Source organism: Mirounga angustirostris, unplaced genomic scaffold, assembly GCF_029215605.1.
Source record: "Mirounga angustirostris isolate CCGP_5_RB_7025 unplaced genomic scaffold, mMirAng1.0.hap1 SCAF_2, whole genome shotgun sequence".
Lineage (NCBI taxonomy): Eukaryota > Metazoa > Chordata > Mammalia > Carnivora > Phocidae > Mirounga > Mirounga angustirostris.
The window spans coordinates 130,984,967-131,057,055 of record NW_026991710.1 but is presented as its reverse complement, the minus strand read 5'-3'; the positions used below and the strand labels follow the sequence as shown (position 1 = coordinate 131,057,055).

At 36.5% G+C, this 72,089-nt stretch overlaps 1 long non-coding RNA gene and 1 pseudogene across 2 annotated transcripts; one reads left to right on the top strand and one right to left on the bottom strand.

The window, feature by feature from the left end:
* Nucleotides 1-18,164: 18,164 nt before the first annotated feature.
* Nucleotides 18,165-65,604, bottom strand: LOC129045970 (uncharacterized). Of its 2 annotated transcripts, XR_010408713.1 has the most exons (5): nucleotides 65,370-65,604; nucleotides 43,306-43,419; nucleotides 21,674-21,725; nucleotides 18,689-18,815; nucleotides 18,165-18,523 (listed from the first exon to the last, which is right to left on the bottom strand). It is a non-coding gene; the product is annotated as an uncharacterized LOC129045970 (long non-coding RNA). The 2 variants fall into 2 exon arrangements; XR_008506516.2 differs by lacking the exon at nucleotides 18,689-18,815.
* Nucleotides 57,842-58,368, top strand: LOC123847502 (ferritin light chain-like; annotated as a pseudogene).
* Nucleotides 65,605-72,089: the final 6,485 nt, after the last annotated feature.

Here is a 72,089-nt window from a genome sequence, read left to right as displayed (position 1 = left end):
GTGCAGTTCATGAAAGTTTCTCCACAATCATGGACTCTCTCAGCACTTGCTTTTCTGCCTTTTCACCATACGGTGGTATTCCTCACTTTTTTGTTTATAAGATTCCTATGGTGTTTTTGTTTAAATTACATATTCTTAGTACCTGCTTTCATATAATCTGATTCTTTAAATTTTGGATAGGGTCCAGGAATTAGCATTAAAAACAAACCAAAACCAAGGAGATTTGAATGCAGGTGGTTGGGGGACCACATTTGAGAACACTGCCCATGTAGCGTCTTCACTCATTCTGATGTTTAGACAGATAATGATGAGTCTACCCTTCTTCGACCCTTTGTATTTTGGCACCAAAGGACATAAGAAGTAGGATGTTGGAATATAAGTAAGTATGTTGACTCATGATAGCAACAACAGCCATTTTACAATAGCAATTTTTCAATAGCAAAAAAATAGAATGGACAATGTGAATATCAATTCAAAAAGGCATTTTTCTTGATTTGGGCTTAAGTACAATAAATAGCTAGATTATCTAACAATCAGAAATTCCAAAGCATATTGTTCACAAAGTAATACATTGTTTAAATGAAAGGAACATCTAGGGGTGCCTGGGTGGCTCAGTCAGTTAACATCTGCCTTCGGCTTGGGTCCTGATCCCAGGGTCCTGGGATGGAGCCCCGTGTCCGTCTCCCTGCTCGGCGGGGAGCATGCTTCTCCCGCTCCCTCTACCCTTCCACCCTGCTTATGCTGTCTCTCTCTCTCTCTCGCAAATAAATAAATAAAATCCTTTAAGAAATTTTTAAAAAATAAATTAAAGGAAGATCTACTAGATCAAGAAGTAAAGAGTATTCTCAATCTAGATACCCTATCATATGGTGCTAATCTTTCCTATTGCTAACTACATGGTATAAATAACCAAAAGACAGGACTCTGGGCTTTCCCTATGAACCATCGTCCCTGTGGTGAAAAGTTAGTAGAGCCAATGTGAAGGCATCTATTCTTCTCTGCCAGGGATGTTAATATTTCCATATGTGACAACTAAAGAGAGCTAAATCACTGCTTTTTAAATTCTTCATAAAGCTTTTAATTCTTCATCCAATTCTTTCAGTTGCTGTGAAAATTTGTGTTTCTGTGATAAATTGCACAAGTCTTTGAAGAGCAGACTTTTCTTTTCCAGCACAGCATAGTATTAATAACTCTATTTTAATTGGACAGAACTTTCATTTTCATTTTTTCTTTTGAGAAAACCAATCTGTGCTCATTGTGGAAACAATTATCCAACATTCGGCTTAAAAAATCTATTAGAACAATCTCTTGGGAAAGTCAAAAGCCGGGCAGGATTAGCTTTCCAAGAGCAAGGACAGTTGTTTACTCTCAAATGTCATGCAATCCAGCAAATCTGTAAGGTTTATTTTTAGCATAAATTCAGCTATTTCATTTTCCCCTACAACTGAGTGAGAACATTAAAATGATTAACGTGGTCCTAAATCACTGCACAACCCCATGTTAGAAAGACAGGAATTAGACAATGTACATAAGGAAACCAAGAAAGGCTGTGAAATTCTAATTTTCACCTCATTTTTCTTGTAATATTTTTCCAAATGTGTTTTCTCTAATATTTTATGTGATGCAATAGCAAAAATAGAATGGACAATTTCAGAGAAGAGTAAAATCGAGGCTGCCTTTGGAGAAATCAACCTGAGGTCTTTGTTGTCTCTTTAAATTCCTTATTATAAAATAATAATTGTAAATTTAACAATAATAATAATTATAATAGTAAGCACCTGCTTAAGTTTCAAGATCATTGAAACATGAAGGTAAAATAGCAAAAGAGACTCCCTTTGAAAATATTTATTCCTAGGTAACGGACTTGCAGGAGGCCAGTTAACCTCTGGGGATATGGTTTCCTTAACTTTATTGACTTTAATATCATTATAGGTGTATTCATCAATACAGAAGCAGAAATAATATTCAAACATATTTTTTAAATAGCAAAACAATCTATTACAGTAAGGAAATAATTGTTCTATTAATAGATAGCATGATTTCTAGGCCTAAATAATTAGAATCTCAAATAAATCAATTAGCTTCTATAGTGTCAGTTTCTTTGTCATCAAAAATGAAAAGAATTGGACTAAATCAGGTGTTCTTTATTTGGGTTATGATTTTTGGCCTCAGAGGAAGAAAGCAAACCTGATACAATATGAATACTTTTGAATGCCTGTACATTTGCTGGGAAGAGGGTCCACAGCTTTCTGTTTGAATTCTCAAAGCAGTCTAAGGGTAGGAACACACTAGAAAATCCCCATGTCCCAGTTCCTCTGACATCCTAAGTGTTGTATGACTTTCAACTCCATTTGGGCTCTGATGAAGGAAGATTCCTTTTTTTGCTGAAGTTATCATCTGAGTGATTATATATTATAAAATCTAAATTGCCCTTAGTCTATCAGAAACATTCCCTTATAAATAAAAATATAGAATGATTAGCTTTTATAAGCATGTTATTCTGTAAATTAATTGTCATGAAGTTCCTGAAACATTTTTGTTGTCTGAAAAGATGACCCAAGTTGATTACAAATTCCATTTGCATGAAGACATAATGCCCATAAAAAGGGAAAAAAAAGTTGTTTTTATATGTAATAGGGTTTGTCTTGAAGAACAGATGGAAAGTAACCCAGAAGCAGGTGGGTTGTGTACACATTTGTTATGTAAGAAGAAGCAAAAGCCGTGGCTTAATGAGAAAGTCATCTTCCGTTAAGAGCGTGGGAAGACATCTTTCCATTGAAACAAAAGCATACTGATGAAATACTAAACTGTCAAAATAAAAGTTGCTTTAGCAACTATGTTGACTTTTTGTCTTGGTGTCTAATGAAGGGAAGACTGCAGAGATGGAGCAATACAAAATAAGGAGAACCTGAGTTGGGTATTGACAGAATGGGGTGACGCGTTGACATCTGGTGGAACATGTTTCTGGCTTAGTCGGTTTTATCCTCCTGAATCTCTCTTCTTGTGAATTGTCTCATGGGACAAGATGCACACCTTAGGCATATAATAAATTCAACTGCTGATTTTTAATTCCCAGAGTATAAAGATTTTTGTTCAGACATCCTGGAGCTAATCTGTTGTGAGATTCCTAGGAAATTGTTCCAGCTCTTTAGACTCTTAAAAGGATACATTACTTGTGTATGTGTGTGTGTTTTTTCCTTAGTCTGTTTCAGTGTTTTTGGCTTTGGAAATGTATGCACATTAAAGTAGAGGTGCTATAGGTGAAAGGAAGGGGAGGATATTCCTTCTGGCTAGATCCAAATGATTTGAATTATGAATGAATTAGAGGTATAAGTGGTTCACATCAAACCAGATGAAACATAGTCTATTGACTATTGATGTGAATACATATGCCTTAATATGAATGTAAGTGCTTTCCAGAAAAAGCAAAGGATCTCTAAGGTGATGTTGGAAAAAGATGCTAACACTAGAAGGTACAGATGCTGAGATAGAAGTGATTGGGAGCTTTTAGAAGTGCATTCATTCACTTTCTCCCTGAGTTGTGCATTGGAAATTCATGTAACAAAGGAAAATTGCTGCCCTAAGGAGCTAACAGTTTTGTGATTAAGAAAGGTAGAAAGAACAGAAATAAAATATGGGACTGAAATTTTCAGGAAGTAATGACTGAAATTAGAAGTAGCCCACAGAAGACTGATTAAAATGTTATGTTTTTTTGTTTGTTTGTTTTAAAAAGAGAGAAGAGTAATAGTAGAATTATCAGTGGAAAGATCCCAGGGACTCTCTCCTTGGTGACTACTTAGGTGACAGTGGAGAGTGGTTTCGCTTTGACCTCAAGGGGCTGCCCTGGGTTTCATGCCTGTGATAGAACTTCATTCTTCCAGAGATTTGAAGAAAACAAAAAGAAAAATTAAGTCTTGTACTATAGGGTGAAAAGTTCAATTGAACTAGGAAGAAAATGAAATCAAGGAATCAACAATTGGAGATAGAGGGTAGGCAAGCCTAGAAGAGATTCTTTAACATATGTAAACCTTTTAAGCTAAGGGAGCAACCAAAGGCTGCGTGCCTATCACTCAACTCTTGTGTATAAATTGTATCCTAAGGATCCCTCTCTCTGAGGTAAAAATAGTCATGCATGTGAACAGATGGGACCTGTGCCATAGCTCAGTGAGCCCAGTGAAGGGGGGACACCATCAGAAAAGACAAAGGAGAGAGACTACCAACATCTGGGCCCTAATACCAAAGGGACAAATATACCATAACCTCAACATTTTAGCACTCAATTAATGTCATAGTAATGGAAGAAAGGAAGAGAGGTACAGATGTCTGATTTTCCAAAGGAAAAATGTTCAAGAGCTATATTTAAAGAACTCAGACAGAGGAAATTTGTTTGGGAATTTGTCTGGGGACACTGGTCAGAGACAATTGAAGTTCAGGGTTCTAAGACTCCAAACTCTAGGAAACAGAGAAGTTAAACTGGGATTTGTTTCTATGTAAGAGAGTAGGTTTTGAGGATACCATGAACTACCTTTAGGAAGATTTCAAGTTCTATGTTTCTCATTTCACCCTCCAACAATTCTTTGACAACTTTCTCCTTTCAGAGGTAGCAGGTTCTCTTTATTCTTGCATTCTCAGGGGAAAATAAATGGCACTAGTAGACAGGGTGAAGAAAGACACAATATGGCATCTTGATCACTACGCTATGACATTACTGATCTTGCAGTAGTTGCTTGTTTTTGATTATCTAGCTTTATCCCTTACCTCCTCAAATCCCTGCCTTTATCCCCTCATGATCTTATCCCCATTATGAATTTATCCCGTCCATACTTAACCAGATGGCCAGCATGTGCACAGGAATTTATTCTATGTAATCTAAAATGAAGAATTAGAACCATTTTGTAGAGATTTCCAGGAAACAATTTAAGATAAATAAAAGAAAGAAGTCTCTAGGAAGTCTTAGAGTTTTATGAAGTTGTAATGTCTTGGCTGGTGAAATAATGAATTCCATACCACCAACATATTCTCAAAGACGCTGGATGGCCCCTTAGCAGGAAGCGACAGAGAAATTTCTTGCATTGAGTGGGAAGGTTGTTAAATATCTGAGGCTTTGCTTCCTTAAAGAGGAGCTGGATGGTAGGGACCCCAAGTGGGACAGAGGGAAAGAGGCATAGCTCTTAAAGCTGTGGTGTAAATTGATTACTCACACCAACTATGTAAACAAGCCCACGCAATGTTTATAAACAAAATAATCTGGAATTCAAGAAAGTTGTCCAAATTTCATGAACCAGACAGTTAAGCTCAGGAGCTCAATTTACAAAAGCCAAGAAAGATTTTAAATATCAAACAAATCCAAATACAGGGGGGAAAAAAAAAGAAAAGCTGGTGTTGTCATTTGCAGAATTCTAAGAAAGGAGCAGTCCACAAAAAAATTAAAAAACATTTTTTTAAAAGCAAGTCTCTGGCTTGCCTCTAATTTATGTGAGAAAGGAAGAATAGGAATGAGGGACAGGGTTGGTTATTGCTCTACCTATAGTGGTGAGGGAAGGCAAAAGCTGGGATCTGAAGAGGCAGTCACGTGAAAGTCTGAAAATGGAGCATTTCCAGAAGAAGACACTGTGAGGGTAGAATCCTAAAGTTGAGAACAAGTTTGATGGGTTCTAGCAACAGAAAAGGTCAGAGGGACTGTAGTGTAGTGAATAAGGGGGACAATAGAGGCAGACAAGTTGAAAAGATAGGTGGGGGCGTCTTCATATAGGGTTTGTAGAGTTCATTTAAAAATTTGGATTTTATTTTGTTTCTAAAGAAAGCCACAAATTTTTTGGCCTAAGCAACTAACACTGAGGGAAAAACAATATAAATGGTATGAGACACACACTTTTTACTCCAAACCATGGTGGAAGAGAGGCAAGGAAATTTGAAACAAGGGCCTTAATCATATATCTAGGAATGAATGCTGTTAGGTTTTTGAATTATGTGATCAACATTCTTCTTGGTTATGGCAACAGGGCTCCAGTCCTCAGGAAGACCCAGCCATGAATATAATGGTGCAATGAAATCTTTAGTCCAAGGGAAGTCAAAGAAGTACTTCAAATCCAGAGGGGTGAATGGGATGTTGTAAATCTTAGGAATAGGGGCTATTGATGACATATAATCCCATAAATAAGTCAAAAGGTGGGAGAACAGAATGAGCCAAAGGCAAACAATATGGTCCCTTGGTGGCTAACTCTGAAATCTAGAATCCTGGGTCAGATTGGTTGTGAAAAAGAAAAAGTGAGGAGAGGAAGGTTGACTAACCAATGATATTTTGAAGTCCTCACAAGTTGGTGGTGCTGATGGTTCTTATGTAATGCCTATGTTGGCCAGTAAGTGGGACAGGATGAAGTCAGTAGGTAGGAAAATCTTCGAAGCTTGGGAAGCTATAAATGAAGACATTAAAATAGGGCAGATAAGAAAGCTGCACTATAAAGTATCATTTTAAGGAAATGGAACCTACTCAAACCACTGTATTTGTAAGTCATACAACCAAATGAATGTTTCTCCAAAAGAATCATCTTGGGCGCCAGACACTAATTCCAAAAATGCTTTTATTTCTCATGGCAACTTCAGAGTTCTTTGACCAAACATGTCCATGTGCATACCTACGTGAACAGACATGTCTTTCTTCAGTAATATTTCTCTTTCTTTGATCTATGACTGAAGACTAGTTCTCAAGCCAAACCTACATAAAAGAATAAATATATGACACCACTTGTGATTTTTCAAAAAAATCCTCTTTTAAGTTTTAAGGCATTTTCAGAATTGTTTTGAGCATGACACTGTCATAAAATATGGGATTCCAAAGTAACTACAGGATTATTTTGCTTTTATCCATAATGAATTCTTGAAAGTTCATCTGGAAAGTGCAGTGTAGGAAAGTCAAACAATAATCAGTTCCTTATAACTGACTTGAAAATGACACTTAAAAATGTGTTTGAGTACTATGTATATACTTATATTTACATATTTATACATCTTCCTTTTCTTTCATGATGAAGCAGACAGTTGAATGGCATTAATCTCATGGGTAGAAAATTAAAGCTGAGGATGTGCTCATTTCTAGAATTGTCTCAATTGTATTAAGTTATACCATTTGTTTCACACTTTCATTTATCCATATTTTAGTCTTTTTAAAATAAGGAAGGCAGAAAACCATCAAATGTTTAAATAATTGCATAAACACTGCTGTGCAGGTACAGCTGCAGATATTAGCAGAATAAGCTTGGAAAGAGGTTGTCCAGAGTTGGTCCACTAGTGCCAACATTGTTCTCACCCTCAAATCCCCTCACCGTCCAGGATAACTGCTAACACAAGATAAGAGAACTAAAGAAGTGTCCCTTCTAGAAGTAGATCCTCTATACACAGATTTTCCAGAAATCTTTTTTATGTGCCTACTTACAACTCGTTTGCGAGAACTTAGTCATATTATCACAGCTTGGCAAGGAGCCCGGTTAAAAATTGATTTCTAAAACTAAGGAGAGAGACAGGGGGCCGTGGATATTGGAAAGGCAATCAGAAGTCTCTGCCAAGATTGATTTCATTTCCTTAAGATATTTCTTGTGCTAAATTCTCCATCTTCAGTTTCCTTCCATCATCTAGACAGGACCAGTAATTTCCTCCATTACATGATTAGTTCTTCTCTCACTTTTGAATGAAACCTGAGTACAGTTTAGGACACTGACATTTAATTTGCAAAATTATTATATTTGAAGCCTGATGCTTCAGTAAACAGCAGTTCTTTGAATGAATAGATTCTAGTACTTTTCTTACTAAAGGACATCTTTGTATAATATAACCAAACATCTAGCTCACTAAAAAGAACACCACAGAGAATGCAATTAAAAATGATGCTCTGAAGTTAAAATTGATTAAATCCTAATCAAACTAGTTTGCTGTTATAGTTCTGTTTAAGATATGTTTACACTGGGGGCACCTGGGTGGCTCAGATGGTTAAGCGTCTGCCTTCGGCTCAGGTCATGATCCCAGGGTCCTGGGATTGAGTCCCGCATCGGGCCCCATGCTCCTTGGGAGCCTGCTTCTCCCTCTGCCTCTCTCTCTCTCTCTCTGTCTCTCATGAATAAATAAATAAAATCTTTAAAAAAAAAAAAAAAAAAGATATGTTTACACTGGAGAAATTCCAGAATGTTTATACTAGCAAAAATTGGTTAAAATAACTTGAGAAACACAAAAGCTCTTTCTCTGTGTCTTTGTCTTTACCTTGCAAAGATTGTTTTTGGAGAAGTTGTCTGACTAATAACTCTTCAAATGCACATCTTGACTATTGGGAATAATGCTGTAGGGAGCATGAGTGTGTATATCTCTTCAATATCCTGATTTCAATTTTTTTTTGATAAATACTGAGGAATGGACTAGCTGATCATACAGTGGTTTTATTTTTTAGTTTTTCTGAGAAACCTCTATACTGTTTTCAGTAGTGGCTGCACCATTTCACATTTCCACCAACAGTGCAGAGTGTACAACAGTGTCCCAATTTTTTCACATCCTTACTAATATTTGTTAGCTTTTGTTTGTTTAGTTTGTTTCTAATGGCCTTTCTAACAGATGTAAGATGATAGATATCTCACTGTGGTTTTAAATTGCATTTTCTTGATGATTAATGATGTTGAGCATCTTTCATATACTTATTGACCATTTGTATGTCTTCTTCGAAGAAATATCTGTTCAAGTTCTTAGTGCAATTTTAAAATTGGGTTATTTGGTTTTTCTGTCTGTTTTTTACTATTGGGTTATAGAAGTTCTTTATAGATTTTATCAAATATTTTGTTTGGACATACTTTCTCCCATTTTGTGTGGAATCTTTTTAATTTGGTATAGTCCCACTGATCTATTTTTGCTTTTGTTGCCTGTTCTTTTGGTGCACTGAAATGTAAAAGTGTCATGTCACATGCAACTGCAAATTATGTCTAGCAGCAATAAATTAAATTTCTAATAATCAAAAAATGATAGGATAAAAATAATAGAATAGAATAGAAATATGATTTGAATGTTTTCTCGATTACTATCCTCTTTAACATCCCTAGCTGTTCTTGGGCAAATGGTTGAGAATTTCTGTTTCCTCACCCATAAAATGGGGGGAATAGGAGTCTAGCTGACAGGACCATTGGGAGGACTGAGTTTACACGCTAAAAGAACCTAGAGTAATACATGGTGCATGCTAAGTGCTTAATGAATGTTAACTATTGTTATTATTATTATTTAAAGGAACCAAATAGTTTTTGGTAAATGTAATCATACTGAATTTATGTATATTTTTAATCGTATTTTCCAAAGAACTTTCCCTGACTTTATGCAGTAATTGCCTCACAACACTTCTTTATTCAACTACCCTTTGCTGAAAGATTTCTCACAAGGATCCAGCTTTCCTGGTAACAATTATTATTAGTATACAAATCAGACATCTCTCTACCAGGTCATTTTCAACCTCTGTGTGTGTGTGTGTGTGTGTTTGGATAATTTTTTTAATTGAAGTATAATTAACATAGAATATTATGTTAGTTTCAGGTATACAACACAGTGATTTGACAATTCTGTACATTACTCAATACTCACCATGAGAGTAGTTGCCTTCTGACACTGTACAACATTATTACATTATTATGGACTACATTTCCTAGGCTATAGTTTTCATCTCTATGACTTATTTATTTTATTTATTTATTTTTTGAACAGGGATATTTTATTATTTTTTCTTCTTTTTATTTTAATTTAAATTCAAGTAACTAACATATAATGTATTACTAGTTTCAGAAGTCAAGGTCAGTGTGATTCATCAGTCTTATATAACACCCAGTGCTCATTACATCACGTGCCCTCCTTAATGCCTGTCACCCAATTAACCCATCCCCCCACCCACCTCTTCTCTACCTCTCCTCCCTCAGTGCGTTTCCTATGATTAAGAGTCTCTTTTGGTTTGTCTCCCTCTCTGATTTCATCTTGTTTTATTTTTTCCTCTCTTCCCCTATGATCCTGTTTTGTTTCTTAAATTACACACATGAGTGAAATCATATGATAATTGTCCTTCTCTGACTGACTTATTTTGCTTAGCATAATACCCTCTAGTTCCATCCACATCATTGTAAATGGCAAGATTTCTTTTTTTTTTTGATGGCTGAATAGTATTCCATTGTATATATATGCCATCTCTTCTTTATCCTTTCATCTGTTGATGGACATCACGTGTGATCTACAACAGAAATTTACAGGGACAATCTATAAAAACAACGTCTTCACAGGCAACATGATGACAATTAATTCATAGCTTTCAATAGTCACTCAATGTGAATGGCCTAAACGCTCCCATAAAACGGCACAGGGTTGCAGATTGGATAAAAAGACAGGACCCATCCATATGCTGTCTACAAGAGACTCATTTTGAACCTAAAGATACATCCAGACTGAAAGTGAAGGGATGGAAATTCATCTTCTATGCCAGCAGACCTCAAAAGAAAGCTGGGGTAGCAATTCTTATATCAGATAAATTAGATTTTAAACTAAAGTCTGTAATAAGAGACACAGAAGGACACTATATCATTCTTAAAGGGTCTCTCCAACAGGAAGATCTAACCATTGTAATATCTGTGCCCCCAACATGGGAGCAGCCCTCTACATAAGCCAACTGTTAACCAAGATAAAGAGTCCTATTGATAACAATACATTAATTGTAGGAGACCTCAGTACTCCACTCTCAGCAATGGACAGATCATCTAAGCAGAAAATCAACAAGGAAACAAGAGCTTTGAATGATACATTGGACCAGATGGACCTCATAGATAATTACAGAACATTCCACCCTAAAACAACAGAATACTCATTTTTCTCGAGCGCACATGGAACTTTCTCCAGAATAGACCATATACTGGGTCACAAATCAGGTCTCAACCGATACCAAAAGATTGAGATTATTCCCTGCATATTCTCAGACCACAATGCTCTAAAACTGGAACTCAATCACAAGAAAAAATTTGGCAGAAATTCAAACACTTGGAAGCTAAAGACCACTCTGCTCAAGAATGTTTGGATCAACCAGGAAATCAAAGAAGAACTTAAACAATTCATGGAAATCAATGAGAATGAAAACACATTGGTCCAAAACCTATGGGATACTGCAAAGGCAGTCCTAAGGGGGAAATACATAGCCATCCAAGCCTCACTCAAAAAAACAGAAAAATCCCGAATTCACCAACTACCTCTACACCTTAAAGAACTAGAGAAAAAGCAACAAACGACGCCTAAGCCATGCATTAGAAGAGAAATAATTAAAATTAGAGCAGAAATCAATGAATTAGAAACCAGAAACACAGTAGATCAGACCAATGAAACTAGAAGTTGGTTCTTTGAAAGAATTAATAAGATCAATAAACCACTGGCCAGACTTATCCAAAAGAAAAGAGAAAGGACCCAAATTAATAAAATTATGAATGAAAGGGGAGAGATCACGACTAACACCAAGGAAATAAAAATAATTATTAGAAATTATTATCAACAACTATATGCCAATAAACTGAGCAATCTGGATGAAATGGAGACCTTCCTGGAAACCTATAAGCTGCCAAGACTGAAACAGGAAGAAATTGACAACCTGAATAGGCCAATAACCAGTAACAAGATTGAAGCAGTGATCAAAAACCTCCCAAAAAACAAGAGTCCAGGGCCTGATGGATTCCCTGGGGAATTCTACCAAACATTCAAAGAAGAAATAATACCAATCTCTTGAAGCTGTATCAAAAAATAGAAACAGAAGGAAAACTTCCAAACTCATTCTATGAGCCCAGCATTACCTTAATCCCCAAACCAGGCAAAGACCCCATCAAAAAGGAGAATTTCAGACCAATATCCCTGATGAATATGGATTCCAAAATCCTCAACAAAATTCTAGCTAATAGGATCCAACAATACATTAAAAGGATCATCCACCATGACCAAGTGGGATTTATCCCCGGGATGCAAGAGTGGTTCAACATTTGCAAATCAATCAATGTGATAGAACACATTAATAAGAGGAGGGAGAAGAACCATATGGTCCTCTCAATTGATGCAGAAAAAGCATTTGACAAAATACAACATCCTTTCCTGATTAAAACTCTCCAGAGTATAGGGATAGAGGGAACATTCCTCAAGTTCATAAAATCCATCTATGAAAAACCCACAGCAAATATCATCCTCTATGGGGAAAAGCTGAGAGCCTTTCTCTTAAGATCAGGAACATGTCAAGGATGCCCACTCTTGCCACTATTGTTCAACATAGTAATAGAAGTCCTAGCAACAGCAATCAGACAACAAAAAGAAATAAAAGGTATTCAAATTGGCAAAGAAGAAGTCGAACTCTCTCTTTTTGCAGACGCCATGTTACTTTATGTGGAAAACCCAAAAGACTCCACACCCAAATTACCAGAACTCATACAGCAATTCAGTAATGTGGCAGGATACAAAATCAATGTCCAGAAATCAGTTGCTTTCTTATACACTAACAACACAACTGTAGAAAGAGAAATTAGAGAAACGATTCCATTTACAATAGCACCAAAAACCATAAGATACCTTGGAATAAACCTAACCAAAAAGGTAAAGGATCTATACTCTAGGAACTACAAAATACTCATGAAAGAAATTGAAGAAGACACAAAAAGATGGAAAAATATTCCATGCTCATGGATCAGAAGAATAAACATTGTTAATATGTCTATGCTACCCAGAGCAATCTATACCTTCAATGCCATCCCGATCAAAATTCCAATGACATTTTTCAAAGTGCTGGAACAAACAATCCTAAAATTTGTATGGAATCAGAAAAGACCCTGAATCACCAAGGAGATGTTGAAAAAAAAAAACAAAGCTGGGGGCATCACGTTGCCCGATTTCACGCTATATTACAAAGCTGTGATCACCAAGACAGCATGGTACTGGCACAAAAACAGACATAAAGACCAATGGAACAGAATAGAGAACCCAGGTATGGACCCTCAACTCTATGGTCAAATAATCTTTGACAAAGCAGGAAAAAATATGCAATGGAAGAAAGACAGTCTCTTCAATAAATGGTGCTGGGAAAATTGGACAGCCACATGCAGAAGAATGAAACTCGACCATTCTCTAACACCATTCACAAAGATAAACTCAAAGTGGATGAAAGACCTCAATGTGAGACAGGAATCCATCAAAATCCTAGAGGGGAACATAGGCAGTAACCTCTTTGACATCGCCCACAGCAACTTCTTTCACGATACATTTCTAAAAGCTAGTGAAACAAAAGCAAAAATGAACTTTTGGGACTTCATCAAGATAAAAAGCTTCTGCACAGCAAAGGAAACAGTCAACAAAACAAAGAGGCAACCCACAGAATGGGAGAAGATATTTGCAAATGACACTACAGATAAAGGGCTGTTATCCAAGATCTACAAAGAACTTCTCAAACTCAACACCCAAAAAACAAATAATCAAGTCAAAAAGTGGGCAGAAGTTATGAAAAGACACTTCTCTGAAGAAGACATACAAATGGCTAACAGACACATGAAAAAATGTTCATCATCATTAGCCATCAGGGAAATCCAAATCAAAACCACACTGAGATACCACCTTACACCAGTTAGAATGGCCAAAATAGACAGGGAATGAAACAACAAATGTTGGAGAGGTTGTGGAGAAAGGGGAACCCTCTTACACTGTTGGTGGGAATGCAAGTTGGTACAGCCACTTTGGAAAACAGTGTGGAGGTTCCTCAAAAAACTAACAAGAGAGCTACCCTATGACCCAACAATTGCACTCCTGGGTATTTACCCCAAAGACACAGATGTAATGAAAAGAAGGGCCATATGCACCCCAATGTTCATAGCAGCAATGTCCACAATAGCCAAACTGTGGAAAGAGCCAAAATGCCCTTCAACAGATGAATGGATAAAGAAGATGTGGTCCATATATACAATGGTATATTACTCAGTCATCAGAAAGGATGAATACCCAACTTTTACATCAACATGGATGGGACTGGAGGAGATTATGTTAAGTGAAATAAGTCAAGCAGAGAAAGTCAATTATCATACGGTTTCACTTATTTGTGGAACATAAGGAATAGCATGGAGGACATTAGGAGAAGGAAGGGAAAAATGGGGGGTGGGAATTGGAGGGAGAGATGAACCGTGAGAGACTATGGACTCTGAGAAACAAACAGGGTTTTAGAGGGGAGGGGGGAGGGGGGATTGGTTAGCCCAGTGATGGGTATTAAGGAGAGCACGTACTGCATGGAGCACTGGGTGTTATACGAAAACAATGGATCGTGGATCACCACATCAAAAAAACCAATGATGTATTGTATGGTGACTAACATAACATAATAAAAAAACAAAAAACAAAAAACAAAATTTCTGGGTATCTGTGAGGGTGTGTCCAGAAGAAATTAGCATTTGAATCAGTAGACTGATTAAAGATCTCCCTAACCAATGTAGGTGGGCATCATCCAATCCATTGAGGGCCTAAATAGAAGAGGAAGGGCAAATCTGCTCTGTTTGAACTGAGATACATATCTTCCTCTGCCCTCGGACATTGGTGCCCCTGGTTCTCAGGCCTTTGTACTTTGGATTGAACTGTACCACTGGTTTTCCTGTTTCTCCAGCTTTCAGACAGCAAATCTTGGGACTTCTCTGCCTCCATAATTATGTAGGCTAATTCCTTTTTTTTTTTTTTAAAGATTTTATTTATTTATTTGACAGAGAGAGAGATAGCGAGAGCAGGAACACAAGCAGGGGGAGTGGGAGAGGGAGAAGCAGGCTTCCCGCCGAGCAGGGAGCCCGATGTGGGACTCGATCCTAGGACCCTGGGATCATGACCTGAGCCAAAGGCAGACGCTTAACGACTGAGCCACCCAGGCGCCCTATGTAGGCTAATTCCTATAATAAATCACATATTCTCTCTCTCTCTCAATATATATATATTGCTTTTGTTTCTCTGGAGAACTCTGACTAATACACATGGTGAGCCAGATTTATTATTGCTGCTTTCATGTTAACCATTTATAACTTATCTTAACATACTCACTATCTGTGTCATTTAGTTTGTTAATGAGCTTTATTATACATTTAAGAAGTTCACAACAGTAATAGACTAAGTCATGCATTTCTTTTTTTTTTTTTTTTTTTGTATTACTAGTGGCTGTGGAGTGCAGCTTTGATGGGCACAGGTGCTCCCAGAGGTCTTATCTTATATGGAAGGACATAAGGAAACTCAAGTCCTCCATGTTTCCTTTTTTTTTTTAAGATGCTTTTTATTCATTTGTCAGAGAGAGGGAACACAAGCAGGGGGAGTGGGAGAGGGAGAAGCAGGCTCCCTGCAGAGCAAGAGCCTGATGCGGAACTTGATCCCAGGACCCTGGGACCATGACCTGAGCTGAAGGCAGACACTTAACCGACCGAGCCACCCAGGCATCCCAAGTCCTCTGTGTTTCTAATCATATTCTCATATTTGCAAAAGTATACTCAGTAAAAATAAAAAATAGATATAATTTTAAAATAAATATAGATGTGTTTAGTGGTAAGTAGAGTTTTGTCTGTGTGTCTCGTGTTTAACATCTCTACTAATGTGAGAGCTGGACAGTCAACCCAGCTATCCTGTGTCATTCCTTTTGCAGATGAAAAAACAAACAAACAAGCAAACAAAAACAAAACTCAAGTTAATTTAAGAGAAATTAGCATTATTATTTAGAGTGAAACAGAACTCAAAGTTTTTAGTAGCATTTTGTATCATGACTCCTCATGATGTGAGGCAATCAAATCATCACCAATAAAATGTCTCCAATGAGGAAACCAGATCAAAGAGGTCAAATAATTCCTCCTCGATCACATAACTCTGAGGCAGAGCATTAGATCAAAGATCAGAAAACCTGGCTGTAAGTCTTTCTGTATCTTCCACCCAAGAGTTTTGTGTTTTGGAAGTAACAACATTTGACCTCATATGAATCACCACCAAAGAGCTTAAATCCTGGAAGAAGATAAGGGCTAGCAAAATTTAAATAAATCATAACCCACAAAAATAGCCACAATTTTGTCAAACTATCAAATAGCAGCTCCTTCTTTCTTTTCAGGGTTTTTCTTGCTAGAGTTTACTCTTGGCTTAAGAGTAAAGATTTAAAGAGTTTGTATTTGTAAAACCTTGTTCCGATTCAGAACTACTCTCAACAGAACGATTCCAAAAATGCTAGTTAGTACAATTCTAGTTGAGAGTAGAGGATACCTAAAGGTGTGGATTGTGCCAGTTGGTTTCAGCGCTACAGGCTTGAGGCAAATTCAAGTCCTAGCTCCACCAAAAGATGACCTCTGATTGAAAAAAAAAAAAAAATAGAACTAGTTATGTTCACCATTGCATTCTTAAGGGCTAATACAATTCCTGACATGATAATTTTGAGTGAATGTTCTGCTGAAGCATGCCATGCCTGGGAGTGCAGTTCTTTTTTTTTTTTAAGATTTTATTTATTTATTTGACAGAGAGAGACACAGCGAGAGAGGGAACACAAGCAGGAAGAGCGGTAGAGGGAGAAGCAGACCCCCTGCTGAGCAGGGAGCCCGTTGTGGGACTCGATCCCGGGACTCCAGGATCGTGACCTGAGCCGAAGGCAGTCGCTTAACCGACTGAGCCACCCAGGCGCCCTGGGAGTGCAGTTCTTGAGGAAATATTCTCTACTTTCTATATCACATCCTGACATCAAGACATATGGGGAAGTTAAGTCCATTTTAAGATCCTCTTGGTGTCTAGATCCATATCCAGCTAGCCTGGATGTATGAGTTATCTAACTGTGTAATAGTGCTGCTGAACAAGCAACCAGGAAACCTCACAGATAGGCCACAACAAACATTTGTTTTGGTTATGTGTCTCTAGGCTGTCTGGGTGGTTCTAAGGATTTAAACTTGATTCAACAAAGTTCATTCATTTATCTGTGTTTGACAGCAGGGGTGTTCTTACATATTGAGGATCTGGGATATCTGACCAGGTCTCATCTTGCAGCAAGCTAGTCTGAGGATATTTTCTCAGCAGGGACAGAAAAGAGAGAAGATGAGAGAAGGGGAAAGTGGTGTGACATCTAGACGCTTAACCTCAACACTGTCACTTCTGTCATGTTCAACTGTCCAAAGCAAATCATATATTCAGGCAGATTCAAGAAGTACAGAAACATTCTTCTTTTATGATTGGAAAAGCTGTAAAATCACATTGCACAGAAAACAGATACAGAGTGGTGATGGAGCGGGGAATTGGGGCCATTTTTGTAATCGATATAGGACACCTGGGAACCCGAAGCCCAGCATATGATGCACGTTCCTTCTCAGAGTGAGTCATGGCTACAAAGCTAGATCTCCATGCTATTTCCCAGTAGACCAAGAGTAGCGATATACTCTCTAATTTCCTCTCCATTCCATGGTGCCCACCACATTCTCTCATCGTTGGCCTGTTCTCTCTGGCATTTTATCCAGAGATGTTTCCTGTATACAAGGACAAAATTAATACCCATAATGAGAAAGAGGCAGAGGCACTGTCTTACTAGAATGGATGCCCAGCAGCCAAAACAGGCACTGATGCTGAACAGCCAGCAGCTTTGTGGCTGAACATCAGCCCTCCATTTCCCATGAGAGAAACTTGTCACAACTGCCTTAGACCCAAGTTCACCATGCCTCTGAAATATCTGAGGCAGAATTTTTTTTTTTTTTTAATTTCAGGTATATACTCTAAGTAATCCATTGATAATGTGAAATTCAGTACAAAATTCTCAATGCATATGTACCCTTTTCTGGAAAGAAGATCTGTAATTTCCACCATATCCTTAAAAAAGAGTCCATGACTCAGAAAAGTTAAGAACCAAGACTTATTTGGGCTAAACTGATAAATAAATCAGTACACTCAAATGCCACAGAACAGAGTAGACTTCACTCTCCAGCAGAACACTTTCAAATCCCCTAACAGGATATTTTTGATGTAATTTAGAGACATTTTAAGGACCAAAGGGAGCAGCCTCAAGGCAGGTAAATTTGTAGGGCTGAATCTCATACTTCTGAAGAGCTGCTTTTCCAGAAGAGTTCCAGTAGCCTTAAAAATATTCCCAGCCTGATAATGTTTTCAATAATTTTAATTTAATAGGAATTTGATGATATATAAAGGCAACCCCACCTTGCCTCCCAGAGCTTTATTTGTCACTGATCAGGAGGGCACTGAGAACCATCATAGAGAAGAGAAAGTACTCAGAAGAAACTTGAATCTAGTCATCAGGTAACCACCATCATTTCTGTTCCACATGGAGAAGTTCAACAATGATTAAGATCATATTCACGTGCAATCACAGTCCTCCTGCCTTTTATTAATCATATAATAACAAAGGAAATGGTTGGGATTTTATAAAGAATGTTATTTACTTTTTAGTCAAGGCTGAATACTTTCTTCTGGGAACCTGGAGTAGACAAGCCTGTTTGGGTTGAGATCAAAGCACACATGCTGCTGCCTGGAATAAAGACAGAAAATACAGTGAGGGAAGAAGCATTTTTGTGTGTGTGATGAAAAACTTTGGGAGAAGGATAAAGGCGCCCTGGAAATTAGTCTTAGAACTTACACCGTCATAATTAAGTAGCGTTTACAAAATGTCACTTGACCCCAGTGTCTAATTTACCTCTCAAGATTCAGAAAGAAGTAACTTTTAGCATATTCTTAACATTTTCTTAGAAACCTCATTCTGAAGGCAATCACAGGCTGTGCCATTTCTGGACTTTCTGAGTTCCTCTCTCTTCTTTATTCTCCTAAACAGAGTCAGAAAGCCATAGTCATTTCTATTTCCCAAGGAGAGTTGCATCAATGATTGGTTCATACCCACCATCATCACACTCAGCCAGTCCTTGTTAATAATCCTTTTGATTAATCCTGTTGTTTTCCTCCCTCCAAGTAGAAGGTCTTTTCCTTCTATCAAATACTTTAAAATAGTGTCTAAGTCATTTCAGTATTAGTAGACCTCTAGGTCAGACAAAATATATTTTTAATTTTTAAAAGAATTAATTTTTTAATTTTCTTCATGTCACCAGAAACAAACTCAAATGAACAAACAACAATAACAAAACAAATAATACCCTCTAACAAAAATGTACCAGATGCAATTGTGACCTTAAACTGAGTCCTCACTGATATTATAATGAGACTGAGAACATTTTTCTACAAGTAAACAAATCTGCATTCATCTGTTTCGAGGGGAAAATAACAGGGGAGAGCACTGTGAAAATGCTCAAACCTAGAAAGGAAGGACCTAAATTTACAGATCCTGCAATGGCGGGGACCCTTTGTAAGGTGCTTTCCAGGTGTGATTTTATTCTCTGCTCATAGAAAAGCTATTTTACAGAGAGAAAATAAGTTCCTGGAAGAACTTTCAACAACCCACCCAAAGACTCTGTTGATGGGTTTTGAAGAAAGGATTTCAACACAGAGATGCTTGATTACATCGTGTGCAAAACCTCTGCTCTTACACAACAGATTTTGAATCAGGCAAGAGCAGAGGAAACTAAATCAAGATTGCAGGTAAGATCCTTTAATTAGCACGACTAAAATTAGCACCATACAACCTTTAAGAAATGCTTGAAAGTGCGATATGAAAAACAAAAACAAAACCTGCCACCTTTCCCTGGGGTCTGCCTAAATCCCAGAGGTTTTTTTGTATTTTTTCCCTATAAAGGACACATTGCCTGTAGGCCAGCATTTACATCTTATTTTGAATCTATCAGCAACAGCTTGCCTTTTACACTTCTGTCCTTGAGAATGTTCTTCAAGCCCCAGCATCTTTTTCAAAGTCTGTCTCTTACTTTGTAACTCAAATGCAGAAGCAGAATTTCCCCTCGAGAAAACATTTGGAACCATCTCTTAATTTAGGGGATGAGTCAGAATCCAGCAGGGCCATCCCATGATTCTATAGCATACAATTCACTTTTTGGCATCAGACCAGCAAGACAGATTCATAAAAATAACAAGAAAGAATAATTCTTTTAAGATCCCATAAAAGTGAAAAAGACCGCTTAAAAATTCTTATTATGTTTATATGCATCAATGGATTCAATTACAGCACTGTACAAGGAACTTTTAGTATTTATCCAAACATTTTCAATAATTTAATCATATTTTTTCATGTTGCCTAACATTTGCTGGCACCAGCAGCGTGCTAATCTCCATAGAGGCCTTAGAAATCAAGGATAATGAGCTCCTACTGCCAATCCACAGGAAGGTTTGCAATTTTTGCTGTGATGCATTGTAGGAAGCAAATTGCAGATTCGCCATCACTGAACAAACAGCGTGAAATGATAACTGAAACAAAGATGATGAAATTAGGAAGAAATGCGTGCATGAATCTATAGCCCTAAATTTAGGCCAGAAAAACTGCATAAACACAAAGTGGGGAAAAGTAGTCTAAGAGTAGGGCTTGTGACAAAGATTTAAAGATATTTTAGTTTAGGTTTAAAATAAATTATCATAATGAGGAAGCTCTCCAAAAAGCAAATGCTTTTTCGGGCTTTATTAATAAATGTAAAGGCTTAAGACAAATGATGGTTCCACTTGTTGTTGAGTGACTCACCTGCTAAATGGGCTGTTCTCTGGAAGGAGACAAGACAATTTGGAAAATCCCCATGTGGGGAATGATGAAAGGAAATAAGAATGCTTAATTTAATTTATGTGAGTGGACTTAACATGAAAATAAAGGACCACTGTCTTCAAATGTTTGACAGGAGGTCATCTAGAAAAAGGATTAAAATGCTTTTCCTTGGCTTTGACAAGCAAAACAAGGCCCTGAAGGTAGAAATTATAGCCAGGGTCATGTTGGCTTAAATATGGAAAAGTTTCTAACCCTGGTCGTACAAGTGACCAAACTGTCCCCGGAGTACTGTCTTGGGTTTCTGGTGCCAGAGGAGAAGATATGGGAAGAAAGATGCTATGTCTACTAGGAAGTTGCTTCTAAATGACTTCTGTGTTCCTAGACTGTGAAGGAGGCTGAACTAGGTATATTAATAAGAATAAGCTAAAGGGAGAAAATGATACTTTTTTTTTTTTAACGAATGTAACTTAAAAATGAGAATGTGTATAGGAATAAATCCTCAGTCAAAATACAAATATCCTATGACCGATGTCTTCACCGTGTTCTGAAAGTTCTCTTTGGTTCAATGTTTGCTTGTCTTTTAATGTATTTTGTTCTTTTTGAAGATAAGTCTGAAACTACAAAGGGAAGCTTCTGCCTCACTCTTTTCTCTTTGACTCTGGATATTTCTTTAGTAGTAGTGGGTAGGATTAATTGTACAACCATGATCTCTCTTAGGACACACGCAGTACCACCCAAACCCTTTGTAACTGAGTAATCTCAAATCACTCAGGATTTTTCTTTCTGACTAGACTGACAAGTCAACTTTCTCAAATCCTCCTGAGTCTAGGTGATGGGGCTGACTCTCCAGAGACAGAGATTAGGGGTATCCTTTCCTCATCCCACAAAAGCTAGTCAATACCAACAGAACGCCATCAAAACATCCTTCGGAGGAAGTTCAATGTAGTTCTAAAGTAAATCATACATTTCTGATTACCTAGAAGTTTACTATACTAGTTTATATAGTTTACTATAAAAATAACAACAAACCTCTATTTTTGAGGAGTGTCAGACTTGCTGGTGCAGAGTCACAGGTACAGTCCTGAAAGAGGCATGATTATAAACAACATCAGTTGAAAAATATAAATCAGAATGCTATAAGCTGCTTATACTTAAAGATAGAGGAAATTTCCAGAAAATGGTGGTTTCCCACAATTACCTTCTGCACTAATCTTCACTAAAAGTGAAGAATATAACTCTGTGCCTGCCCATTATTGAGACTTCCAGAATGCATTCTTTTCCCTAGGACTATGTCCTCCTTGCACCATTCTTACTATAAATTCTTAAATATTATCAATGTCTCCTTTCTTTCCTTTTTCCCTCTACCTCTCCTTCCTTCACCCACCTTTTCTTTCAGTGACAATCAAGGGCTATTTCTCTGGCTTGTCTTTAGGCAATCTGTGTAGAAAAATGATAGAACTAGGTCCACTTATCTCTAGAAAACAAGACATTCAAGGGTCCTGGAAAAGATATTGAAATACACACACACGCACACACAATAATTGTATATAACTATACAATTATTTTTTGTATAATTCAACATGATGATATTTTTAAACAAGAAACTAATTATTCCCTGCGGCGCCTGGGTGGCTCAGTCGTTAAGCGTCTGCCTTCGGCTCAGGTCATGGTCCCTGGGTCCTGGAATCGAGCCCCGCCTCAGGCTCCCTGCTCCGCGGGAAGCCCGCTTCTTCCTCTCCCATTCCCCCTGCTTGTGTTCCTGCTCTCACTATCTCTCTCTCTGTCAAATGAATAAATAAAATCTTAAAAAAAAAAAGAATCTAATTATTCCAATAATTTGCATACACTAACTAAAACTGGGATGAAAATTAGAGAATGCTGTTTCTGCAAAACAGTATCTGCTTTTACCAAGCTAGAAAGTATTGCTTGTTTTTTTCATCATGAAAAGAAAAGCCTGAGAGCAGTTCCAGCTCTCCACACCCTCCAGGTATAGGACTCTACTTCACGGCTTATCACCATGCCAACTGAAAACATCAGATTACCAGCTGAGAGAGCATGGCCTGTGGATCATAGCCTTCACCTGTCAATTTGAGTATTGAAACAACATCCAAGGACACTGATTTTTTTTAAAATGAAGTCAGTGAAAGGAAAGGAACTGCTACTGTCTGAAATATTAAATTCTCCTGGGACAAGTTAGAGAAACCTTCCCCAAGCTTAAAAAAATAATAATAATAAAGAAGGAACCAACAAATTAGTTTCAAGGCAACTGACACTTATTCATACTTATAGGTTTCACAAATGCTAGGCTGAGAATAAAAGCTTATAATTTTGGTACCAGCTTTCCACAGGAGAGACTAAACACAATTACAAATGATAAAAACTATATACACAGAATCCATTTCTTTGTTTAAAATTGTGTGTATTCAAAGCAGTGGGAAAGCTAGCAAGAGAGAAATAGTCTGTCCAGAAAGCCTCCCAGAAGAATGTAAGCAGTGCAGAAAAAGAGCTACTTACGAGTCAAATTTAGAACTCAAAGGTACCTTAAAACTATTTAATCCACACTTTTATTTTTCAGAAATGGAATTAAAGAGAGGTTGTGAATAAAACGAGCTGGCAAAATTCACATAGGGAAAAATCACACTGAAGCTCAGATCTCCTGAGGACTTCATTCAGAGTTCCTTCTATCCACCAAACATTCTATTTTGTAAGCACTTACTTGGCCCTAACACATGGATGGTGGTTGCCGACTTGGGGAATCACATAAAGATAAATGGTCACCCTAACAGTTTATGTTATAGGAGGAAGGATACAATATAAAGAGATTTTCTAACACACAATATAAAGACCTTTGTGCCATAAAGGAAAAATGGTATAATCTCTACTTTATGAAACACAGCCTTTGAGAACTGGCAAATACTCAGCAAGTTTATAAACAAAGCCCATGACCTGACAGTTTGTTGTTGTTGATGATGATGCTGTTAAAATATACAGAGTCAGTATTTTATGGTCTATGAAAGCTACTTTTGATTACAAATTATTGGGCCATACTGTTTCTTTTACCTTTTAAAAATTATCTGTTTTTCTTTTATCTTATTTAGTAATCTAACAATACATTAATTGTTCTGATTATGAATAAATTTGTAGAAAATTTTTTAAATTTTTCTTGGTATTCTTCTGGTACATTCCCATTGAAAAGTGATTCTGGTAGAACAATTATGAAAGACTCCTAAAATACTGCACTACTATCTAAACCCTAGCACAGTGCAATACATTGCTTCCAAATAAAAATTAGTTAAGTTAGTAATATAATACACTCTAAATTTATTTAGTAGATCATGAAAAATTAAGTCAACCCTCATTATTCAATGAGAATCTAAAGGAGAATATATTAAATACATATTTCCTTTGAAATGAATCTATTCATGTTACATTTTGCATATAAGTTTTACTCTTGGCTCTTATGCTATCCATGAAAATCTCTTCTGGAAAGTAATCTGGGGAGAAAAGCCAAAATGTGAACTTGTTAAAGACAATGAAGACAGTCTCGTGTATGCCAAGAAGTTTAGGGATTACTTGGAATGATCTTTTATGTTAAATGTTTTCCTTTGTTATCAGAAAGAAATGATGGAGATAGGGAGACTCTACAGTTTCATTACAAAATAAATTCCTTTGACAATTAAATCCCAGCTTTAATTTTATGAACATTTCAAAAAATACAAGAGAAAATTATTTCTTCATTTCTTTCTCTTCCTGTTATCAGGCCCCTAGAAAATTCCAGAAGTTGTTGGTTTGTAAAGCATTTTCCTACAATATGTCCTTTTTACATGTGAGCTTTATAGATGAAAACAATTCCTGATTAAATAAGTGGAAGACAATCGTTTTGTCCCCCATCATACACTAAATCTGGCAAGCCATTCCAGGATATTTAGATTATCCTACTAATCTAAAATCTGAAAACCACACAAATAAACAACAATAAAAAAGGGAGAAAATGGGCGCCTGGGTGGCTCAGTTGGTTGGACGACTGCCTTCAGCTCAGGTCATGATCCTGGAGTCCCGGGATCGAGTCCCGCATCGGGCTCCCTGCTCAGCGAGGAGCCTGCTTCTCCCTCTGACCCTCCCTCCTCTCATGTACTCTCTCTCATTCTCACTCTCTCAAATAAATAAATAAATCTTTAAAAAAAAAAGGGAGAAAAGTTCTGAAGAAAACAACAAAAATAACTAAAAGCAACTTAAAAATAAATATCTATGAAAGATCTTTCTTTTAAATTGAGTTTCCTCACCTCCCGTCCACAAACCATAACTGAATTTGGAAAAAAAACAACCAATCTAATTTTTCAAAGTAGGGTAGAAACCATGAGAAACTTTCTGGGTTGCTGTCTGTAGGTTAAATGCCAGAAGTCTATTTTAAGACTAAATTTTGTAGTTTCTGTGAAACTCTCTGGGATTCTGCAATCTGAATTGATAAGACTAGATCAAGTGCAAATATAAAACAGATGCTTCTAAAATATGTCTGAAAAATGTTTAATGGTATTTTTTTCCAGTTTTATTGAGACATGATTGACATACATCATTGTATAAATTTAAGGTGTACAGCTGGATGGTTTGATTTACATATACTGTGAAATGCTTGCCACAGTAGGTTCAGCTAACACCTGTCTTCTCATAGAGATACAATAAAAAGAAGAAAGACAAAAGGGAAAAAATGTGCTTTTGAGAACTCATCGGATTTACTGTCTTAACAACTTTCCTATATAGTAGCCCTCCTCCTCCAGTCCCTTATACGCGGTTTCACTTCTCATGGTTTCAGTTACCCACAGTCAACTGCGGTGCAGAAGCAGATGATCCTGCTTCTGACATATACTCAGAAGGTCAGTAGGAGCCTAATACTAGATCACAATGTCTACATCAGTCACCTCACTTCATCTCATCACGTGTGCATTTTATCATTACTATGTTGCCATCTTGGTGACATCGCTCCCTTATGGCACTTTTTTAATGGTACTGATAATGGTACTTAACCTTTCCCAGTTTAGTATCCTGAATGTTCATAATCAATAAATGTGGAGAAACAATTTGATCTCCCTTACTTCCTGTGTTACTATTCTCGGCTTGCCATAACAAAGTGCCATAAATGGGGTGGCTTAAGCAACAGAAATTTATTGTCTCAAAGTTCTGGAGGCTAGAAGTTCAAGATCAGGTGTCAGCAGGGTTGGTCCCTTGTAAGAGAAAATTTGTTCCATGTCTCTTTCCTAACTTCTGGTGGTTTGCTGGAATCTTTGACTTTTTTTGGTTTATAGAGACATCGCCCAGATTTCTGCTTTCATCTTCACATGAACTTCTTCCTGTGTGTGTGTCTATGTCCAAATTTATCTTTTAAGTAAGGACACAGTCATATTGGATTAGGGGCCCAGACTACTCAAGTATGACTTCATTTTAACTTTACTAATTACATCTGCAAAGACTTACCTATTTCCAGTACCTATTCTGAGGTACTGAGATTTAGGACTTGAACATATAGATGTGGGACATGGGACGCAAAGTTCAACCCATAATTCCCAATGGACAAAGAGAGAAGTGTGAAAACTAATACTGTAACATAAAAATGATAGTTTTTCAATATGATTTCAGCTGAAATTCCAATCAGGTGATCATATTTGCAAATGTAGAAGCCAAATAATGAAATACACTCATTTACTTAAAGAAATTTAGGTTTTGATATTGATTGTATGCTACTGATTAGAAGGTTAAATAAATGGTTAATAAAAAATATATTTTTTAATTTGCGGCTAAGGAAATATATTTTTCCAAAACTTTTTCTCTCTTTTCAATCTTATTTTTATTCTTGTTTCTCTTTTTAAAATTAGATGTTATTTAGCTAGTTATAATATAAAGTTTTAATGCCAGGGATATACATAATGTGTTCAGTGCAGTTAGGTCTTGGTTTGTCATCGTTTTGTTAAATTAATAGACAGAAAACTCATTCTTTGTAGCATGTATGTTTTGCTAAAGTTTACTTATCAAATTAAAAAGCAGTATTTGGTACAATTTAAAAATATGCATACCAATTAAATATATTTTGGAAAATCCCTCCTAAAGAAGGAGGGGTTGATAAGGAGTTTACTATAATATTGTTTATAATAGCAAAACTCCAGAAAATCTGAATTGCTATTAAAAAAGGACTCCTTAAATAAAGCTATATTCACCTTATGTAATATTACACAGTTATCACAAATAAAGATTTATATCCACATTTGTTGATTAGGAGCAATGCTCAATATATGTTTTAAAGTTAAAAAATAAGGGCGCCTGTGTGGCTCAGTGGTTAAGCGTCTGCCTTGGGATCATGCAGGTCATGGTCCCAGAGTCCTGGGATCATGCCCCGCATCGGGCTCCCTGCTCAGAGGGAAGCCTGCTTCTCCCTCTCCCCAACTTGTGTTCCCTCTCTTGCTGTGTCTCTGTCAAATAAATAAATAAAATCTTTAAAAAAAATAAAGTTAAAAAATAAAGAAAGAAAAGAAAATTTCCAAGAAATATGCATTGTATGATGCTACTTTTATTTAAAAATGTATATACACATAAATGTTTAGATTCTTATTTTATTTAATGGGTTAAAATTCATTCTTCTCAAAAAGGCCAAAATGGTTATTAGTGTTGTTCAGATCTCTTGTATCCTTAGTGATTTCCTACTGATTTATTTTTTGGTATAATTTTCTTATAGTGACGAAGGGACATAAAATATTCAAATATGTTTTTAGATTTCTCTATTTTCCCTTTATTTGGTCTCTTTTGCTTTTGTATTTTGAAGCTCTTTTATTAGAGGTATACACATCTATAAATGGTTATGCCTTCCTGACAAATCACCCTTTTATCACTGTGAAATTTTCTTATTTATCTATTAGAATAGACTTTTTCCTGATTTTTCTGATATTAAAAGAGAGATTCCAGCTGTCTCTTACTGTTCCATGGCATATATTTTTTCCATTCCTTTCTCTTAAGCTTTTTTGTATACAAAGTTTATAATTTGTGTTAACATAAGGTTGGTTATTGCTTTGTAACCAGTCTGATAATCTTAGTTTTTAATTGCAATATCTATTCTATTTACTTTTAATGTAATTATTCATTAGGTAGAATTTGGTTTACCATTTTGTTATTTGTGGTCTATGTGTCCTATTTGTTTTTTGTTCTGGTGTCCTTCCTTTCCTGCTGGTTTTGAGTTAACCAAATATTTCTGTATTCTAATTTAATTCTTCAAATGGCCTTTTAGCAAAAATTGAGAGTAATTTTTATAGTTAACATTATACTACTTCACAAAAAATATAAAAATATTGAGCCAGTGTAGCTCCATTTACATGTTTCCTATGTGGGTGCTATTTTTGTCATATATGAGTTATCTGCACATTATAAATCCCATTATATACTATTACGCATTTTTATTTTTATACTAAGTTGAACTTTTTAAAAAGTAAGACAGTATAAAAAAAATAAAATAAGAGGAAATCACAGGGGGAGATACAAATTATAAGAGACTCTTAACTATAGGAAACAAACTGAGGATTGCTGGAGAGGGGGATGGGGTAACTGGGTGATGGACATTAAGGAGGGCATGTGAAGTAATGAGCACTGGGTGTTATATGCAATTGACGAACAACTCTACATCTGAAACTAATGACACGCTATATGTTAATTAATTGGATTTGAATAAAATAAGATATAAAAAAAGAAAAAATATATTTTGTATATATATCTTTTTACCATTGCAGTGCTTTTAATTTCTTCCTGTCAATTTAAGTATCCTAAGAGTATCATATTTTCTTTTCAGCCTGAAAAACTTCCTGTAGCATTTCTTGTGTTTTCACTTCTTTGAAAATATCCATAGGTCACAATCTGTTCATAGTTTTTGTCTTTTTCTTTTCTTTTCTTTTTTTCTCTATTCACTTATCTTCAAGTTCACTGGTCCTTTTTTTATGCTCTCTTCAATCTGCTGTTAATCTTATCAAGGGAATGTTTTATTTGCACACTGCAATATTCAGTTCTAGAATTGCCATTAGATCACTCTTTATTGTTTCCATTTTGCAGATGACTTTTTATACCTGTTCATTCATTGTAATTGTAATCGTATTCTTCTTTTTTGTGCTTGATCATATTTACAATAGCTATAGTAATCTTTTTCTGCTAATTCAACATCTGAACTGTCTTAATGTTGAATTCTATTTACTGCTTCTCTTGGTTATGGTTCTCATTTTCCTGTTTCTTTGTGTGTCTGGTAATATTTTATTTTACAATGGATATTTTGGATGACATGCAATAGAGAATCTGGGTTCTCTTTTCCTCTGATGAATGTTGATTTTTGTTATAGAAGGCACTTAAAGTTGCTGTATTCAAGGAAATATTTGAGTGTAATTTATACATTGTTATCTCCTTTCTAGATTTCCCCTTTCAATTTTCAGCTATTTTGACATGCTTGCACTCAACCCTCTGAATCCTAAAACAGTAAGAGTATGGCTTTCTAATTGAGCTGTAGGCACCCAACGCTATATGAACTTAAGTATCATTAAAAACAACAACAACAACAACAACATATAAATGAAAAACTCACCTAGTATCTCTTTTCTCAAGGCTTGAATCATTTGGTCCAGTTTCTATCTGCTTTTAGTTCCTCTCCAGTGCTTACAAATAGTTGTTTTTAAAATATATTTGTTGATAGTTTATAACTATCTATGATAGTTTATAACTATCTATAAATATGAATTTTAGGAGATTAATCTTACATAATTTATCATTTAGAGAACTTGGATTTTGTGTATTAATTTTAATTTAAAAAGAAACAAAATATAATGCTTAAAAAAATTGAGAATTTATCATTTAAAAATATATGAATGGATGGAGCCTGTTTTTTGTTGCTGTTGTTGTTGTTGTTTGTTTTTTTGAGGTATGATTGACATATAACATTATATGAGTTTCAGGCCATGTCTTTATATATGTGTGTGTGTGTGTGTGTGTAATTATAGCTATATTTCCCCTGTCCCTGGTGAAGCAGGGGCTTAAATCAATCTAAGCATTCAAATTAATCTTACAGAGCTAGAATTCCTAGAATCTTTTCCTTCATTTTATATAGGGAACAAATTCAATATAAACGTTATTCTCTATTCCTCTAAACAAAATCATAAAACAACAGAATATCAAAACATATCTCACTGGGAATTAGGAAATCTCAGGTGTTGTGTGTGGACTATAAACTAGTGAAACCTTTCTGAAAAGCAATCTGGCAGTGCTTAGTCAAATTAAGAGTGCATCTATCCAGTGATCTGGCCTACTGATTCACAGATGTATAGATCCATAGAAATTCTCAGAGACTCATGACTGTTGTGGTCACTGAGATGGTAGTTGAAAAATAAAACACTGCTGAGAATACACAAGCACTGTTTATGGTGGTGGGGTTTTAGAGGTAAATGAAGTGCTCATTACTAAATGAATTAAGGTAAATGTGGTAGATATACATTATGATTTATAGACAGCAGTTGGAATCCATAAATCTGATGTACATACATAAAAATGCAGATATTATAAACAGAGTTGAATGATCAGCAGATGAAAGTGAGATAGATACTTCTTGGACAACAATATTTATATAAAATAAATACTTGATAAATCAAATTAATAAGCTAAATTGTCAGATAGACACAAAACAAAGACTACTTTTAAACAACATACATGTATTCAAAGTCATGTCTATCAGACCAGAAGAGTAGGCATCTATGGAGAACGGAAATGGGATTGAGACCTTGAATGAAGAATGGACCAAGAAGAATGAATTGGCTTCACAGGGACCAATGAAAACAACGCGCAACAAACAGAAGAGTAGGTTCACTTAACTCTGCCATTAAATCCACTCAAAAAAAGAAAATAACTCTCGTTTGAGCAAAAGAAAAAAAAAAAGGATAATTTCTTGTATATTTTAACCTTTTAAAATTTTCTGATGTGTAATTTGAAAATAGGAGTCTAAAGTCACATTTCCAGGAAATTATTCTGAGAAAAAATACATAAATATGTGCTACTGGAAGCACATTTAATGTTCAGCAATAGGAAATGGTTAAATTATAAGAATATTTAGTCATTTAATCACATGAATCAAAGATTTAGTGAAAGAAAAAATAGTTATTACATTAAATAAAGAAATGCATACAAAACAAGAGTATTATAATTCTAATTTTGTTGGAAATTTATGCATGAATAAAAAGAAAATGAAAAGTGCCTCCAAAATATTTACAACAGTGAATGTTACTTTTCTCTATGTGGTTTTTCTTTACTCTATGCATTTCAAAGCATATTGAAATTTCTCTAAAAATTCTTTTCAAATTATTTTTATTAATAATTTTTATTATATGTTCTTTGAGATGTTCCTTACCTTCTTTCCATTGTTTTATTGAGATATTTGTCTTTTACTTATAGCTTTACAGCTATTCTTTATGAATTCTGAGGACTAATATTGTACGGACCATGTGTGGCAAATATTTCCTCTTAGTTCATGTTTCTCCGTTTTATTTATTTTCATAGTGTTTTCTGCTGTATACAAGTTTTAAATTTCAATGTCACCAAATGTATCAGTCTTTATTTGTATTTTATTCTTTTTTGGTTCATGGTTAATTCACTCACAATCACAGGGGCATAAAGATACAAATTATTTTGGGTGTATAGAGAGCTTTTTCACATTTATTTACAATTGACTTCTTTTTGTTTGTTTGTTTATGGTATGAATTCATGGCCTAATATTACTTTCTGTATGAAAAACCTGTGATCTCAGCATGCAACATTCCATTTGTCACCTATTTGGTAATGTCACTTTTTTCACATATGAAATTTTCATAAATGCCTATGTGGTCTGTTTTTAGAAGATTTACTGTCTGCTTCGTCTTTTTATTAATTTATTCTTATGCCAATAGCACATTATTTCAATCACTATAGCTTTGTAACAGGTCTTTCTATCTTTTAGAGTAAGTATCTACCTCCATTTGTCTTTTAAAGAATTGCATCATGTATTTTCAGGTATTTTTCTCTATTATATACATTTTAGATTAAGTGGTATTCTTTAATGAAAAACCACTTATTTAAGGGTTTTATTGAAACTTCATTGAGTGTTTAAATTAATATGGGGTAGACCAGACGTCTTTGTGATTTTCAGATGAACTGCCTAAGAATATGGTATGCCTTCCCGTTTATTCAGGTCCCCTTTTATGTCCCACAACTATTTTTTTTTAATTCCCCTATATAAAACAGATATATTCATAGATACTTTATTAATTATGTGGCATAATCAGTGGAATGACTTTTCCCCTAACATTATCTTATAGAGTATAGAAAGATATAGAGTTTTCTATATTTTCCTGAATCTGTTGAATCTGCTGAAGTCTGTCATTAGCTTAAATAATTTAATATTTTCCTAGAATTTCTATGTACATAGTCATATTTGCTACTAATAAAACTTACAGCATTAAAAATGCATACTCTGAACCCAACTGTCTGGGTTTATTTCCAAATTTGCCACTTTCAAGCCATGTGAATGTGGGAAATTTATATAACCCCCTCATGCTCCAGCTTTCTCATCTATAAGATGAGGAAAATAATAATATCTACCTCCTGGGGTTTGTTGATGTGGAATATATGATATATATTAGAAAAGAGTCTGATATATGGTAAACACTAAAATAAAATTTATTTTTACTGAATTGGCTTGGACCCTTAAAATAATGGTGAACAGAAGTTGTAGTAGCAGAATTCTTTTCTTGTATCTGATTTTAATATATTTTAATGGCTTACAAAATTTCACTATTACGATTTTATTATCATCTTTTTCATAGATATTTGGCAAATTGCAAACATGTCTATTAATTCCCCACCCCAAAGTGACTTTGAAGTTCCTTCCATCAGGAAGTAGAGTTGATACCTTATCAGTTAAATCAGACAGGCCTCGTGATTTGACTTGAATAACAGAATGACATGCTTCCACTATCTCTTTCAACCCTCCCAGCTGTCAAGTGAACAAACAACCTTGAGTTAGTTTACTGTAATATAAATATATAAATATACATATATATATTTAAAGATTTTATTTATTCATGAGAGACAGAGAGAGAGAGGGAGAGAGAGAGGCAGAGGGAGAAGCAGAGCAGGGAGTCAGATGTGGGACTCGATCCCAGGACCCTGGGATTATGACCTGAGCCAAAGGCAGATGCTTAACTGACTGAGCCACCCAGGCACCCTCCCCTGGCAATTTTTTTAATGGAATATTTTAAAACATTTTATTTTTTATTTATTTTTTTGCAAGCATTGAAATATTTTATTTGCTGAAATATGTATAACACTGATCTAAAAATTAAACAAATGTTTAATATTTCCTTTCAGTAGGAAGGAAAAAATGAAGGGGGGGAAATCAGAGGGGGAGACGAACCATGAGAGACTATGGACTCTGAGAAACAAACTGAGGGTTCTAGAGGGGAGGGGTGGGGGGATGGGTTAGCCTGGTGATGGGTATTAAAGAGGGCACACACTGAATGGAGCCCTGGGTGTTATACGCAAACAATGAATCATGGAACACTACATCAAAAACTAGTGATGTAATGTACGGTGATTAACATAACATAATAAAATAAAATTTAAAAAAAGGAAAATGAAGCACAAATCATTTATTCTTTAAAAATAATTCTCTCATAGAATGCTTATTTACTTTTCATTTTACAATTATACTAAATCTATCTCTAATAAAATCAGAGTTGAACTATTTTATCACAGGCAAATCAAATCATGAACAAAATTGGCAATTTATCTACCTTGCCTAAGAATATTTTTCTTAGTTATTTTAGTGTGACAAAATTACTGTGTTTTATAAATAGCTCTTGATTAGACCTTTGAAATAAGCAGTGAAAACCAAATAGCAATTTTTTTCACTATCTGATGTATTTTGATATATATATTTAATCCAATGTATATAACTAAATATATAAATATATATAAATATATAATAAATATAAATAAATATATAAATATATTTATATATAAATAAATAATAATAACTAAACAATAGCATTCTGAGATACCTCTGTCGCCAGGGTGTATGTACTGGCATAACAAAGATAACAGTGGTGCTTCCAAAGAGGAGATTCATTTTTAGTTTCAACTCTCTGCAAGAAGGAATGAAGAGGGAAAAAAAGGGAGCAAGAGAGAGGAAGGGAGAAAAAAAGGGAGGAAGGGAAAAAAGAAGAGAGGAAGAAAGAAGCAGCCCCTCGAGGACCATGAACTCTATAAAAGACAAGTTGTAGCCAAAATGAATTGTGTTTATAGAGACTGAACAACAATCCCAAACCTCCTCCAGGATGTCAAATGAAAACTAGGTATGACATCTCAACTTTGAACAAAATATTGCAGAACACTTAAGTAAGAAGTTAGAAGATGTAATCTTAGGTCCAACCAGACCATGGACTAGAAACATCATCTGAAACATGAAAATGAGGTTTCAGGGAACTCGGCCAAGAGGTTTATATCCTAGAGACACTGTGAGTTGTTCATGGTTCTTCAATGATGAAGACATATACATATTTTGTAAAAGAAGAATAAACATTAAAAACTGTAATGCTTAAATATCAGCTCCAAAATGTAAATTTTACTGCCTGGAAGTCAATAAGCAAATTGTCAAAATAATCTGTATGCTACCATAGTTAAGCTTACTTTATTAAAGGCTTTGACAAATGACAATTCATTGTCTGAATATGTAAGTGAATAAAGTACAATATGTGGACTCACACACACACAAAAAAACCACATGTTAAAGTAAATTCCAGACAAGCTACCATTTCAACTGTGTGTGTGTTTGTGTGTGTGTGTGTGTGTATTTCAAATCTTGAAGCAGAGTTTAAAAAAAAAAACATTATTACAATACCAGTATCTCATTCAATAAAATTAATAATAAATTATTAGTACTATCTTGTACTTACTTAATGTTCAATTTTTCTTGCCTGACCCATAAAATGTATTTTGAAGATATTTGTACAAATTAGAATCCAAGTAAGTTCTACAAATTGTACTTGGTTATCTCTTAAGACTCTCTCTTTTTTTCCTCTCTCTTAAGACTCCTTTAATCTTAACAGTGCCCCTAACTTTTTAAACACTCAAATATTGTTGAAGAAACTGGGTCATTTGTTATGCATAATATCTCGTATTCTAGACTTGGCAGATTGCAGTTTTATGGTATCATTTAATACGTTTCTCTATTTTATGCATTTCCTGTAAACTCTTTTCATAATATTGATCTCAATTTCTAACCGCCTTCTATAAGAGTGTCATTGAACCTTTAATTATATTTGAAGAAAATGTTGTCATAAGTATTCAGAGAAAGCACAGCTGTTTTTTTCATATCCTGAAGACTTTTTCAGCTAAACATTCCATGAATGTCTTTCTAGAACATATTATATAAAAAAAGATAACTTGAGAGTGACCTCAAATTGTGGGAAATCATATTTTAAAAATAAGTTGACTTATCACTTAACTAGAATGCCCTATGTATTGTGGCCAAGAATGCCTTTGGTTACATTCACTTAAAACAGAGAAAAATTCTCCTGAAAGAAAGGAAAATAAAAATTCACTATATTGCAGTGAGACTTTTGATAATATGGATATATATTTAATTTTCCTGAGTTAACTGTCAAAGATATTAGTCCAAAGTTAAAATGTGACTATCATATAAGATCAAACCATTTCATTTATTTATAAATTAAATTCTTTCTTTCCAAAAATCTATAAAAATTAATAAGATTTTCATTAGATGATAGATTTCCATATATTTATTTAGGATTTGGTAGAAGAGAAGAAAAAGTGCTCTTTAGAAAATTTTATCATTATATATCACATATTTTGCCAGAGTAAAAATTATACAGGACAACTAATTGAGGTGTGCCAAAGTCACATTTTGTTGCAGTTATTCTGGTCTGAATCATCCCAGAATAGGGGGAGCATAGTAATTTTGTGATAAACGTTTGTGTGGTTTCTGACATTGAAGACGAAAAAAATGGTGTATAAACCAGGAAGTAAGTTCTGTCTGGCCTTTGCTGATGTGGGCACTTAAATCCACACATATCCTCACAAATATTTGTGCATAGAATACACACACACTACTCTTTGGTTCTTTGCTTTTAGACAACATTGCTAACTAGATATGCTTTGTAATGAATATACTAAATGATGGTTAGATAGATAGCTTGTTTCATATTCACCTTGAAATACATTGAATCTCAGACATATAATGTTTTAATGAGTTTCATTGTGTCTCCGTTGTAGTCCAGGATGCTGAACTGCAGAGGTGTGTGTTTGTTTGTTTGTTAAGGCAGAGAGAGAGAGAGAGAGAGAAACGCACACGCAAGTGCATGCGTGGGTGAGCAGGAAGGAGAGGGGCAGAAGGAGAGGGAGAGAGAGAATCCTAAGCAGTCTCCATGCCCAGCACAGAACCTGACTCGGGGCTCTATCTCACAACCCTGAGATCATGACCTGAGCCAAAATCAAGAGTCAGCTGCTTAGGGGCGCCTGGGTGGCTCAGTCATTAGGCGTCTGCCTTCGGCTCAGGTCATGGTTTCAGGGTCCTGGGATCGAGCCCCGCATCGGGCTCCCTGCTCAGCGGGAAGCCTGCTTCTCCCTCTCCCACTCCCCCTGCTTGTGTTCCCTCTCTCGCTGTGTCTCTCTCTGTCAAATAAATAAATAAAATCTTTAAAAAAAAAAAAAAAGAGTCAGCTGCTTAACCCACCGAGCCATCCAGGCGCCCCATGCAGAGGTGTTTTTATTCCATGTAGGATATGGCCTGAAAAGAATGATGCTTGCCCATAAATTCTTCCATACTGCACACAAGAAAGAAACATGTAGTGACTGAACATTTCCACTAGCTTTTCTCAGGAACTACAGACCTTAACACTTCTATAATCTAATTATTTTGTTGGCTTTTCTTAGTACTACTATAGACATTTATTTTTAAAGAAAAACATAATGGAAAAGTTTCGTGCATTTAGTGAAAATAAAAAAAATTAAGAAACCTTGTGATTTTTATAGTTTTCACCCATCTCATTGTCTGCTTTTAAATGATAACATAAACAGATATCAAATTAATTCATGAAAACAATTTTAGTGAAATGACATCCTCAGATCATTATGAAAATAAGAGTTTTACAAGGGAAAATTATTGGTTTTATTATTCCAAGTTCATATAGAAATTTAAGACTTAATAAAATCATTTCTTATGGGTACTCTTCTCTAGACATATCTACTATCACAGCCTAGAAATTATGTGATGTTTTGGAGGGTAGGAAAAAATAAAAAATTTCATGTAGTAAAAAATTAATAAAATAATTACGTAAAATATGTTTACTTTTATTACAGCAAATATGTTTACTTTGAAGATTATGGAAACTACCAGGTGTAAAAATTAAGCTTGTTTTAATAGTCTAAACTTTTGTTAGAATCAAGCAATCTGAAAGCATTGAATCTCTATTCATTAATCTTGTGTGTGGACAGTATGCCTTTGCACTAATCCACTATTAGGATTCTCTTTGTGTTCAGGAAGTAGTGCATGAAAGGTAATCAAATGGACTACACGCTTTCATTAGCCTGAAAAAAGGTACTGTAGTTTGGGGCACCAGAAGTAGTTTCTTCCTCGTGTTTTTTTCTGATTGGCAGCATGAAAAGGAGGTTAAGAGTCAGATGTCCATGTTGGATTCACCTTTGTAACTTCCTTGTTGTGGAAATGTGGGCAAGTTGCTTCACTTCTCTGAACCCATTTCTTCATTGGTAAGTTTAAGGGGTAACCAATTTACCTATATTATTAATATTCTATGATTCTAAGAAATGACCACTGAATTAAGGGAAATCTTCCTTTTATGTGTGAAAAATCATTATCTCTGAGATTATCTAGAGAAAGAATTATGCCTTTCTCTGGTATTAATCTTCATATATTGAGCAAATGTTTTGCAAAATATTGTCCTGGCCATCCTTAAAAATAGAGCTACTACTCTAAAAGAACATTTGTCATTTATTATTATCATTATTATTTTAGCTCAGCAAAAACCATTTAGTTAGATGAGTTTATTTGTTTTTATAGATATTTAAAAGTTGACTAAAGATTTCACCTTTCAGTGAATTGTGTTGGTATATAACATAAATAGCCATACGTAAGTAACTCAAACAGTTAAAAACAAGAAAAAAGAGAAAGAAAAACTTCATTTAAATAAAACAAGATCTCTCACGTAGGAATAGGATAGAGATTTTTGAGGTTACTGCAAATGGACTAAACACCAAATGTCTTTTCATTTACACTTGGTAAATGATTTTAGCACATTATGTTTGTTTTTAGCATTTAAAAATATAAGTAAGCAACACTTATGGCAAAAAGTGAAAGCAGAATAAATCAAGAATATATAAAATTAAAATATATACTTCTCAAAGAAAAACCAAGTGCTCCTTAACTCTTTTAAACTTCCAGTATTAACTTATAGCATAATATCAGATTACTCTAGGTGTATATATTCTGTTATATAAAAACATACGCATAGATACATTAATTTTTATGATTCTGTAAGTTTTTAAAATAATTAAGGTGATGCATGAGCCTGATTTTAAGTTAAACTGCTCAGAATGCAGCAAAAAGCAGTATTCTTATACATAAATTCTACACATTGGTTGGTACATAGCACTAGAATAAATTGCTAAAACTGAAATTGTTAAAGAGTATGTGGATTTTGTCAGATTGCTCTCCAAACTTGTACTCCCACCAACAGAAGAAAGTCCTAATTTTATCACACGCCCACCAACACTGTGCATTTTTTATCTATTTCAATTTGGTTATTCAAATCTGATGTTGCATCTTTAATCCTTATAATACACACACTTGAAAAAATTCCTGATAGCCTTCTATGGTCTTATGCCATTTAAACAGTTCATTTATTTCCTCGACCAGTTGGGTCTATGTCGTAAACTATAAAATGCATAAATTCTTTATACTATAAACATAAGCCTTAAATCTTATCAATTTTTTCTGTATTTCTCTCACAAATGTGTTACCATAATAAAAAGTTATGTTTCTATTCTATGCTTTGTCATAATTTACATAATTATCTGAATTAGGAACTTGACATTGTGGGTTTCCATTTTTAATATATTAATTTGTATTTTGGCAAAACAATTTAAGTTAAATTATAATTTCTTACTTGCACATAAGTATTATAAACCATATTGATTTCATGGAATATATACTTAATTTATCTCATTAACTGAGAAGAGTAAATCAAATTTTTTAATACCTTTCATTTTTTTCTTTTTCTTACTTATTGTTTTTTTACACACACACACTTTATGGTCAAGAATGCAAAATGAACATCATGCATGCAACTTTATTTGTAATTACTTCCTTACAATAGATTTCCAGAAGTAGTATTATTATGTCAATTTTTTTCTTCTCTATTGTATTTGGTATGTATTGCAATGTTGATTTCCCCAAAGCAGTTATATCAACTAGTTATCATTAATTTAAGAAAATAAAACTGTCATTAATAACTAACATTGATTATTATTTATTCTGTATTTGGTTTATTTAAGGAGTGAAAATGCTTCCGCGTATATGTTTTTATTTGTATGGCTTTTATAACTAGAACCATGGTACCAGTAAATATTTCTGTACTAGTTTTATGTATCCTTAATGAATACATAAATGTGATTATCTATTCGTGCTTTAAAATTTTCTTCTACATTTTTATGTTTTAAGTTTATTAACTCTTCATTGTATGATATTTTCCTATTCTTTTGTTTTCATTTTTTGTTTTAGGGTATGTTTGATTATGGGATTTGGGGCACATAATTTTCAATTTTGGAGTCAAACCTTTCCTTTTGTGATTACAACACTTATGTCTAAGCTTATAGAGGTAAGATTTAGCAATTAATTAGTTCTAGTATCTTCTGGATTTTCTTGGTATGACGTTTGCCTCCAAAATCTATTTTAGAAAACAGATTATAAAAGCAATCAATTTAATAATAAGAATACTTTAGGTTCCTGGTCTCAATTCCAATGTATGTGTGTATGGGGATGGGGGAGGGTTCCACACAACACCAAGCCATTCTTGGGCACTAGAAAGGTGTCTGAGAATTCAATCCAATTCTGACACTATCTACCTGGAGATAGCATCAGATTCCACAGATTGAGGGCTCAGTGCCACAAAACTGCCGCCAACCACTTTAGACTCCAATCACAAGCCCAGGCTGTTACCTGTGCTTTTGAAGACCAGCTACAAATTGGAGGTTCCAATGACCCATGCTTGGATGTCAATTCCAAGTCCAGGTTGTTATCTATACTTTTGACCAATTGGCTATAACTTAGAGAGAGGCTCCCATGACCTCTTCCTCAGGTTTGATTAATTTGCTAGAGCAGCTCACAGAACTCATAGAAACATTTTATTTATTATATTATCAGTTTATTATAAAAGAATATAAGTCAGGAAAAGAGCCAGTTGGAAAAAGATGCATGGGGCAAGGTATGAGGAAAGTTCATGGAGCTTCCATGACCTATCCAGATGCACCACTCTCCTCAATTTGGGCATGTTCACCAATGGAAGCTCTCTGAGCCCTGTCCTTTAGGGTTTTTATGGAGGCTTCATTACAAACGCCTGATTGATGAACTCATTGGACATTGATGACTGATTCAACCTTCAGACCCTCCCTCTTCCCCCGGAGGTTAGGGTGTAGGACTGAAAGTTCCAGCTCTAATCACATGGTTGGCTCTACTGGCAAACAGCCCTATCCTAAGGTGCTCTCAAAAGTTACCTCATTACCATAACAAATTATCTTTATCATTCTCATCATTTAGGAAACTACTAGGGCTTTAGGAGCTCTGTGCCAGAAAAAGGATGAAGACCAAAATTGTATTTCTTATTATAAATCACAATATCACAGACTCTCTTCTAAAGAATGTAATCTGCTTCTATAAAAATTATTTTAAAAAGCTATTTAAAATAAATATTTATCAATTTGTTTGGGTGCAATAAGGTGGATACTTTACCCCTTTTATTCAGTGAATCTTAAATTGTAGGTCAAACTGGCAACAGAAACATACATGTATAGAAAGATTTTCCACAAATTTTTCACTCACATGTAAACTACTTGAAAAGAATAAAAACTTTTCATCCTTTTTTCTTATTTTTAATACAATAACTTTTTTATTTTAAAATAATACATATTGTATTAGTTTCCTATTAAAAATTGCCACAAATTTGGTTGCCTATAACAACACTCATTTATTCTCTTACAGTTCTGAAGGTCAAAAGTCAAAAATGAGTCTTCAGGGACTAAAAGTCAAGGTAACCACAGGGCTGGTACTTTCTGGAGGATCCTGGCAAGAATCTGTTCTTTGCCTCTTCCAGCTGCTAAGAGGTTGCCTGCCACATTCTTTGGCTCCTGGTTGCCTCCCTCCAATAGCTGCTTCTTTCTTCACATCACCTTCTCCCCTGGCTGGCTCTCCAGCTTCCCTCTCACAAAGGCCACCGTGATTACATCTGACCTACCCAGATAATTCAGGATCATCTTAATTTAGATTATCCAAGATCACATCTACAAAGACTTTTACCATATAAAGTAGCATTCACAGGCTCTGGGGATTAGGATGTGGAAATATATAGGAGACCATTATTCAGCCTACCACACCAAAGAAAGCAACCCTTTAGATACAGTCATGAAATTGTTTCAATTAAACCTACAGAGTAAGTTACATTGTATTTTTTTAAAAAAACTTTTATTTATTTATTTGTCAGACAGAGAGCACAAGAGGGGGAGAGGCAGGCAGAGGGAGAAGCAGGCTCCCTGCTGAGCAAATAGCCCGATGCCGGACTAGATTCCAGGATCCTGGGGTCATGATCTGAGCCAAAGGCAGATGCTTAACTGACTGAGTTACCCAGGTGTCCCAAAAAGTTACATTGTATTTGTGGAATGATTGATCAATCTTATTAAAAAGCAAAATTAGAGAAAACCAAGAGGAAAAAATAGAAACTAAAATTATTATATTCTTTCTTTTTTTTTTATCTGTTCCTAAGTCTATATATGAATGCTTTTTTTTAGTAGTACCTCTATATTTATACCCTTTCCACTCTACCATTTAATAAAGGCTACCACTGAAGATATCATCTAAAGAATTGATATGGACATGAACTCAATCCAAGTTTTTCAAGAGAAATGTAATTACACATATCTAAATATTCTTCACTGATATCTCAGAATAACATTGATTTATTAAGTTTATTTAGTAAGAATATTTAAGGAGGAGCACGATGGGCAAAAATGGAGAAGGTAGTTCTTGGCTCCATTTGCCTTTGCAAATTCATCAAAATCACAGCTTGATCTGATCCCCTGTGCTGATATCCTGGCAGTTTGTAAAATTGTAGTTCAGTTTTAAATTAGTTTACATTTCATAGAATAATTTATTTTCTATCAATCTTTGTCTCCACTCTTCCCACCTACCACCTCCAAAACTTTTAAGATCTCCTTTGCAAGATATCTAGTCTCACTTTGTCATTTCAATCATTCTAGCAACCTCATGAACCAGAAATCCTTATATGCATAGTTTCTATTGCCTTTGCACTTCCGTGCTTATGAAATATTTCCAGTTGAAAGTAATGAGATGTCTAACCATCTTATAGTTTCATATTTTGTATTTGATTCCAATATAACCAGGTATTGCTTAACCAGCATAATAAATTAAGTAATAGTGCAGTAAAATGAAATCCAGTCAACTAAGATTTCCTACTAAGTGCAAAGCATTGTGCTAGATGGTGGGAGAAAGATATTTATAAACTCTGTCCCATTTTATGAGTTAACATTTTCAGTGAGGATAGCAATTATATTTTTGCTCTTAAGTATTCTCCCCTGAGGCAGCTGAGGTATGAGGAGCTTTGTTTTGTTTCCCAACCCCCTCCACTTGCTCCTCATTGTGACTCTCAGATGATTCTCTTCCCTTCTCTGGACAACCCACCAGTTTTGAATCTCATCTCTCACTGAGGCTGTTATCTATGAAAACCCTCATCACAAGTCCACATGTCTCAAATGTTTGCTCCTGGTTTCCCGATCCTGTCTGATTCTTAGCTATTGGTTTACACATAGATACTTCTTCCAATTCCCTGGACTCTCAGGTCTTAAAACTCCTATCCTTTAAAGACCTTGTCTTTCACCTGTCTCAATCACTCTACCTGTATGATTACGAAGAAACACAAACCTTTATCAATTCCCTTTACGCTTTTAGCACCACCTTCTTTCCTTCCTGCGCATTCTCTTTGGTTCTCTGGCTTCAGCATTCTTCCAAAACTACTGAAACGTCCAGTCCTACGATCCTATCCCTTTGCACTCACTTCCGTCTTCTTCATGTATTTTTTGCTCTTTATCTGGCTAAAACTTTACCATCTTTACAACACTCCCACGAAATCATCCTCAGCTTTCATGCTTTTACTTGGCAAATCACCACTTGATGACACCAACTCTCCACCTAACCCACACCTACACTTCCACACCTATACCAGAGCGGCTGAATGTGGTAGTTGAAAAGCATGAAACCACACGACTGTGAACCTGAAAGAAGCCATCAGTTGCCTGGTGCTCACCTCTGCCATTTTCTCTGTACCTCTTCTCTTCCAACTCCCAGCACCGTCTCCTCTTCCAACTCCCAACTGCCTCCTTCCTCATTGCTCCCAGGTGAGAAATTTCTTCCTGTAGAGCTGAGAAAATGGAAACGATCAGAAAATAATTTCTGGATTCCCTTTCTATATCTCCAATTTATAGGCATTTATGCCCATGATCTCTGCTTTTATTGAGTTATCTTGCTTTTTATCTAAAGCTAATTCCTCTATGTGTGCACGAGATCTTATTCACCAACAATTCTTCCCTCTATTTCCTATGTCAGCAAATTTTCTCCCTTTACTGGATTATTTCCAGCATCATACAAGCACGCAGTCATTTGATGCATCTTAAAAACAACAACAACAACAAAGAAAAGCAAAACAAAACATGGTAAAACCTTCTTTTGATCCCACTTTCCCCACCAACCACCACTCATTTTTCTATTACCCTTTGTATCAAAACTTCTCAAAAAATCATTTATATTGGATGTGTGTGTCTAATTTCTTTCCCTGAATTTTTTAAATTAAAAAATTAGTTTTATTTTCTAAACAATTTGAAGTCAGTCATATAATATTCAAAAGCATGTAGGACTAAATGTTGGGGAAAAAATAGTTGAAACATTGATAACAATTCCTGAGTTACCAAGTTGATGATATTGTGACTTCTATAAAGGTAGAAGAAAAATTATAAGTATTATTTCTTTGGAATATTTGAAATGAAAATAACCATACAGGGGCACTTGGGTGGCTCAGTTGTTGAGCATCTGCCTTCAGCTCAGGTCATGATCCCAGGGTCCTGGGATCGAGTCCTGCATCGGGCTCCCTGCTCAGTAGGAGGCCTGCTTCTCCCTCTCCCACTCCCTGCTTGTGTTCCCTCTCTCGCTGTGTCTCTATCTATCAAATAAATAAAAGAAAAAAATCTTTAAAAAAAAGAAAAAGAAAAAGAAAATAACCATACAACTAGAACTGAGAGGCACCGATGCTTTCATGCATTAACAATAATTGCATTTATCTTATTTTTTATTTTGTACTTATACAGGCCTATACCTGGTCAGGTCTCTCAACATCCATTAAGATGTAAATCTACACTTTATGGACATACTTTTATTAATGTCGCAGTAAAGGTGAACAATTAATCCAACAGAAAACTGCTTCTTATAATTAAACTTAAATTTGTTGAATTTTAAACTGGAATTTAGGTTTGTTTGGAGAATAAGCAAGTTATTTTCCTGGGATAAATATTTCAGAACCATTGTCTACCCTCAGGTTATACGCTTTTTCATACAAATGTTAAAAGGTCATGTTGTGAGAACATTTCCTGCAATGTTTGATTTCATTTCAAGGTAAATGAGAAGTGAAGTTTCAAGCCACGTTCTGAAACCATTTAGCCTTTCCAGTCATGCCCAGTGACGCCAAACTTGAATGTTTTGAAAAAAGTTAAGTGCTCACAGTGCCAACACTAGGGAAATATTTGCACAGTCCTCCTTCAGTGCATATCAATCTGAGTGCTGCTTTTATTTCATCTTCATAAAGCATTAGATTAAAAAATTAGTTCCAGAATGGATGGCATTTCTAAATACTCAGTTAAACTATAAACCACTTAGTCTTCAGTCATAATACCTAGGTTAGTTTACTTCCCTTAACTCTAAATCCAGAACGGCTGATTTCATGGAAATAAATTCTGAAAGAAGTGCATTCACATAAACAAGAAATTAAATGCTAGATATAGAGATTGTACACTCCTTTGTCTCCATATTTACCAAGCAAATGATTTACCAGTAAAAGGAATATATCAGGGGCTCCTGGGTGGCTCAGTCGGTTAAGCCTCTGCCTTCAGTTCAGATTATGATCCCAGGGTACTGGGATCGAGAACCAACCCCACCCCACCCACCACCGTTGTCGGGCTCCCTCCTCATCAGGGAGACTGTTTCTCCCCCTCCCTCTGAGCTTCCCCCTGCTTGTGCTCTTTCTCTCAAAAAAATAAATAAAATCTTTAAAAAAATAAAAATAAAAAAGGAATACATCATCTTTACTCTTTCTATATTAAAAATATTTAATTATATTGCTTCGAATTATTTAGTGTTTAATAAACTATACTTCTGCTCTTCGGTGGTCAGCTCGTGATGGAAAAAGAAAGTAATTATGGTAACATATTTGAATAGCACCATCTGCTTTTTTAAATTTGTTTTTGCCCTATACAACGTGCACACAAAAGCTGATTAGAGCTTTTACCAGAGAATGTCATTAAGAATGGTGAGAAACAGTGGAGGAGAATGAATGAGAACAGTGATGTTTCCAAGCTAATTAATCAGTTATATGAAGGCAGGGCAGGCTAAAATGAGGTAATGATAAAGAAAGGGGGGGTGGGATTCAAGATGACATCATAGCTTCTAGCTTGGGTGACTGGATAGACGGTAAAGTCATCAAAATAGATAATAAAGAAAGAGAAACTGGTTTGGGGGGCGGGAAGCCATGAATTCGCCTTTGGATAGGTTTCATTTGAAATGCCCCCGAAATACAGACTAACACTGCTATTTTTTAAGAGAGTGGTCAAAATGTAAATTCTGGAGTCATAAGAACATGGTAGATAGGTGAAGCTCTGTGGTAACACCTGTAGGAGCTAAAGGCATCTGCCTGAGGAGAGCAGCTTGGAACATGTAAACCTTAAAGAAACAAACAGAAGGAAACTAGGCAAAGTGAGGGAGAATATGAAGACCAGAGAGGTAGAGGGGTTTGAGTCATAAAATCATAGGTTTAGAGAAAAGTTCTTCAAATGGGGCTTGGAGGTTAAGTTTGTGTGGACTCATCTCTACAACATTGCACAAACCATTCAGATGGCCTCCCCTTCCTCTTTCTGCTCATGAACCCTATGTATCCTGCCAGGTGCTAGCCTCCCTTCTCCCAAGCTCAGAGTGAAGCTCTCTATACACCTAAAAGCATTTTATGAAAGTATCCTTCCACCAGCTAACACTCTTAATTATTGCTTAAAATTTCAAACTTAAAAAATAAAAAATGGCAACCTTAACCTCTCCTTGGCCCTCTAACTTTCACTATTCTGTGCTACTTTTTTCAATGATACGTACCATGCTCTGGGGTACCGTAAATTTTATTTTTATTTTTGCTTACTATTTATTAAGTGTTTTCCACCATAAGGGCAGGAGTTTTAATCTTTTTTTCATTGATATATTCCAAGTGTCCAGAGTAGTGCTGAGTATGTATCAGGTACTCAATAAATCTTTGTTGAATTAATTAATAAAGGCATACTATTTCTACAGCTATTTCTCATTGTGGTTGTTTTTCTCTCTGACCAGGGGGCTCCTTGTTCCTCATTGTTGCTTCCAGACCATTCTCTCTTCTTGACTACGAAATCACCAGTGTTGGATTCCATATACTAAACTCCAGTCCCTTCATATCTTCCTGTTACTATCTTCTTTCTTCCATACTCCCAGGACATCCATCCTTCCCCACCTTCCTGTAAATCTGTCCTGGATTTCGGTTATTGGATCACCGTCAGTCTCCTTAACCCTATATATGGATAACTTGTGTTTGCTCCCCCAGATCTACACCCCATTCTTCTCCACTCTGCTCTGTGTCCCTCGTGGATTGCATCAAAAAATCTCCCTTGACTTCTGGCTTCCCCATGAGTTAGACCAATGGGAGGGATTGTAGGACACTAGAGGGCAGGAGGAGAGTGAAGTCAGTTCACACTAATTCCAGAATCCCCTCCCACCCAGTAATGGTGGCTTGGCTTCCAATTCCATCAGATGACCATCTCCATGGAACTTCCTTCTAACTAGGTTCCAGCTTCCTCTTCTTCAGCCTTAAGGTTTAAGATTGTTAACCCATTGGTAATCACAGGGTACCATACAACTATTCCATGTGGGATCCTTAAACTTGAATCCCCATCAGTAGTCATCAAACTTTTCTCAAATTGCCCATTTTGAATATGCCATTGGTTTTTCTGCTAGATCCCTGACTGATAGATATAACCTCCTTTTTTCTACTTTATTCTTTCTAGTATTCATAGTATTCACCTTCAGAAAATCCCTACCTGATTGCAATCTTTAGTCCATTGCTCTTATTTTCTTTCACTGTCCTTCATTCACCTTACATCCTCTTTTCCCTCCTTACTCAGCTCACATTTCATCATCAATCCTTGTAGTCACTCTCTTGCTTCCAGCCTCAGCCTCTCTGTCCCACTGTAGCTGAGTTACACTGGCATAGTGAAAATACACCTCATTAAATCAACTTTCTCCCTGTTCTGTGCCTGCACCCATGCAGTGACTATAGCAGGAAAAAAGCACATAATCATGCTGAATTCATGATCACTAACCAACCGCACCCTTAACAGCACCTGGCAGTCATACCATACCCCCCATTCATTCACTCCCTCTTACCTCTTCTAGATAAGATTTTATGCTTCTCCTTTCTCTTCTCAAGCTGCTGAAATCTCCTCTCTAATCTCCATTCTCAACTGATGACCTGTTTCTTTTTTCACTAAGGAACTTGTAGCAATCAGAAGAGTTCTTATCTTTATATGTATCCTTCTACTATGATTTTCTAACTTCTCTCTTGTTCCTGTGAAGGAATTATCAAGGTAAAGCTGATTTTTTTTTTTTTTTGGTAATTTGTCCATTACATCCCTTTCTCTATTTCTTATTCTCCCCACTCTTTGTGTATTACTATTTCCTATGCTACTAAATTTTTCTTGTGAATATACAAAGATGTGGTTATTTCTCCCATCTTAAAACAGACAAAATTTATTTGAGCCCATTTCCCCATCCAGCTACTGACCCATTTCTCACTTTTTCTCACAGCAAAATTCCTCGATAAGGTTTACAGTAGTTACTGGCTCCAGTTCCTCTCCCCCTATTGTGCCTTGAACCCATGCCAATTAGGTTTTTCCCCCTACTAATCCACAAAAAAATATCAAGTCACCAGTAATCTCCACATTGCTAAATCCAAAGGCCAACTCTCAGTCCTTATCATACCAGATCCATCCAGCATGTGGCACAATGAATATTTCTCTTCCTGGAGATGATTTTTCGCTTGGCTTCCAGGACATCAGAGTTTCTTGGTTTTACATCTACGTATCTGGCTGTTCCTTCTCATGCTCCTTTGCTAATTCCTTTTTATTCTTCCAACTTTAAAATGTGGGAGTTTGGGGTGCCTGGGTAGCTCAGTCCTTAAGCATCTGCCTTCGGCTCAGGTCATGATCCCAGGGTCCTGGGATCAGCCCTGCATCAGGCTCCCTGCTCAGCAGGAGGCCTGCTTCTCCCTCTCCCACTCCCCCTGCTTGTGTTCCCTCTCTCACTGTGTCTCTCTCTGTCAAATAAATAAATAAAATCTTAAAAAAATAAAAAAAAATAAAATGTGGGAGTTCTCTTAAACTTAGTTCTTTTTTTCTTGTAATATATCTTTCCTTTGTTTCATTTGTACATTATGAGGTTGTAATATTTATTTTAATTATACAATTAAATTAATTTTAATTATAATTAAATTTAATTATGCAGTTAATAATATAATAATTTAATACATGTTAAAATAATTATAATATAATGTAATTATAATATTAAGTATGTTATATTGTATAAAATTGTTTTTAGTATTAGTATTTGGCAATAACTGCAGTTGAAAACATTTGACCAGTTTCCTTGAACATTTTAGGTGTTTAATTTTTTTTTTTTACTTTTTTTCTGCTTTGTTGAGGTATAAGTGACAAACAAAATTGCAGTATATTTAAAGTATATAAAATGAAGATTTAATATACATATACATTGTAAAAGGATTTCCACAATCAAGTTAATTAACATGTTCATCATCTCACATACTTTTTTTTTGGTAAGAACATTTAAGTTTTTCAATCATATAATAAAATATTATCAACTATAGTCACCATGTTATAAATTAGACCCTCTGACCTTATTAATCTTATAACTGAAAGTTTGCCTGTGTTTACTAGTTTCCCTGTTTTCCCCTACCCCTCCGGGTACTGGCAACCATCATTCTACTTCGTTAAGTTTCATCTTTTTTTTTTTTTTAAGACTGCATATAAGTCATACCATGCAGTATTTTTCTTCCTCTGTCTGACTTATTAACTTGGCATAATGTCTTCCGGTTCCAGCCATACTGTTGCAAATGACAGGATTTCCTTACTCCATACCTTGACTATTATGAATAATGGTGCAATGAACATAGTAATATGCATATCTCTTTGAGATAGTTTCATTTTCTTTGTATATATACCCAGAAGTGGAATTGCTGGATCATATGGTAGTTCTATTTCTAGTTTTTTTGAGGAAACTCCATATTGTTTGGATTCTCACCAAAAGTGCACAAGGGTTCTCTTTTCTCTATACCCTCACTGGCATTTGTTATCTCTTATCTTTTCCTAAGAAACACCCTAACAGGTGTGCAATGGTATCTCATTATAGTTTTTTTGTTTTGTTTTGTTTTGTTTTGTTTATTTATTTATTCATGAGAGATAGAGAGAGAGAGGCAGAGGGAGAAGCAGGCTCCCCGCGGAACAAGGAGCCCGATGCGGGACTCGATCCCAGGACCCTGGGATCGTGACCTGAGCTGAAGGCAGACGCTTAACTGACTGAGCCACCCAGGCGTCCCTCATTATAGTTTTGACTTGCATTTCCTATATGACTAGGTTGAACACAGAAGTGTTGAACACTTCTTTATGTACCTGTTGACCCTTTGGTTGTCTTCTTTGAAAAAAGGTCTATTCAGGTCCTCTGACCATTTTTTAATTGGATTATTTTGGGAGTTTTGCTAGTAAATTGTATGAGTTCCTTGAATATCTTGGATATTAACCTCTTATCAGATATGTGGCTTGCAAATAAATATTTTCTCCCATTGCACAGCTTGTCTCTTTATTTTGTTGATGCTTTCCTTTGCTGTATAGATGCTTTTAAATTTGATGGAGTCTCAGGGATTCCTGGGTGGCTCAGTCAGTTAAGTGTCTGCCTTTGGCTCAGGTCATGATCCCAAAGTGATCCCAAAGTGATCTACAGATTCAATGCAATTGCTATCAAAATTCCAATGGAAAAAAAAATTCCAATGGCATTTTTCACAGAAATAGACTAATCAATGCTTAAATTCATAAGGAACCACAAAAGACCCTGATAGCCAAAAGAGTCTTGAGAAAGAAGAACAAAGGCAGAGACATCACACTACCAGATTCCAAACTATATTACAAAGCTATAGTAATAACAAACAGTATGGTGTTTGGCATATACACAGACCCATAGGTTAAAGGAATGGAATAGAGAGCCCAAAATAAATTCATGTATGTACGATTAATTAATTTTTGACCAAGGATCCCAAAATATACAATGAAAAAGAATAGTCTCTTCAATAAATGATACTGGGAAAACTGGACAGCCACATGCAAAAGAATGAAACTGGATTCCTACCTTACACCAGACACAGAAACCAACTCAATATAAAGACTCGAATGTAAGACCTGAGCCATAAAAATCTTGGAAGAAAACGTGGGAGTAAGCTCTTTGACATTGCTCTTGGCAATAATTTTTTGAAATAGCTGGCAAAAGCAAAGGCAACAAAAGCAAAAATAAACAAGTAAGACTACATCAAATTTATTTAAGATTTATTTATTTGCCAGAAAGAGAGAGCACAAGCAGGGGGAGCAGCAGGCAGAGGGAGAAGCAGGCTCCCCTCTGACCAGGGAGCCCGATATGGGACTTGATCCCAGGAGAGAATCTCAAGCAGACTCCCCGCTGAGCACAGAACCCCATGTGGGGCTTGATTCCAAGACCCAGAGATCATGACCTGAGCCAAAATCAAGAGTTGGATGCTTAACCAACTAAGCCACCCACCCAATAAATCTTTAGTTTTACAACTGGGATTTTCTATTGCAACATCATGCCAAAAAAAAATCTGTCCATCTACGGACAGATACTTTACATTTAATCCTCAAACAATCTCCTAAAATGGGTTAAATCGATTCTGTGTTACTCATGAGAACTAAGGCTCAGAATGGCTAAACAAATTGAGATCACAAAGCTAATGAGCAGCAGAGCTGGGATTGAACCCAAATAATCAGAATCCGCTTCACCAAGCTGTTCCAGTGTGTAGATTTCTAAATCAATTCAGATAATATACTCTAATCAAGATCTTGATGCTGAAGAGAAGCAAAGGTTTCCAGGATGAAGTTAAAACAGCTGTAATAAATTTTTTTAAGTATCTTAAAAATGTGTTATTTGAGCTTTTTCATTATCCACATCCCAAAGGAAATACTTGATTCATTAATTTTGGAATTTATCTCTGAAAAACTAATTTTAGTGTTGTTTAAAATTTATCACTTATAAATCCCTTCCATTAGAAGTTACTTTCCTTGGATATTTACTGATGGTCTTAATTTCCCTTCAACTTTAGGTCTTGCTTCAATCACAACCAAATAACAAAAATCTATCCATCCATGGAAGTTGTTAATAATATATCATCAAGTACCTAATCAAAAAAGGAAAGGAAGTTTTGTGGCAATGTTTTCTCTAATTTCCACAAATACAAATGACATATCTCATGAGAAATAAGAGACACTTAAAAAAATAATTACGTGATGCAATATGGCAGGATTTTTGACACAGGGATCTTTCCTCAATTTAGTCATTTTTATTTTATCATTTCACTTAAATATGAGCAAATGTTTCTAGCCCTATCATTCCTTGAATCCAAGCTGCCATCAGTTCTCACCTGTCAAGATCCAGCAAGCTGGAAAGACAGAAACCACTTGAGGCCTTTCACATGTAGTCTATGGTTACCTGTGTAATAGAAGACCTAAAAAACCAAACAAGAAAAAGTGAGGCAACTCCAAGACTAGTTGCATCAGGGAGCATCCACCATCCCTGAAAGGTGAGTGATGAGAGGTGGGTTATCAGAGTCCTAAAGCCAGAGATGTCTGGTAGGATCTGAAACCATGATGGAGTCTACATGTCAGGAACTCAGACCTACTAGGAGGGGACTTGTGACTGGAGCTGGAGTCATAGCTAGAGGAATGAGAGGGAGTACATGGTAGGCAGAGTAATGTCCCCCTCTAAATGTCCACAACCCAATCCTCAGGACCTCTGCATATGTTACTTGACATATCAAAAAGGACTCTGCAGATGTGATTAAATTAAGGATCTGGAGATGGGGAGATTATCCTGAATTATCGGGACTGACTCAACAAAATCACAAGAGTGCTCTTAAGTAAAAGAGAGAGACAGGAGAGTCAGAGATGTGAGGACAGAAGCAAGGGTCAGAGTCAGAGAGATATTTTGAGATGCTACATTTCTGGCTTTGAAGATGAGAAAAGGGTCACAATCCAAGGAACACAGGTGACATCTTCCAGCTGGAAAAGGCAAGGAAATGAATTCTCCCGTTGACTCTCCAGAAGGAATATAGCCTTGCTAACACCTGATTTTAGCCCAGGAAGACCTTCTTCAGACTCCTGTAAGATAATACAGATATGTTGTTTTAAGCAATTAAATATGTGCTCATGTATTGTAACTGCAATAGAAAACTAATACAGAATGATAAACCCAGATTTCCACCCATCTCCTACTCTCCAATCTTCTACCAGCAGCTCAAAATAGTAAATGCTACCAAAAAGGCAGAGAAGCAATAGTTCTCTGCTAGACAGGGGAGAGATGGGAGAAAAGTAGGGATCTTCCTTCATTCATTCCTGACCTTTACAAGTCATTTTCTTCTGTGTGGCCATTATATTTTAAAGTATGGGGTTTATTTGGTTCTGCACTGTCCTATGTTCTTACTCTATACTCTCCCTAATTCTTTAATTTCCTTAATGGCAAATGCCCAAAAATATAGATTTTTTTCCCCCAACCTCTCCTCTAAGCTCCAGTATACTAACTTCCTGTTTGAATTTATCACTTAAATGTTTCAAGGTTATCTCAAAATCAACATGTCAAAAATGAACCTCTAATGTTACCCAAATCTGCCCTGTAAGGGCAAGTTTGGAGGTTTATATGCTGTCTCACATCTTCCATCCTTCTCTCCAATCCTGTTCCTTTTTCAGCATTCCCTCCTCCATGAATTCAACTGTGCAAGGAAGAAACATGGGAACCATCTCTGGCTCTTGTCCAGTTCCTTGCCATCCCCATCTTACATCCCCAGTCTGCATAACAGACTAATAACTAATCTTTCCAAAATGCAAATGTGTCAAGTCATGGGCTCTTCAATGATTACCCAGTGCTCTCAGGATAAAGAGCCATATTCCTAAAGCTGGTCCCAAGACTGCATGAACTGACTCTGCCATGAACTGGATCCTCAGCCTTATTCCAAATGATACTCTCTCTTGTACTCTGCACAATAACCACACTGGCCTTCTATCTCTTCAAACAGACCAAATCATCTTCTCGTACAGAATGTATATGCCTGTCTAGTCAGTTCTGGCTGCAGCGCAAACAGGATTGTTTTAACTAATGTAGATGGTGGCATAAACAACAGAAATGTATGTTCTCACAGTTCTGGAGGCTAACAAGATCAAGATCAAGGTGCCAGCATGAAAGGTTTCTGGTGATATCCCTCTTCATGACTGTAGGCTGCTGCCATCTCATTGTGTATTCATATAACTTCTTTTCTGTGTGTGCACGCAGGGAGAGGAAAAGAAAGAAAACTCTCCCGTGTTTCTTCTCCTACAAGCTCTAATCCTATCATGGGAACTCCACCCACATAACCTCATCTAAACCTGATTATCTCCCAAAAACCCTATCTCCAAATACTTTCATGTTGGGGGTTAGGGTGTCAAAATATGAACTGGGGAGGGGTGTGGGGTGGGGAGACATGACTCAGTTTGTAGTAACGCCTGTGTCTTGGACACACCACAACCCCATTCTCATAGCTCAGCCCTAATGAACGTTTTCCAAGGCAACCTTGTAGGTCCCCTCCCTAAGAATACAACCAATCCTCCTATAACAAATTATTGTGTCTCTTTCTTCATAACAAATGTCAAAGATGAAATTGTACATTTATTTATGTGGTTACCTAATAACATTTCATATCCCATATTCTGTTGTTGTCTTTGTGGAAGAAGGGACATTATCTTTTTCTGTTCACCCTTATATCTTCACTGTCCAAAACAAAGCCTGATATAGAGTAAGTGAAGGATAGTTGAAAGAAAGGCAGGCAGGGATAAGGGGCTTCCACCCTAAGAGGAAACCACCCTTAAAAGGATTTTTTTTTTTTTAAGATTTTATTTATTTATTTGACAGAGAGAGACACAGCGAGAGAGGGAACACAAGTAGGGGGAGTGGAAGAGGGAGAAGCAGGCTTCCCGTGGAGCAGGGAGCCCGGGGCTCGATCCCAGGACCCTGGGATCATGACCTGAGCTGAAGGCAGACGCTTAACCGACTGAGCCACCCAGGCGCCCCCACCCTTAAAAGGATTTTATATCACCCTGGAAGGAGTCTCCACCCTTTCCCACATGATAGGCAGATGACAAAAACCTGATTACGTGACAGATGCAAGGAGGGTTAATCAGATTAAAACAGCCCTCCAACAAGCCCATAAAAACCCCTAGATCTAAAAGCCAAATCCACAGCCCTCTCGGGTCCCCTCCCTCTTCAGGAGCATTGTACTACAACTCAATAAACTTTGCTTTGTAGCCCACCCCTCTTCGTTTGGTCTACCTCTTCATTCTTGGAAGAAGCGTGACCAAGAACCGCCATGACCTAGAACCGCAGGCATTAAGGGAAAGAAATCCTGTAACATAAGTATTCAACATATATATGCCAGATGAAATAATGAATGGGAAAATTAGTTCCTAATTTAATTTCACCACTTCCTAGCTATAGGACTTTGCCAGATTACTTAATTTCTCTGATCCTCAGTATTCTCATCTTTAACATAAGAGTAACAACTACCTCCTGCAGTAGATCTAAAACTTCTAGTGCAATCTGTGGCCAATAGTAAGTGGCAATAAGTGTTATTGATGAGAGATTTTACCACATGGTTTAAATGCCCTCATAAATGCTCTAAAATTTAAAAAAATTATCTCTCTGATTAAACTTTAATCAGGCTGGCTCCCCTGAGCCCCCTTCTCAATGAGGCCCTACCTTTCAATCTCTATTCTTGTGGAGTTCAGTTCTTTTTTTTTTAAAGATTTTATTTATTTATTTATGTATTTAATTGACAGAGAGAGAGAGAGCGTGAGAGGGAACACAAGCAGGGGGAGTGGGAGAGGGAGAAGCAGGCTTCTGGCCGAGCAGGGAGCCTGATGTGGGGCTCAATCCCAGGACCTTGGGATCATGACCTGAGCTGAAGGCAGTCGTTTAACCAACTGAGCCACCCAGGCGCCCCTTGTCGAGTTCAGTTTTATCAAGAATCTTGCTAAGTCAGTTTAGCCAGGATCCTCCATCTTTGGTATCTGATCACCCTCTATATCTGATTGAATTCCTCATCCCCCACCCTGGATGTCTTATCACCCTGGCCTGACCTCAGCAAGAATCCCGTCAAGTCCCTTTAGCCAGAATCCCCCTAGCCTTGATGCTTCCTCTCGGTAACTGTTCATCCACTGACTCCCATCTTGTTCCTTGGCTATACAATCCTGTTTTTCCTTATTCAGAGTTGAGCTTGATTTCTCTCCCCTACTGAAAAGCCCTATTGCAGTAATCCTCTTGAATAAAGTTTTCCTTACTATCTTCAATAAGTGTCATGGAAAAATGTGTCTTTAACAAAACTATTTGAAAAAAAATAAGTTCATTTTATTCATTGTTATCTAGACCCAAGTGAGAACTTTATGTCACTGAAAAACAAGGAAAATAGGGCATAGCTAAGGGAAAAGAAGTATCATAAAATCTGAAAAAAAAAATCAAGATGTGATGATTCTAGTAAGATTGAGAAAATCTTTTTTTTTTTTTAAGGATTTTTATTTATGAGTGAGAGAGAGGAGAGAGCACGTGGGGGGAGGAGCAGAAGGAGAAGGACAAGCAGACTCTGCACTGAGCACAGAGCCCTATGCTGCAGGGCTCGATCCCACAACCCTGAGATCATGACCTGAGCCGAAAGCAAGAGTTGGACACTTAACTGACTGAGCCACTCAGGTGCCCCAAGATTGATAAAATCTTACAGATTAAAAAAAAAAATTACATTTAGAATAAATTATTGGTAGACAAATTATCATATATGAAAATAGAGTAGGAACCAGACTATAATTCCCATAACTGTGTGGCTCCTCTGAACTCAATTCAATGCCCTTTAGGTCCCAGGAGAAAAAATTCTAAAAGGCCTATCATAAGAGGAAAACTGCTGCTTTTGCCCATATCAGAAAAATTATTACTGGAGGATCAGAATAAAAGAGATCAAAGCTATTTCATGCCACTTGCCTCTGCACTTGAGAGCAGGTTTAGGAGGTAGAGCAGAAACTGAATGCTCCTTTGAGGGCATAATTACTTTTTAAAGGGGGGAATTAAAGAAGTCAATAAACCAAGATATAGGATGCTTGCCTATCATCTCACAAAATACAGTAAAATGTAGCCAAATACAATTATGTTTTTTAAAAGAAAGTATGGATGACTTTATTCTGCATAATATATCAAAGAGCTTAGATCAAGGTCACTATAGTTTTAGGTTTTAATTATACATCACATGCATTTCAGATTAATATTATTCAAAGTCTATCAATCAAAATTCTGGCATTTAGTGATCAGAAATATACAAATTGGTTATAACCTCTATAATAGAAGCAATTTTAGCTCTACCATGTTCAGGAGTAATATGTGACTCCCAGGGGAGTGCCTCTGTTTTCCCTTTGTGTATTTAGCATTCTTGCATTTGTTTGTAGTTATTTCTTCATTGTTCATCTCTCTAACTAAGCTGTGAAACTTTTGTATATAAGAACATGGTATTGTTTTGGTAACCTTAAGATCCAGCACCTGAATAGAATAAAAGAACAGATTTACTATACATTGAGAAATGAGAAAACTTAATATTTTCAATAATAGCAGTCACCATAAGTAGTATTTATAATTGTAAAAACTTATTAAATTTAACAGAAGTTGATAATCATGTACAAGTTTATGAACTTGTTACTACAGAGGATTAGAAAAAGATACAAAAACCCCGTATCTTTTTATTTTCAGTTAATCTACAGTGTAATAGGTGATGACATGTGTGAGACGAATTATTAAAAAAAATGAGACTAGTGCTATTATCAACAAATTTGTAGATTCAAAGGACAGATGACTTATGTAAGTAGTCTGAATAATGGCCACCCAAAAAGGTCAAATACTAATCCCTGGAATATGTAAATCTTGCCTTATGAGGAGAAAGGGCCTTTGCAGATGTGATTCATGATCTTGATTTGAGAAGATTATCCTGGATTGAGTAAATAGGCTCTCAATCTAATCACAGTGTTACCAGAAAAAAGCAGAGGGAGGTTACACAGACAGAAGAGAAGGTGATATGAAGATCAACAGGGAGAGATTTAAAGATGGCAGCCTTCCAGGACCAGCCAACACCTTATTTGAGCCTAGTTCCTTATGATAGATCAACCATGAGCTCTCAGATTCCTCACAATTATTCCACCAAGGTGGAGGCTGCTATCAACTGCCTGGTCAACATGCACCTGTGGACTTCTACACCCATGTCTCTAGGCTTCTACCTCAACCTTGAAGAGGTGGCTCTGGAGAGCTGGGCCATTTCTTCCATGAGTTGGCTAAGGAGAAGCACAAGGGTGCTGAGAGTTCCAGGAAGATGCAAAACCAGCACAAAGGTTCCGTCCTCTTCAGGGACCTACAGAAGACTTCCCAAAATGAGTGGGGTAAAACCTTGAACATTATGAAAGCTGCCCTGGTTCTGGAGAAGAACCTGAACCAGGCCCTTTTGGATCTGCAAGCCCTGGGTTACCCCCCACCCCGGGGAAGACTCTTATTTCTGTGCCTTCCTGGAGAGCCACTTCCTAGATGAGGAGGTGAAACTCATCAAGAAGATGGGCCACCACCTGACTAACTTCTGCAGGCTGGCTGGCCCCCAGGCCGGTATGGGTATCTCTTCAAAAGGCTCATCCTCAATCATGACTAGGAGTTTCTGGAGCCCAGCAGCCTTGGAGGGGCCCCTCTGGCATCCCTCTGGTGCCAGGGCTTGTGTGTGAGCCTTTCCCTGCAGCTCCTGGGCAGCTTTTTAACCACCCTGGAGTCCTCTCCCAAGCAGTGGACCAAATGGAAGCAATAAAGCTTTCTGCAGCAAATAAAACGAAATAAAGATGGCAGCCTTGAAGATTGAGGTGATGCTGCCACAAGCCAAACAATGCCAGGGGCCACCAGAAGCTGGAAGAAGTAATGGGACAGGTTCTACCCTCGGCCTCTGGAAGGAGCGTGACCCTGCTGACACTGATTTCACCCTTCTGACCAGAACTGTGAGAAGATAATATTTCTGTTGTTTTAAGTCACCAAGTTTGTAGCAACTTGTCAAAGCAGCCACAGGAAACTAATCCAGCTTTTTAATAAGCGATAATGAAAATCACACTGGAGAAACACATTTAGAGTAATGTAATATTCATATGGAAATGGAGGCTGACAGGGGAGGACTGAGGGTGGAGGAGAGTATTGCTGGCAGAGTCGGTAACATGAGCAGAATTCAGTCACAGTCAAATTTCGTATTTATTATGTCGATTAATTACAGGAAAGTGCTGTGTTTTTGTTTTTGTTTTGTTTTGTTTTTTAGAAAGAGAGAGAGAGCGTGAGAGTGTGGGGGGGGAGGGGCAGAGGGAGAGGGAGAGAGAATCCCAAGCAGGCTCATGCCCCAGCACATAGCCCAACCATGATCTCACGACCCTGACATCATAACTTGAGCCGAAATCAAGAGTTGGATGCTTAACCAACTGATCCACCCAGGCGCCCCTCCAGGAAAGTGATGTTAATAGACCAAAGAGAAATGCTGGACTGTTCCCAATGAAGTAAAGCCACCAAGCCATAAATCTCATATTTAGTGGCATACATTTTATATGTCAAGCACTGTTCTAAATACATTATAAGTATTTGTCCTGGTCAATTGCGGCTGCTTTAACAAAGTACCATATACTGTATGGCTTATAAACAACTGGTATTTTTTTCTTGACGTTACAGAGCCGGCATGGTCCAATCCTGAGGAGATCCGTCTTTTGGGTTGCAGACTGCCAACTTCTTGTATCCTCACACGCAGAGAACGGATAGAGAAAGCCACCTCTTGTGACACTAATATGAGCACTAATCCCATTCATAAGGCCTCCAGTCTCATGACCTCAGCAAATCCCAATCACCTCCCAAAGGCCCTGTCTCCTAATACCATAACATTGGGGGATACGATTTCAACACATGAATTTTGTGGAGACACAGACATCGAGTCCACCACATTTATTTACATAAAAATCACAACATCTCTAGTATTATTCCTATGGACGTATAAGGAAACTAAGACATAAAGATGTTGAAAGCAACCTGACCAAGACAACACCAAGAATTGTGGGCTTTTCACCACTGTATGTCTGCTAAGCAAACTAGAACACTTTCAATGGACAGCACTAAAGACAACAATAAAAAAAATGCTTATTGACAAGTACTCCTTTTATATAATCCATAGAAGGTGGCATGGAAATAGGATGATGAGCACAAACTTTAGAGTCAAATTCTGCTATTGCTATGTGATCGTGAGTAAAATCTATTCAGATCCTAATTTCCTCACCTAAAATGGAAGCAATAATATCTTTTTCATGGAGTTTTGAGAATATTAAACTCAACAATAAAATTAACATATAACAAAGTGCTTTTCTACCTTTTTGCAGAGCATTTTTTCTGACAGTGATATTCCCATGTATTCCCATCAAAAGAGTATAGACCATATATCATCTTATTTTTTCTATATTTCCAAATCTTAACCAGCAGCATAGCTATACAACATAGTTTATTGTGAAATATTTTTATACTGATAAACTACATTATTAAATGTTATTTCTTTCCCTTTCAGAAAGTAATTTGCTCTTGAAGGTATTAGGACTCCACCCTATAGACTTCACCGTTAACAGTGACATTGACAAGATAACAGTCAGCTATTATTGACTTTTGACTCCCATGTGCAATTTCTTAATCTTTGACCATATGTCTTAAAAATAAAAGGCAAACATGGGTGACACACATAACTAAATATCAACTAAGCTTTTACAAAATAAGAAAGAACATAGCTTTAAATTATAGTTTACATTTACAGCTATTTTTCCCAAAGAAAGATTCATGGTATAATTTGGTACAGACACATGTTAACAAAGCTTTGCTATCTGAAACCATAGATTATGACATTCAAAAATATCCAGCTTGGGAAATGGGATACATCTTCTTGGCTTAATTAACCACAGTCAATCTTATAAGCTCTTTTGAGAACAATTGAAGAAGAATGGTTGGTTGGTTGTTTAAAACCTGGACTGTAGGGTCATCTCTGACCCTAACATATCTAATAGTCCATGATTTTGAAAGGTGCCTTACTTTGGAGTCTTAGCTTCCACATCAATATAGTTGAAATGTTGGGATTATTTTGAGGACTAAATTCTAGCATATGTAGCTTACTTTACACTGCAACCGACACAGAAAAGCTTACTAACTGCTCAATTATCTTTATCAATTGAAGTGATTTGTTAACCTCAGGTCTTTAACCCCAAAGCATACACGCCTATTTACATATATACATAGGTACATCCACAAATACACTTAGAAACACACAAAACACTAAGCAGTCGCAGTACAAATGTAAATAGACCCTCATGTAACTCAGCCATAAGCAACTTACTTTCCTCAAACTTACGCTCAACTAGACCTTCATGGCATCCGTGAACGTAAGTAATATTTAGCTTCCACACATAGCTAGAACTACAAGGAACATCTCTATCCCACCTCTTACTCATGAAGCGGGGTCGAGAGAATTCATGTCAACATAATTAACAATATGTGTCGCCATCTATTAGAATCAACAACCAACCCTGTGGCTATTTGGCATCAGAAGCAACACAGAAAAGGCACCTAGTGGCAAAGACATGTCACTGTCTATTATTATTAAGAGAACAAAATAGAATCTCTCTCTGATTATAAAGTACATTCCCAGTTTATATTTAGCACCGTGCTCCTTTTGATTATGAAGTTTCACATTCGGATGATTTTAAATCACATGAAGTGGTTTTTTTTTTTTTTAAAGATTTTATTTATTTATTTGAGAGAGAGAATGAGATACAGAGAGCATGAGATGGGGGAGGGTCAGAGGGAGAAGCAGACTCCCTGCTGAGCAGGGAGCCCGATGCGGGACTCGATCCAGGGACTCCAGGATCATGACCTGAGCCGAAGGCAGTCGCTTAACCAACTGAGCCACCCAGGCGCCCACATGAAGTGGTTTTGTATCATGAGCGGTAGGTTAACTAAGAAAGCCAAGAGAAAAATTTTCAAGTAGATATATATTCCCTCTGGTACTTTGTCCTCTCCTGAGAGCAAAATGGAGCTAAATAAAACCCATGACATGTGAAAAGTGAAAATACGTTATCACCGTTTCAGGTTCAAGAACTTAGGCTGTTTTCATAGGAAGGCAAACCAATACATCAGGATGCAATTAGCCGTCATCTTTTGGAAGAGCTGCTAGGCAGATAAATGTTAGTTTAGGGCAATACTGTATGTCCTGCTAAGAGAGTGCAGTAAAATACATTGGCAATCCCTCTCTCTCTCTCTCTCTCTTTTTTTTTTTTTTCTTTTGGCAATCCCTTAATATTTTAAATAAAGTTTCTTGGACTAAAAGTCAGTCACTAAAGCATGCTTTTATTTTTATCCCTCTGATACTGAATTTTCACACTGTGTGCCAACACATTACTTCCACACTATGTGTAACACAATCTAAAGCAATTTTTTGGCTAAAATTAAGAAGGACGTCCATCCGAGACATTCTCACAGGGATCCCACTCACCACCACTTCTTCTTTTTGCTGTCTTGTTTATTGCAGACTTAAAAAACCCTGCAAGCCTCAAGTCTGAATTGAGCCTATCATCTGAGTGTTCCGCTGGTATATTCCAATTATGCTGCAAGGCTGGAGAAAACCACATGAGAGTAGTGATGGGTGCCCCTGCAGAGTCATGGGCTCCAACCCCGTCTGGGGCCTTGATGCAACCCAGCAACCCTTCATGTCCTGGTCAGTGCGATTTTCCATTGCCTTCAGCAGTCTTCTCCAAACTTTGACTTCAGTGTCCAAATCTACTACCCTCTCGCCTTCTCTGTCACTTATAGTTTTATTTCCTATCATCATTTCATTTGCACTTCATTCATTTCTTTATCACAGAAAGAGAAGCCTTCCTAGGAGGTCTCCCTTGAATGTCTTGCTGCATAGTGCGCATAAACTTCAGTTCTTCTGCCTCTCTCTCAGTAGAGGAAGAAACACCACTTCCTGCTCAAATTAAATTTATCCACCCTTCTCCTCCATGTCTCTGGGACTTCAGTTCACCATATATCGTCTCTCCCTCCATAGCTTTAGAATTGTTCTTATCTTTCATAATGCAATGATGACAAAGCGTTCTCAATTCACAACAAAAAATTTAATCTCTCTCTTGACTCAACATCTCTGTGTAGTCATGGCTTTACCAGCAGCTGTTGGAACAGTTGTCTGTGTTTGTGGCCCCTTTCCCAACCGTCCACTGCTCAGTCCATTGCCCTCAGGCTTCTGTCACCATGTCTTTGCAACTCCTCTTTGTAAAGTCAACAATGACACCCTTGATGTATCATCTAATGAATTATTTTCAGTCCTTACCTTAATTTTTTTGTGAAATTTTGAGCTCTGAAATTCTTTCTTCAGCTTTGGTGATTCTTCCCTCTATCTCTCTGGCCGCTCCTTCTCACTCTTACGCTCTCTCTTTCTCTTCTGTCCATCTCCAAATCCCATTTCCCATCACTAGCCTGAGGGCCTGTGATATCGCTTCACCCAATTTTTATTGCTTCATACAAAATGACAGTGCAGGGGCACCTGGCTGGCTCAGTCGTTAAGCGTTCTGCCTTTGGCTCAGGTCATGATCCCAGGGTCTTGGAATCGAGCCCCGCATGGGGCTCCCTGCTCAGCGGGGAGTCTCCTTCTCCCTCTGCCCCTCCCCCTGCTCATGCTCTCTCTCACGCTGTGAGATTTTGGTTGAGAACTATCAGTCTTTGCATTATTTCCCCATGGATTCAAAATACATTCAAATTCCTTCTCTTACCATACAAAATCTCTCTACTTTTTGTGTCACCTAGGACTGACTCCTCCACATCGGTCCATCAATCTCTGCTTTTGCCATAACCAACTTACTTTCCTCAAACTTACGCTCAACTAGACCTTCCGTGATGTTGTTTCCCTCTGGTTCATCACGTTTCTCTACTCCTCCTCTTTCCTTTAGCTAAATTCGCACCTTTATTACCAGTTCAGATCACTTTCCATGACACCTGATTGGATGTGCATAACCTCTGGCTGTGTTTTCACAGCCCCCTGTACAGAGCACTGAACAAAGTGATATACAGGCTTACGTTTTCTTGTCCATTTGCCCATTGACTGCAAACCCTGACAGAATCTATTCATTGCAATGATTATGTAAGATAATGTTTCTTTTAATACATTCAAAATTATCCCTCTGCTTATTCTAAAATTAATTAAATCAGGCCCATTTTTTTAGCCCCCAATAATTCAGTATTAAAGACAAATTTGATATTACTAATAATTTTAGACTTTTGCATTTGCCAATTAGATGGTTCAGAAATTATCCTCTGGCAGTGTCTGCGAAAACGTGTTTCTTGAGCTCTACTTATTACCAGTTTTATAAAAATTAACAGCTCAGCCCCGTGTGCTATTGTCTAATTAAGCATGTCATAGGAAGCAGAAATGTAACGTAGACACACACAACCACAGTTGCAGGTGTGTATACACTTGATTATTAGTAGCTTATATTTACATCTGCATAACTAAGACAAATCACAAATTATTTGGGGGCATCTGCAATTGGATAGACCTCACATGTTGTACAAAGAAAACTTTGATTAGAATTTTAAATAATTGATTTTAAAATAGTTTCTCCTTAGTTCTGCATAAATCAAAAAATAGGTAAATTTTAAACACCAATCTATATTAAGAGATAATAATATTTTAATTGAAGATAATTTACTGAGTGTGTGAAAATTTACTCAAATAAAATTTTATTATAATTGTAACAGAGTATTAGATTCAGAAGACCTGAATTACATTTTTACTTTCCTAACTAGTTTACAAACTGTATGATATTGGGAAAACTAGCAACCATAATTTTTAATATTCTCACTTATTAACTGGAGATTTGCCCCACTCACAGAGTTGAGAGATCAACTCTATGGAGAAACTATGAAAAAAGAAAGTATTTTTGAAAAAAAGTTATCTTTTCAAAATCTTACCCAATGACATAATAGTATCCTGGCCTTCCTGAGTCCTAGGCCAGGTTATATTTGAAATTCAGAAGGCCATTTTACCCATTTACAAGTGAATAAACTTCTCAATAAAGGAAGATCTCCATGTGTGTGGAGTTTGTATGTGAGTGTGTGGGCAGCTTTTGGGTATACACACACATATACATACTGTGGTGTGGGGAAGTCAGTAGAGGGAGGGGTTCTTTCTGGCACGGAAGAATAGGAACATTACTGATAACGTTGCTAATTGCCAGCACATAGTGATAAATGTCACCCTGACTCTTACTGACTTTATTGTTTTTAATTCTCTAATGACATGTCCCTAAATAGCCTGCACCCCAGAGTGACCGGGCCTCACTGCCCCCACCATTGGTTACATCGCTGTCCATATGTGTATTTCTTCACCAAAAGCAGTTACCATTAACAGCGTTCTCACACGAAAGCACCGCTTAAAAGAGAGATCCATCCATCAGCTTTCAATGACGCGGGGCAACAGTTTTTATGTCAAGCTATCTGAAACCCTGAAATATACACCTAATATACCTTCTAATACTTGATCAAAGAAAGTTGTCTGCTGGTTGGGGGCTCCATTAAAACTATTTTTTTAAGTTAAAAAAAATCACAAACTACCGCATTCCCGTGTCCTCTCGCTCCCTCCAAGTAGATTCCTGTTTCCCTCAGCAGCATTCTTCCTCTCCAAAATAACTGTAGAAGCAGCTACATGAAAATGCCTGACGATCTCTCACTCCTTTTAGGAACTGTGTTTACTATCCGGATGACGACAAACGCTGGTTCTGTTTTCGGCTCTTGGTGCTCTGTTCTGTGCCAGGGGGGGAGCGCGCCCGTCATGACAAACGGGATTTTTGGAGGCTCTGCTCCGTCTACATCCGCTGCAGGAAGCCAAGCCTTGCCACTTGCCAAGGCTTGGCTTCCTTGCCTCTTTGCACAGATGCTTCTGTCGCTCTCCTGGGAGAGGCTAAGCCCCTTGATCTCTATCCTTCCTCAGCAGGATCACTTCTTATCTGCTCTGCACCCCAGGGGGACAGTGGCTGCCTTTTCTGTTATTGATAAATTAATTAACAACCTTGGAAGCCCAGACCCTTTGGAGGGATTCTAAAAGCCTCTCACTTGACGACTTTCACTAAGTAGAATATGTTTATCCATTTCACAGGACCTATATTTTTAGATCAACGACCTTTGGGTGTATGATTCATTCTGATTTCATTTTTTTCCCAGCGGGTGCAGTTTCACATATGCCCATTTAAAAACAATAAAGCAAAGCAATGTTTTAAACGGAATATAATCTATTCTACACCTGTTTCCTTAGGCTATTTTGATGGATGTGAATGGTTTCTACGATAAATTATCTTTCATAAATAATGGACAACTAAAATATATAGTCATTTCCCATTAAGGTTTCACATGAATATTTTAATTTTAAAACCAGTCAATTGAATGTAATTTTTTTTGCAAAACAGCCATACATCCAAAACAAGATATTTTTAGTTGGAACAGCAAATATTTTCTAAACATAATTTGTTGGGGCAAGAATTTATTTTGTAGAGTTTTCTCTAGTTTTCTCGTCTCTTTATGTAATGAGAAATACACCCAGATAGTAATAAATTGTGTAACACAATCTGCTCACATGATTTCATCCATTTTGGTCACCAGAATCTTGGTTGTAATATTCACATAGGTTCCACATAGATCTTGATATCTCTATGTAACAATAAGGAAAGGTAACATTTACCCGGAGACAAGATCAAAACCGTAAAAACAGTCTCTGGAGCATGATGCATTTACAACCCAGAAATATAATTACAGGATTTACTATAAATATAAATATATTAAATATAAATATTTTCATACAATTATTCCAGTCTTTAGGAGGGATGAGAATTATTTTTATTGCAATCGAAACTGGAAACTGGTTCCCCCTTGAAAAAACATGTGTTCTCCATGACACTTTTTTTTCTTTTTTAAACGTTGCCTGATCCTTCCTCTTTCCTGTTGTCTTAGCTATACCACCATCACCGCTACTATTACCCTCTTCATTTTAAAAAGCACTAGAAGCTTAATAGGGGTCTTGGTGTTTATTTGCTTCTCGCCAAGATTTCAGCATATGCACCTGCTGAATTTCCCCTCAGAATTCTACTGTTTACTTCAGGATCATCAATGTCTACCCAAACACATACTACCACGTCCATGCCCTTTGCCAATTTCTAATCAGAAAGAGCTGTAAACACTAATATATAGAGCTTCAGAGTAGCTCATACCTAAACAATTGCATTAAGAATGAAAAAAAAAAAAAAGAAGAAAAAAAGAAAAGAAAAAAGAAGAAGATAGCAGGAGAGGAAGAATGAAGGGGGGATATCGGAGGGGGAGATGAACCATGAGAGACAATGGACTCTGAAAAACAAACTGAGGATTCTAGAGGGGAGGGGCTGGGAGGATGGGTTAGCCTGGTGATGGGTATTGAAGTGGGCACATTCTGCATGGAGCACTGGGTGTTATGCACGAACAATGAATCATGGAACACTGCATCTAAAACTAATGATGTAATGTATGGTGATTAGCGTAACAATAAAAAATTTAAAAAATAAATAATAAAAAAATAAAAAAATAAAACAGTCAAAAAAAAGAATGATGAATAGAAAAAAGTTAATATATATTTGTCATATTTTACAACATTTGCAACAAACTGTAAATAAAAATATACAAGAACTATAAAAAAAAAAAAGAAGAATGACTGATAGCCACAGGTAGGAGGTGAAAAGGGCAGGGTATGGGGGAGGGAAGAGAGACATATGTACGGTTCTAGAGTCTACAGTGCACCAGAGAGCTCACAGCAAGACTATGTTGTGCACGGTATTCACACATCCCTCCACCTTAGTAATCGTCCTACTTAAGTCCTTGCTCCCCCTACTTTTGGGGCTGTTTGGGACTGATATAATAGCTTTCAAAGAGTAAACAAAATATCAGAGAAACTCAAACTTTTTGGACTTAAAGTTGTTCTCATGTCAAAGATCTTTAATGTGTGTTGTTTTACTTTTCTGAAGAGAAGAATCTTAGGACTGGAATTATAACCTTTCATAATTGTGTCCTAAGCAGTGTATATGTTTCTTTCTGACAGCCATAAGAAAAAAAGAGATTTTTATTCTCTGGCTTTTGCTTTCTTCTGACCAACTTCAGGTCAACGATGGCAGAGAATATTTCTAGGGCTAGGTCTTTGTAAAAGTGATAAATAGACGTATTCTATTCAGTCCCCATTACTCTTCTTTTAAGCTACTTCTTCTAATTAAGGCTTGACACATTCAAAACACAATTCCCAGTAACATAGACCTAGAAGCAGTCTAGCAAGCTAATTCCCTAGCCCTTTGGTCTTCGGATTTTGTTAGACTATAAGCTTCTTGAGGGCAGAGACCATATCTTTTTTTTTAAATCTGTATTTGATCTCCAGTGCCTAAAAGAGTATTTACCCCTAAGTAAGTGAGCAGTAGATACTCAAATGAATGCATAAAAAATGATAAACATTTTTTAGTTCATTTTAATATTGTTTTTCTTCAAGATCATTAAAATGTTTGAGAATTCTGAAAACCCTTAAACAAGACTATTATTGATTGAAAGCATAGTCTTGAACATAGCAGCCCAGTGGAGCAGCTACATCATATTCCGATTCTTGCAGAAATTACGCATCATCATTAATATTAAATATAGACATGCATAATTTTTGGCAATGCTGTTGTGTTCAGAGTAACTAAACTAGAAAAGAACCTGTAATCAGAGTAGGCTTTTCTGTTTGTCATCTTTGTCCTTAATAATAAGCCAAATGTGTTCACCAGGATCCTCATAGCTTTAAAATTCTGATTTTAAAAGACAGAAATAAACACGTTAATAACTTGTACTCAAGGCCTCTCCGGAATTCTGTCTTTAGCAATAACTCTGTAGAGGGAGATTACCTTATAAAAAGTCTTATTTGTCATTTGGGTAATTGATCCTTCTACAGTGGAGTCCAAATATACTAACTTTGGGGGGAAAATGTTACTGCCCTATTCCAATGTATGAGGACTCCATTAGAGATCGCAGAGTTCTGAAGAGAGAATTCTTGTAGGGAACAGAATGAGCCCACTGATCACTAAAAATAACTAGGAATATTTACTAAAAAATAAATAAATAAGTGTTGGCCATATAAGTAATACAAATAATCTTAGAGAAAATGTGTTGGTTTTCATCCTATGATAATATTGAGTTTCTATGGGTATTTGTGTGTTGGCAAGGGAAGGTAGGAGGAGCGCCAGTTATTTTTATATAGTTATGCCCACAATAGCTCCAAGTTATTTATCAGATGCAATATAAGAAGATCATTTGGCTATCTGAAGGTTCCAGAATTTTTTTTCAGCTTTTCAAAATAACCGAGTTTTAAGGACATATGGTGAAATGCTAGCAATTTTTTAGTATACACACCATATATACCATCTCCCCACACCATCATTCACACACACACATACACACACATACACAATACAGAACTTTTAATTTTCAAAGTAAATCTGTCTTCTGAATTTAATTACTGGATCGTCAACACTAATAAAATCAAAAGATGATGGTCAAAGATTCACACTGTGTAGTGCTACATAATCATTCCCCTGATGGTCACACTTGGTGGCCTGTGTGAAGAGTTGCTGCTTGGCCACATAAATACTGGGAGATTTATGGGTGAGGTTTTTGTTTTGTTTTGTTTTTTTCCCATTTGTGGCATCATGTGTATTCTATTTTGTTCACACTTACCTAGTTTACTTACTTTATGATCAGTTACATGCCTCTGTGAGAATTTGTCCTAGGGTAAGGGCCCCATATATGACCACAAGACAGCAAAAATAAGAATGATTCATACAAGAAGGAATCTTAAACTGTAGTGATTGGCCTTATTTTAATTAAATGAGTTTATTTTTCAGCACACAACATTCGCAGTGATAAAGACTGCGTACCTTTGAACTAGTAATATGTTTTATGTGACATAGCTTCTGCAGAGAAAAGACATTCTAGTCTCACCCAGGTCCTGGAGGAAAAATACGGAAAGAAAGGAACGAACAACGAGTCAGACCAAAGGCTGCATGAGTTAGCCATTGATGCGAACTCCCAGTGACTTCCAGAGCTCGTGAAGCTCACAGGCAGCTGTAGACCTTCGCACACGTAGATATGCCTGAATACACCGAGCAATTTCTCACTCTCCACAATCTGGGGGGCCTCTTCATTTCTATATTTGATCAGCAAAGGTCATTCTGCACTTACTCATCATTTCAAGTTAACAATAGCTCTGCGACTTATGCTGTACTACCAGTAATTGTGTATAATTCTACCCACAAGAAGTCATGTAAAAGATGAAGTCATTAAGTTGAGATGAGATTAAGGTCAACTTCATCATAATGTTAAATAACAAAAATGCAATTTTAAAACAGAAGTTCTGTTCCAGCTATAGAGAACAATAGGAACAGATAAGGGTCAGGGAAACTGGGTTCCAGTTTGAGTTGTGCCAACTTGTCATCAACTTTAAAGGAGTCACGCAGCATTTCGGGGCCTTTGTCTCCTTACTTACATAGCCAATGAGTGGGATAGCGTATCTGCTAAGTCTCTTTCCCTACATAGCATTTCTTTTTGTAAATATAAGACCAGTTCTAGCTTTCTGTCATCTCTTTTTGGAGGCTGTAGAGAGGGACAGGTAAATCCCTCTAGTCCTGGACCACCTGAGGCTTAGTTCGGGGAGGAGGGGCTTTCTGTCACAAAGAACCATTTCAAGCTTCTGCAGAAAAAGATGTTTCTGAGAGGCATTAAAATTTTCTTTAGTGGAACGCCTGGGTGGCTCAGTCGTTAAGCGTCTGCCTTCTGCTCAGGTCATGATCCCAGGATCCTGGGATCGAGTCCCACATCGGGCTCCCTGCTCAGCGGGGAGTCTGCTTCTCCCTCTCCCTCTGCTGCTCCCCCTGCTTGTGCTCTCTCTCTGACAAATAAATAAATAAAAATCTTTAAAAAAAATAAAATAAAATTTTCTTTAGTGAAAACAGCTTACCTCATATTCCCAGTGATGATATTTGAAAGACCACTAAAATTCTCTACTCTGGGTTAAATAAGTGAGGAAGGTAGTAAAATGCAAATGTTATCTGGGAGAACAAATATGCTAGACAAATTTTTTTTTTTTTTTTGATTTTCAATCTCAGGACTCTTTTGTACTCTAAACAATTTTTGAGGACCCCAAAGACTTTTTTTAAAAGTATAGGATATAAACATAGAGACAGTATTAGAAATGAAAACTGAGACAATTTAAAAATATTTCTTAACGTTTTTTAAAATAGTAATAACAAACATGTTAGATATTAACATGAGTTGCCTGTTTTATGATAAGTAACTCTATTTTTCCAAACAAAAAATTGTTCATTTTATAAATGTCTCTTGTGTCTGGTTGAACAAATTGCAGCTGCATTCTCTGATTTATTTTTACATTCAATCTGTTTTAATGTGTTGTTTTGATTAAAGTATTTGAGGAAAATTGAGCTCTCCCAAATACAGTTGGAAAAGGGAAGAGTATTTTAGTAAGCTTTTGAAATAATTGTGGGTATACTTTTTGATACGACACCAAAACTCAACAACTTGTATTTCTTTGAAGAGTACCTGGATTACAAATCCGAAGCCATACAAATAACTATTTGCATTCGGATACATTGCAATCCATTGTTCTATCTTGCCCTTGGAATAAGTCTTTTCCCATGTTTTATTTTGTAAGACCATACACTGAACATTCTCAAATATTGGTTTGCTAAATAGTCAAGAGCTTCCAAGTTGAGTAGACAATATCAGAGCATCCTATTCACTAATATCACCATCAATCTCATCAGGAAAGTTTTTTAAGTATTAGGAAGCTAGCAGGCTCTCAAGAGCTGACACAAGTTTTCAAAAACTCTAGTCTTTGCTTGACAGCTTGAATTTTATCATTGACAACAATAACCATTTGGCTCGTTCTGTTCATTTTCACAAAAATATCTGTCAAATGCCCACGTGTGAATAACCATGGTTTGTCAGATATCCTTTCAAGTAAAAATATGGTTCTAATAAAAAAGCCACTTGTTGAGCTCACAGCTTAATCATACAAGAGCTTGTTCTAAAGACAACCATCCTCCTTTGGTACGAAGCAGCTCTTTATGCAAACTTCTCATTTTGTCGCACAGGATGTTAGAAGACTTGCCCTCAAGGATTGAAATGTAATAAAAAAAAATAATGTTCATTGCTTCATCAAGGACATTCTTAAATGAAATTGACTTTCAAAAATAGCCAGTTTGTGGCAGTAAAATATACAGA